Source organism: Saccostrea echinata, unplaced genomic scaffold, assembly GCF_033153115.1.
Source record: "Saccostrea echinata isolate AGI-Se365-2 ecotype Australia unplaced genomic scaffold, CSIRO_AGI_Sech_v1 ptg000009l, whole genome shotgun sequence".
Lineage (NCBI taxonomy): Eukaryota > Metazoa > Mollusca > Bivalvia > Ostreida > Ostreidae > Saccostrea > Saccostrea echinata.
This window is the reverse complement of record NW_026889758.1, coordinates 36,832,162-36,904,250: the sequence shown is the minus strand read 5'-3', so window position 1 is coordinate 36,904,250 and position 72,089 is coordinate 36,832,162. Positions and strand designations below refer to the sequence as shown.

The following is a 72,089-nucleotide window of genomic DNA, read 5'->3' as shown; positions in this document are numbered from 1 at the left end:
TATCAGTCTCAAAACAAACATACATCTAAAAAAGTCACTAAACAATTGTAATTCAAAATGTACATGTGTCGGCGGTGGTATTTTAAATTGGCAGAGAGTATGTTTCAAATCCAAGTGTTAATGCCCATTGTATTTTATTTATTTATTTATTATTGAAATGTTGGAATCAAATCTTGAAATGATAAAAATAAATGTTAAAACTTGTTGGAAATACTCGCACTTCGTCGTCGGTGTGACGAGACTTTCACACCTGTACAGTATCGAATGATTTTGATTGACAGGTCAAGCACGTGGACTTCGTGTGAACTTGAAGCAGGAAAATAAAAACGAGTATGACTGTCAAACAGATGGATTAAAATTTTGTTGATAAAAAAGTTACTTTCACTGTCTGATACATTTAGAAAAATAATTAAGAATTTTTGTTTGATATATGTACAAACATTTAGTGAAGCCTGAAAGGGGGGAGCTAAAACGGAATCTCTCTCTCTCTCTCTCTCTCTCTCTCATTTGTCTGTTTAATAAAAAAAATTGAAAGCATATTACTTAAATATCAAATTCTGAAAATTTAATTTATAGCAAATAATATGAATATGCCTCTTCGTATTATCTTGTCCGAGTATAATCACGGGGAAATGTCTACAGGTACATGTAGAAGTCTGCTCAATAAATCATCATGGAAAATAGAAATAACACATAAATATATTATTGCATTAAAATTTAAATACGAGCGTATTTATACAATACGTCCATTGACCTTTGTAATTAATTTTTTTCATTATTTTACACGAGATCGCCTTGGCACGGAAATATGTGAATGGATGTAACAACCGTTTTAATTCATTCTATAAGTCAGAAGTTTTCTCTTATTTGTAATGTTTTTTATATCAAATAAGAATAAGCATATTTATTTTCCAACTAAAATAATTTTATCTTTTATACTACAGCGTTTGGCAACAATTGCAATGTTTTACAGCGATAAAAATCGTGTGATTAAAAACTTGATGTGCATGCATCGTCTTTCTTAGGACAATTTTGGAGCATTTATTTAATTCATTTATTCATTTATTGATTTGTTTATTTATTAATTTTTTTTTTGGCACCTGACATTAGAATAAAATAAATTAGTTTCAATTCAAGGAAAAGATCAGAGGCACTCCGAATAAATCGTTCATCTTGCGTTCACCGTTCGTTCACCGTTCACTTTGCGTTCGCGTTTACGCTCCGTTCGCGTTCTGCGTTCGCTCACCGTTCATGCAGCGTTCACACATCGTTCACCAAGTTGCGTTCAGCGTTCACACATCGTTCACTCACTGTTCGCTCTGCGTTCGTTCAGCGTTCGCTCACGTTCAAGTGGGAAAGTAGAACGTTTCAGGGACTGTACCATGACTCACATGTTTCATGACTTGACGCTATGTCTGTATTGATACGAGCGATTGTTTTTTTTACAGACATATTTGAAAATTAGATATTTTTGACACCCATATTCAATTATTATCATATATTCCTGACCCCAAACGCACACACAAATAATGGAAAGGGACATTAAAGGGAAACATTCTGCAAAATAACTGTATCAAAGGAAAGCGAATGATTATATCGAAATGACAATAATATTTATCGCAATTATTTCGGTTCACAGATAAATACACATATTGAAAAGCATCTCTTTAGAAGCGGTACATCCGTCTGATGTCGAAAGTATAACTATCAGATCGTGAATAAATAAAATGAAAAGGAGAAAATTATGAAGAAGATCAAGTTCGTAACATAGACTTATAGAGAAAGTTGACAGAAATAAACAGAGGTAGGGGAAAGGATTTTTCTTGGTAACTGAATAATGGTGAAAGTTTCCGTGCATTTTAGGTACTTCGGTTCATGAAAACTCACGAAAAGGAAAGCAATTCCATTAACTTACCAAGAACTGAGAATGTTTTGTTCCGTAGTTTTTGGAGCAGACTTCTTTTTCATTTAAATACTTAAAAAAAAATTCTTCGCCGACGAAAAAAAATAATGGGCGGCAGCTTGTATACCTTTTTTAACATTCACCTTGATTATGCAAATTGACGTTTACTGTTTGTTAATGAAATCGATTTTTGATGTAAACATACAGACACACCTACAATATATATAACTGATATTTTGCTTTGACAGACCTTGGAAGAACCCGTATTCGTTTACTCACCGTGTATACAGATGTTCTATAGTGCTGACTGATCAGTGCTGACTCTTTGCATACTATTTATATACTGGAACATTTAACTTCAAGGTCAATGTACAATGTACAAAAGGTCAGGAAAAAATGGGATACATTATATTTAACACAAATGAACATGAAATGTATGGGTTCCATTCAAGACAACTTGGGTCACAGGAATTATAAGACTATCACGATGACATGATGAAGTTATTTCTCGGAATAAAATTGAATAATTTCATATAAGTTTTATTTTAAAATTTAAATATGCAGTAATCGTTTTCAATTTGTACCCAGAGTTATCTTTCGTTTTCCTCTCCATCAACACTGTTATCGAGATAAGTTATGTCATCCTACTCACTATCTGACCTCATACGTGCAAGATGAAACATAATTATATTGATAGCGACTTGTTTATATCAACCTGCGATAATTGTCAACATAATTGTTGAACCTTGAGCGTATGATGTCAGATACTGGCGTAAGTAAGTAGACTTGCACTAAAAGCAAATTCTCTAAAAAAAAAAATTGGCAACTTAAATGTAGCATAATTATTTTGCATGTAAACATAATTATCACGCATGTTGACATACCCATTTCGCATGTCGACATAATTTATCTTGATATTGGCTCCTCAACCAGTGACGATAACTCTTAAAATTATAAATTACATCATTTTAGAGAAATGACTTTCCTTCTATCTTGCTTAAAGCTGACATGAAGTCTTAAATATGTGATATTTTCATCCTTGTACGATTTATTTCATTCCCGTACTCCCTTTTCCGCCATATTTCTTTCAGATTCGCTCACTTGTTTTACCGGCTATATAAACCCTGATGCCTTTGTTACACTTGAGTGATTTTCTAGCCTGGCTGTCGACATGTACACATCTCCGATAGCAAAGTTTTGGAACACGCCATGAACTGATCGAAAACATGTAGGCCTGTACAAATTTCCGATAAAACAGTTTTGGAGCATGCCATAAATCTAACAATCCTACCAAAACTAGGAATTTTATTGAAAACTGTAAAGAAGTATATACATTTTGAATAATTTAAATGCAATCCATAAAAATCAAATCGGCAAATGCATGTTTGATACACACATACATGTATATTTGAACAATAAAGAAGAAAAGGCTTCCACATGCATTTTTTCCAAATAACACTGTACTGGTAAGTTTTATGCATGTTACACGGTATGAGCACATACTATGCAAGTTACGCATTCAAGTTATTCTATGCATGCATGCCGAGAAAACGCGTCGAACGCTTTAAACTCATCTACCTGAAATACTGCATGCTATCGCTACAGGGATGTGCACATTTCGAAAGAATTACTTCCTATTTCCCTTTTATTGAAATATGCAACACAGAAGAAATAACTCCATTTGTAACTCAACGGTAAACACATTGTCATTAGCACTTAAAACATACGTGGTCCCTGCCGATCAGCATTTTTGGTCAGGGAAAATATCGAAGGTGGAAATGACACTGGTATTTGCCTGATTAGACAATATAGTCACGCAAATAAAACGTTTCAGAAATCGAACTAACTGTTGTCGGTACATGTAGTAAATATGTTCATGAATGTGGCTTCATTACATCACATTTATTCCAAATACATACATTCTTGTTACGGATCTTACATCTTTTAAATGAAAGGGGGAGGGGTTGGAATATGTATAATACATTTTTCAATATATTTTAAACAAACGTAGGAAGAAGGTCGGATTTTCCTTGATTAAATATATTTAAATACGTACAATGAACTGGTTTCAACTATTTTAGATATATATAAAACTAATATATCTTAAATTTACACACACTGAACAATTTGTTTCTGTAGACAGATTATTTTCAAATCAGGGCCCTTTTAGGCGTCACAAATTACAAGCACGATTGATACAATTACCAACAAGCACAGACATAATTATGTGTATATAAAATAATCTACAGTATATGTTTTTTGTATACATTGAAGTTGAGTAAGTATTACACTATTAGTATATATGAAAGTAATATTGATAATTGAAATAGTTCTACCGTGTGCCCAAATGTTAAATGGGGAGATTCAACAATCCTTGCATTGCAAAAGATATTACGAGGCGATGCAAAAGTACTAATTATTACATTACATAAAGTGGTTTTTTTTAACAATTACACATATTTACATGTTCTAGATATTTAAAGAAATTTTGTAATGTGACTGAATGCTTAAAATATGGTTGCGTGCATGTGTTTTATTTCTTTAAATATTATATACACTAATTAATAGTCAAATTTTAAAGGCAAGGAAAACAACGTGCCCCTGAGAGTGTCCACCTCCTCCCCCCCCCCCAAAAAAAAAATTATTTTGAGATTTTTTTCTTATCTAAAATATTCTGTTAGGAACCCTCTGTGTTCCTCAGAGCTTCTAATAGGTATAAAGAAACAAAAAACTGACTTCGTTTGATCTGGAATGTACGTGAGAAGGGTCCACATGTTTCCATTCCCGTGAAATATAGTTTTCACAATTGTTTAGTTCCTCTTTCGTTTGGGTGTGTAGGTTTTTTTTCTTCTTCAAAAAGGAGACTTTTTCCAGCATGCTTAATCCACCCTGTTCCAGAAAAATTCCTTGATCTGCCCTTGTAAAGACTATAGCATTTCCCATGATTTTCACTACATCGGATTTTATATGCATTATTGCTCTAATGGATTCTTACACCTGAGAGAGAGAGAGAGAGAGAGAGAGAGAGAGAGAGTATACTTGTATTGAAAATGCCAAAAATTATTTATCCATAATCTTGCGGTTAGAGTTTCAAGTAATCCTTAAACTATCTTTTAAGATTTTCTCAAAATACATGAAATTGAATAGGTACCAAATTTTAGACTGCCTGCGGAAACTCTCCAATCTGGAAAGGCTTCCTATACATGCATATAAAACAGGCAAGTTGCACCGTTTCTTAAAATGTGTGTATGGGAAGGGGAGCGGGGGAGTAGAAAAATGACTGTCAAGCAAAACAAAAACTTAGGCACTTAAAAATTGGGGGAAGTGAAGAAGGAAAACAGACATTAAAAAAAACTCCGTAGCCAGGGAAGGACAGATTCCATTCGATTATACTATCGTTTTCGGCAGAAAAAATATTTGATTACAATGTACAATAGTGTTGGATGAGAGTGGGAAGGGGGGGGGGACCAGCCAGTCTTAAAATGAAAAAAAAAATCCTTACAAAACCAACCATAAAAGACAGGCCTGTAGAACGCCTGGGTGGGGGATATCCCCTCACACTTTTTTCCGAGCATTATGTTTTATTGTTTAGTATGAAATGCACACTAAAAGGCTGATCCTCTACACTTTTTGTTGCACTATAGTCAAATCGTCGAAAAAGTTGCCCCCCCCCCCCCTCATCACTACCACAAAATAGGATTTTGGTGATTTTTTAATCATTATTTTAATTTTTTAATTTATTTTTTTATCATTACTATTATAATTTTCATTATTAATTTTTTTTGCTTGTCAAAGATTTTTCAGATAAAGTGTCAATGATTTTTAGATGCTACATGCCTGAAAGACACTCTCAGAAAAGGGGGTACCCCCCCCCCCCCCGCTCCATGTGTGTGTATATTTTTTAATTTATGTTCTGGATAAATACTTTCATGCCGTGCTCTAAATCATTTTCTTACATCAAATTACTCAGTTTAGCTTTTAGATAATCAGCAATTAGACTTTTCTTTTTTTAGTGATTTCTTATTTTTTACCTAGTCGCGCAAATACTAATTCCCTTTTTCACTTTTGATATTTTCCCTGACCAAAATCTGATCAGCACGGACTACGTGTATGAGTGCTAGGCTGTACGATGAAGTGACAACGTGTTTACTGTTGAGTATTTATGAAGTTTATTACTTTTTTGTGATGAATATTTCAATAAATGGAATCAAGGTGTAAATCACTCGACATGTGCACACCTTCGAACAGGTACATTGGTCTATTTCCAGGTATGAATAAGTTTACAGCGTTCGACGTGTTCTCTCGATATGCATCAATTGTATTTGTGTTGAATGCATATGGACGTGCAGAGCAAACATGCTGGTTGTTTGTTCCATTCTTACGATAGATTATTGTAAATTGTTTGTACGAGTTTTATTGTGTATCATTTCAAGTTTATTATACATATATTGGTATGCTTTTAAAAAACACGCGCAACTATGTTTTTTCTTCCAAACTTGCATTTATATTATTCGAAACGATAATTATTCATAAATATCTTTATGACTGTTTTTATCTGTTATGGTTTTAAAATGTTTTCAACAATTCATGTGTTCCCAAATACTTTACTATCGGAGATGTGCACGCGTCGATAGCCAAACCAAAAATTCACACAAGTGTAACGGGGGCACTGGGGTGTATATCGTTACAATAAGACAAGGTATCTGAAAGAAATATGGCGGAATTACGGCTAGTTGGTATGAAACAAGTCGTACATTGATGTAAATATTGCGTTTTTAAGAGTTCATGTCAGCTTTAAGATACCAAATTAATGTTTATTTAATAGCATGAATTGATATTGAAAGTGATCTGTAATATCTTGCAATGATATAACGTTTTTTTAAACTATGTATTTGTAACAAAGTTGATAGAAGAAATAAATATTAATTACCAAAAAAGTATACAAAGCATGCAATTTTCCCGATTGCCTGGATACCTTTAGTTATTTATCCTAAAGTATAGTTGTATCATTGCTGCGGTGTTTTTCCTTTGATACCAATGACCCTTGACCTTACATTGATAAAGAAAAAGAATATAAACAAAGTAGCTGACTTTATAAGCAAAATACAAACGCATATAAACATAGTGAAGGTATACCTTTCCCTAGGTCTACATAAAACATTCTAAATTTTGCACGTCAATTTTTAAATCCAAAATGGAATTCACACACGCACATTTTTATAAATGAACGTTTTCGTCTCTCATAAACTTGAAGCGTAACAAACCACACACAATGTAGTACAGGGAGCGAGGTGGATATTCCTTGTTTTCTAATTTTAACACCAATCGCTGCATCCAGTAATTTAGAGAATCGCCGTTCATCTCGGTCAAAAGTGGACATTTTCCCGTGCTGCACGCTACTCTTTGTTTAGCCTGAACGTTTAAATTGTCATTTGGTATACATGTATTTACGAGTGTTGATGTTTTTTAGAGTCTATCAAACGCTGAATTTCATGATCGGACACTTGTACAAACCTTTCATTTTTCGTCTTCGTGTCGACCTCGGGACTGGTGAAATTAACGCCATCATGTCTAAAATATCACCTATATATCGAAATCCATTATAGGTTCAATTTTTAGTTCCGGTAGATCAAACGTCATACTTCCCAAAGAATCTTCAACCTGCATCTGGTTTCCTAACTGATCTAAGGAATTTTCCTTCATAATTTCGGTTTCCGTGTCTATAAGAATTGCGAAAGCATAAAATCACAACCGTCATCCATGGCGTTCAGAATATGAATGGACGAGGTAGAAAGTTCAAGAAATACAGCGCGCTATACTTTTCGAATTAGGTGCTCTTTTTTCATTGGTTATATAAAATGATAAGACCGCGGAACATTAACTGGCAAAATTGGAAATATGCAGCTTACGTCATTTCCATCTATTACAGTCAAAACATTTAATGATAGACAATGAAATGGGCGGGTACAATAAGACACGGACGTCCGAGAAAACATTGGATTGAAATTCTATTCAATCCACCTCAGCTACGCTGGAACACACGGTGTTACTGATTGACCCAGAAGACAAATAATTTGAAATATATATAAATCAGAATTTTGTATCCCATGTTTTTAAAGAAATATTAATGGACTTTTTGTTTGTCAAACATTTTTCAGAGGAAAAAAACCCCAAAAAATAAGAGCTGTTGTCATCCTAGAATTTAATGTATTCTTCATGTGAAGGCATGATCTGACTCGACAATTTTTGACAGTCCCCCCTCCCCTTCTAGAATCAAATGGCCGTCCCCTGAAAAGATAATCTCTGTCTTCTATGACTTTGACGTGTTCTTAAAATTATAGGCTAAAAATCTCATATAAATATGAATTTCAAACAACATGTATTTGGAAATTGAATTTATTTGTCTTTTGGATCGTACATTCACATTTAAGGTTTGAAAACAGCTCAGGGGTCCGTTGCACAAAACTATCTTATGACTGAGATCTGTCTTAAGACCGAAAATTATCGTAAGATTGCACCATAGCTGTTTCACAAAACTGTCATATCTTATGATAATCTTAAGATCTATCTTAATCTTAAGACAACTAGATACCTGTCTTAAAGGTGCTTAGACACAGATTTGAACTTAATATTTTCTCCAATTTTCTATATAATATCACGACTTATATATTGCAATAGCATTTCACACGAAAATATAATTAAAAACTTATTTTCTCTGGAAATTATTGGAAGAACGAATTCCGGGACGCGTTTGATTAACACATCTTTGCACTTACACAAATTTTAACTTTATCCTTAATATTTAAGAAAAGAAGCGATTTTGTTATGTATTAATGAAAAATATTGCATCTTTAATCCAGAAAATTCAGAGTAGAAATGTTCGAAAGCAAAACCAACTCACAAGTATTGTCAGTCCGTGCTCTGTGATATGTACACAGAGTTTAACTAATTAAACACACCCGTGAAGCGTAAACTGTGTTTGTAAACAGGGCACGAGCTCTGTTATTCTTAATGTTTACGATTCACCGGGTGTGTTCAATTGTTAAACTCTGCACACACCACTGAGCACGGACTTACAATACTGTGAGTGGGTTTTGCTTTCGAACATTTCTACTCTGAATTTTCTGGGTAATAGTTTTAATATTTTTCATTAATACACAAAAAATTGCCACTTTTCTTAAGTATTAAGAATAAAATTAAAATATGTGAAAGCGCAAGGATGTCTCAATCCAACGCGTCCAGAAATTCAAAGTTTTAATAACTTGGAGATGAAATAAGATTTTTATTATATTTTAGTATGAAATGCTATAGCAACAAATAAGTCATGAAATTATACAGAAAATATTAACTTCAAATCTGTGTCCAAGCACCTTTAAGTCTAAAGTGAACATGGCGACAGTATACCTTTTGGTTAAAAACCAAAAGATATTTAAAGAAAACGGTTTTTAGAGGAAAAAACAATCCCTTGGACTATATCAGGCCAGCCGGAACAATGAACCCCCCCCCCCTCCATTAATTTGCCGATAAATATACGATAGACAACAAAAATGTACCTACTTTATGTTTATGCCACTTTATTCCCATAAAGGCATTTTTCTTTGATTGTGCCCCTCCCAACTGAAACTGCAACCCCCGAATTTGCTTCTTAAAGCCATGTATATATATTTATTTATGTAAGATCCAGATTTCATTTATAACTTTATCCAAAATTATTTTATTTGAATTCAATACCCCGCAAGAACATCACAATTTCTATGACCAAGCGTTGCTAATTTATGCAATTTTAAAAACGGAATTCGAGATACATGTAGTTTATTTATTGATATGATAAGTAAATACATTTTGAATAAATAAAAATACGAAATATATGCATATTTTACGGATTGGACAAGTTCCGCCCATGAAAGTAAAAAAAAAAAAATCGAACTTCTGTGTAGCTACCCTGCATTTTTTTTTTAGACGTTTTACTTTAATTTATTTTGTTACATTGTGGTTTGTTTGTTTGTTTTTTTTTTTTTTAGAAAGTAAACATTTCTTTCCGTCTTACAAAATTAGATGAAAATTCTTGAGGTTTCTCTCATTAATCCACCGGAATGTGTATGAAAATTCAGTAGAACTACTGCTGTAACAGTTGATGCTACATGTCCATGTTTTCTTCATGGTTTCTTCATAACATTTGAAACTGTATAATTATGATTCGAAATTGTTTTTTTTTTTTTTGCTTCGTCGTCTGTTAGCATTGTTATTTTATTGCAGTAGTTGAAGCGTTTCAGAGACACCTTCATCGAATTCTATGAACGAACTTTGAAAACGATTTGGTGTTTCAAATGGATTTATTGCAAAAAATTATTCATTATTTGCAAAGGCACAGATACACTAGTACATTTAATTAAAGTAGTATCACATACATTTCGTCAGCAACTACTATTTTCTGAGCAAAAAGACATTAAGCAAATTTTATTCAATAATTTTTTTGTATTTTGTAATGAAATTAATTCAAATTTAGCGCCCCCCCCCCCCCACAAAATACATTAAAGTTGATAGAATAAAATGTTTTTTCCAAGAGTATATCTACAAAAGAAATTATTTGAGACACACTAGTATTTCAGTATTTCAAAGAAAATTAAAGCAATGTTGCAGGAGTGATTTATACTAGATGTAAATAACTCAACTCCTGGCTAAGGGTTCATTACTGTGTTTATTACTGATGTTTATGGAATTCAATATAAACAAAACGGCCCTGTAAAATAAAATAATAACAATGAACATCACATGAAATAACAATATATATTACTTATTCTGATTGATGTACAATAAATAAATTTAACAGTTAAGAGTTATCTCCCTTAATTTCAATATTTAGCTATACACAGAAATCACTTTACAATTATATTTTTCTCATATGTATCACAATCACATTGCAATTATTGTGACCTTATGCAATTACAATCATATCATTAAAGAAAAGGTAACATATTCTAATTACCTATCTATGGGACAAGGACCATTCCATGAAACACTTAAATGACTGGATGCTTCATGCAGGTCTACATATTGCCAGGTCTGGTCTTCAAGGTCTCAAAGTCTTTGTCTTTGTCTAGAAAATCTCTTGTTTCAAAACCACAACTATCCTGACCAAATTCTCTGTGTAGTCTAACTGAGAACAACTCAGAACCAACAAAACTTACAACCAATAAAATTTCAGAACCCTAATGTCATAACCTTTAAACTCTATCGCTCACCAAGTAAATAAAGGGGTGGATCGGGGATTTATATAAATCATAAAATCTTATTTAATTTCATTTATATCCATAATATTTATTCAAATATTATGTGATATACATGCATTATATACAGTTAAAACACACCGCTACATTCTTCCCCTCCTCCGAAAAATGACGTCTTCGTCATTCTCAATGAAGAATGTAAAATTTAAAATCATGTAAAATTATAATACAATTCCCTGAAATTTACAGATCTAAGTTTTCTTTACAATATCAAGTAAAGTTTTTAAAATCTCACCTCGTTCAAATCCTTGATATTGTTCATCTTGAAGAATGTTATGTAGTAACTTTGCTTTCTCAGACCAATGCGGATCAATATTCGCCTGTTGTAATCGCACATAATTTCCACTTCTTAACCAATCTGGCTCTCTTCTAGGCCTGGTTGATCTGCGTGGAGCAGCAACAGGTGAACTTATGTCATCTAATTCTGGTTCAGCTTCATCTGCTGGTTCAGCTTCTTCTGCTGGTTCAACTTTATCTTCCTGTTCAATAACAGCTGCTGGTCCAGCTTCAGATTCTGGATCATCTGCTTGTGGTGCAGGTTCCATAGCAGTCTCTTTATCTGCATTTTCTTGCAATATATCTTCTCCAATCTGATGGGCGTCCCCAACTGTTTGCAGATCTTCATCAACAATCCAAGTTTCTGTCTCAACTTCAGGCAACACAATGTTAGGGGCATCAATGTGATGAAGTTGTGTTCCATCTGGTATTGTTATATAGACTGCTTCTTCATCATCTGTATCTGACTGGATATCGACAGTGGACTGTGCGTCACTTTTCCCTCTTGTTCTGTCTATTCCTTGGCTTTGGTGTAGGTTTCCGCATTGCTGGAACAGGTTTCTCTTGTTTGGAATCTATCTTTGGTTGAAACTCTTAAGCATGTCCAATGGGTAAGAGTAGATTTCTATGAAGTATCCTTACTCTACCAGCACCGTCTTCTCTCTAAACTTTGTAGACAGGGATCCCTTCATTTGGTTGGCTAATCACCAGATAGGGTTCTTCTTCCCACTTGTCTGCAAGTTTACGACGTCCATCAAAGGCAACAATCTTCACCAGGACTCTGTCACCAATTTCTAATACAGCTCCTCTGGATTTAAGATCGTAGTTGTCCTTTTGTCTTTGCTGTGATTTTCTTGCAGCTTCTGGTGCCAACTGATAAGATTTCCTTAGTCGCTCTTTCAAGTTGTCTATGTACTTTGTAAGGGATGATGATTTCTGGTTTATCTAATCCAAATTCAATGTCTATTAGTAGGTTAGGGTCTCTTCCAAACATAAGATGATAAGGCGAAAATTTTGTACTTTCCTGTTTCATGCAGATGTATGCGTGTACAATGGGAGCTATGTAAGATTTCCAGTCTGCTTTTCTTGATTGTTCTAATGATCCTAACATGTTTATTAATGTCCTGTTAAAGCGCTCGAAAAGTCCATTCCCCATTGGGTGGTATGGTGTAGTTCTTGATTTTGAAATACCGAAAAGTTGACATAATTCTTTGATAAGTTTACTCTCAAAGTTTGCACCTTGATCAGAATGAATGCGTTTGGGGAGTCCATAGCGTACTACAAAATTGTTGAAAAATGCTTCCACTGTTGTTCTGGCTGTTGTGTTTCTAGTTGGTACAGCAATGGCAAAACGGGTAAAATGATCCGTTATCACAAGTACATTTTCCTAACCTCCCTTACTTCTCTCTAAACACAGGAAATCCATACACACCAGTTCAAGAGGCTGCGAAGTGATGATGTTCGTAAGTTCTGCTTTGTCCTGGGCCGGTATTTTCCGAAGTATACATCTCCTACATTCTGTAATCCAGTTCTCTACATCCTTGTACTGTCCAGGCCAGAAGAATCTATCCCTAAGTAAACCTAATGTTTTCTCTCTTCCAGGATGCCCCATGTTATTGTGTTGAGACTTCAGTACATGGCCTACTAAGCTTGAGGGTACAACAAGCTGATTGACTTTGTTCTCATCCACCTTAACCTCTCTGTACAGGATGTTGTTAATTAGCTTCAGTTTGTCGAAGTTTCTAAACAATATGGTATCTGCAAAGGATCCTGATAACTCACTCTTCTTTGGCCTGTATCCATCATAAATACTCTGTATCCAGGGTAATACTTCAGGATCATCTTGTTGAGCCTTCGCAACGTCAAACCTCATCAATCCATGTGGATCTTGTAACTGGGCAAGTGATCGTTCTGAGATGGAAATTGATTCTATGCAAGGTGTTGTTTGTGACTTGCTGATAGCACTGATAGAATCAGATGAGATGGTGACTATTTCTGTACTGTTAGGCTCCAATCGTGATAATGCATCTGCCGGTGCGTTGTTCTTCCCTGGTCTGTATTTGATGTCGAAATCATAGGCAGATAATGCTGCAACCCATCTGTGGCCTGTTGCGTCTAATTTGGCATTGGAAAGGATGTAAGTTAATGGGTTGTTGTCTGTAATGGCAGTAAATTTGGATCCATATAAATAAACTTTAAACTTCTCTGTGATGGACCATTTCAAAGCAAAAAACTCAAGCTTATGGACAGGGTAATTACGTTCTGCAGGTGTAAGTCCTCTACTAGCATAACCAATGACTCGCTTCATCCTGTTCTGTTCTTGGTAGAGAATGGCACCGAGTCCTCTGGAACTTGCATCAGTATGAAGTTCAAATGGCAGTGTCATGTCTGGATAGCCAAGTATGGGTGGTGATGTTAAGTGTTGGCGTAGAACATGAAAAGCCTCTTGTTGATTTTTACCCCATTTCCAGTTCACTTATGTCTGTCGTTTTCCTCTTTTCTTTGAAGGCTGTGGACTAGGTGTTAAATATGTAAGGGGTCTGGCAATTTTAGAAAATTTCTTGATGAATTTCCGATAATAGCCAATGAATCCTAAAACTTTTCGTACTTCCTCGGGTGTTCCTGGTACTGGCCATGACTTCACATTATACACTTTGTCTGGGTCTGGTGATATTCCCTCTGCAGAAATAATATGTCCGACATGTTTAACATTAGTTTTGAAGAATGTCTCTATTTGATGATAACCACTCTTCATGTCAAGGACGGTGAAATATTTGTTACCATGAAGAGAATCTAAGATGTCGTCAATTCTACGAAGAGCGTACACATCCTTTACTGTCCTCTGATTTAACTGTCTGTAGTCGATGCACATCCTTAGTTGACCACTCTTCTTTCTCACTAACACCACATTACTGGCCCATGGCGACCTTGATCTCCTGATAACACCACTTGTAAGAAGTTGTTGGATGTGGTTCCTCAGTTCGTCAATCATATTGATTGGAATCTTTCTGTGTCGCTGTTTGAATGGCACTGTATTGGTAAGTTCTATCTGATGTTTCACTCTTGCTGTAAGTCCAATGTCCTCATCATTTTTCAAGAAGATCTCATTGTAGGCCCTTAATCGAATTGCTTTCTGTAGTTCTGTTGCATCCAGGTTACTATCTTCAATCTTTATCTTTTCCATGATGTCAAAATCTGGCATTTTCTCTCCAGTAAACTGCTTTTGACATTCCACTGTAACAGGCTGAAGTTCACATAGTAACGCCTTTGAAGGAACTGTAACTGTCCTAGTTGATACATTTGTTATGTGGATAAGCACTAGTTCAGTCTTCTGGTAATGGTATGAGACAAGAGTAGGGGAAATATCCAGATCATTAGGAATGAAGGATGAAGTTGTTGGTTGTACAATAGCACACACTGGTTCATAATTAACTTTCTTATCCAGGTAATCATTAATTACAACTTCACTGTTGGCAGGTATAGTTATCTTCCTACTCTCTGCTGATCTGATGAAAGCTAATATGTCTCTATTCTTGGAAAGTTCTCTTTCACGCATCACCAAACATCTCATGGACAGGTACCATGGCGTATGCATGTCTGCTCTCTGTAAAAAATGGTTTCCATACATACCCTTGGTAATCTCCATTATGATGCATAGTAGGTTTGTCCCAATAAGAACAGGAACCTTTGAGTTATACTCACACTGTGGAACAACGAGGAACAAACAGTCACTCAATAAAGGGAATGATGAAATTCCTGATATCTGTACATCCAATGAAATGTATCCTGAATTTGGAAGTTGTCCATCCGCACTTTCCACATTCAATGCAAAGTCTAAAGATTGCAAGGGAATTTCAGGGAAATGTTCCTTGTAGAAAGTTTCACTGATGGTAGAGACAGTCGATCCAGTGTCAAGTAGTGCAGTGGTTCCAAAGTCAAAAATCTTAACAGACACTTCATTACACTCTCCAATCAACGATGACTTCTTATTATAAGTCTTCGAGGATGGTGTACAGTACCAACCAGACCCAACCTGACACAAAGCAGTACCAGAGCAGTCCCGGGGACTGCTTTCTGGGACTGCTAAAGCAGTCCCACAGCGGTCCCAGAGCAGTCCCACAGCGGTCCCAGAGCAGTCCCACAGCAGTCCCAGCGGTTCCAGAAAGCAGTCCCAGCAGTCCCAGAAAGCAGTCCCAGTGGGCGGGGTTAATTAATTTAGTGGGCGGAGCTTACTCAGAATGAGATTACCAATAAACAATGTAACTATATAAAAGGCAGTTGAAATTGATGAGCAATTCTTTTTGAATAGTATCAACAAATATTTACAATTCTTACGGGACAGTCATTTCTGAACTGTTAAGAAAATCACATTACGCGTATAGAAACAAATTATAATTATTGAATGAAGATGTTCACACCTATTAATAACATGAATATTTAAACACAATTATTTGGAATATTAATTTTTAACCAAAATAAACCAATTTCTTCATTTTTTGTGATTGATATTGGTTTTCATATTTATTTTTTTTATATAGAAAATTAAACTTGAATTGTTTATTTTATACCAGAATTAGCTTTAAATAGATAATAATAATTATAGAGCAAGGCCGATTCCCATACTATACTCTGAATGCATTTTTCTTAAGTATTGGAGCTTTTGAAAAATTAATTCTTTGTTAAACATAGCCGAGTATATATTTCAGTCATGATTATTTTCAATGACTTCCCAATTTAATTATCTTTAAATTCTCAGTTTAAGTGTTTTATTATATAAATGTTCGAGTGTACATCTGTAAATCACGCAAATGGAACCCTCAGATTATGTTCAAAATTAATTAATCCCGAAATAAATCTATACACAATTATTGAAACTAAGATTTTTTGCATGACATAGATTGAAATTAGTGTCAATGTTGACCAGCGTGTTCAGTGATGTGTAACACTGATACCCAAATAACATGCATCGACTTTCTGCTAATTATGCCCAAAGGCGATTGAAACCTCAGGTGTTGACACCATTTTATACAATCCCATTGTATTAACCGGCCAGGTAAACACAAACAAAAGAAATAAGAAACAAGTCACAATTCCCGATATTTTCAAATGTTTATTTTTTAAATAAATGTACTCTTTTAATGACTTGTTTATAAATTAAAAACTAATTCATAAATAAATCCCGGAATAATTGTTCACATTGTTTATGTGACAGAAGAATGGTAGAATAATTTTATTTCATGGTCATTAAATAAATTATTAGGTTTTATTTGAGGGTGGTAAAAAATAGCATGGAGTGCTCTTTTTTAATCATGGTATTAGCTTTTTCAATTAAGAAAAAAAATCTAGTACAGTACGTTCCTTTGAATACATGTATCTTACTGAAATGACAAGTTTTTTTGTTTTTTTGTTTTTTTTTAAATAGTGCTAATGCAAACTTTGAGTACATATGTAATTTGACAGCATTAATTTTTTAAATAGGCCTAGATAAAAAAAAATTTCAAACACCTGTATTGAAGTTTAATTTAAGGGATAAATATCATCCCCGACTTCCCTTTTTAACTACTTTTATTTTCTTAAAATTAATTCTAGACTACCATTGTGTAAATTTACAGCCCTCTGAAGACATTTAGTAATTACATGTTTAACTACTGTATCTCTATTTATTTAATTTCTGTAAGAAATCAATACTTGTTTTTTTTATATTTGCTTTTATCTTAAACACCTCTCTGCAGAAAGTAAACAAAACAACAACAAGGAGCTGCAAATTCAGAATACACAAGGGGCGGAGCTATCATGTCACTCAGAACCTTTTTCACGCATGAGTGAACAAAGCAGTCCCAGAAAGCAGTCCCAGGGACTGCTGGGACTGCTGGGTCTGCTTTCTAGAGCAGTCCCACAGCAGTCCCAGAGCAGTCCCATAGCGGTCCCAGAGCAGTCCCACAGCGGTCCCAGAGCAGTCCCACAGCGGTCCCAAAGCAGTCCCGGGGACTGCTTTCTGGGACTGCTTTGGTGTCAGGTTGGGTCTGGTTGGTACTGTATACTGCTGATGTATGTATCCTCGTTCTGAAGACTTCCGAATGTTGTAGGGTCGTCTCTTGTGGTGCGTAATTACTCGACATCCAGACCATGTTGTCCACATTTGTAACACACAGGTTCATTCGCTGTATAATGGTTTGGGCTATCATATGGTACATAGGATGGCGATGACACAGTTCCAATGTTCATTTGTTCATGATCCTGCCTCTTCACGATAGAATTATCTATGTCTGACTTCATGGAAATCTGCATGGTGGTAGAACTCACATTGTCACTAGTGTCTTTCTTTTTCACAGATTTCTGTCTTTTTTTTTTTTACTTCTGTTTCTCCTCTGATTCCATAGGATTTCTGTTTTCCGTAGGCAGTCACTATCAACCAAGTGTTCTTGTTCCACTCTCCTCAAAGCCACTCGAAGTTCATCGAAACTTTGAATGCTGTCATACAGATATCCAGTTATGTGCTTCAATGAAGGTTTGAGTCCAATCCACAACATGTTGAATAGCATTAAATTCCTTTCTGTATGGTCAATGTCCTTAGTCTGACGTACTTTACACATAATATCCTCCAACCTACAACTCCATGATGTGACATCTTCATTGGGCTTCTGTCGTGCTGAATAAAAATCGGCAAGAATAGCCTCAGCTCTATCGACAAGTCCATATACACTGTCCAACCTAGCGAGAATGTCAGATAGAGTTGCTTCGACACCTAAGTTCATGACAGTTCTGCTGGCTTCTCCTTTCAGGGACTGTCGAATGGCTTGAAATATTTTATCTGTAGGGTATCCTTCTTGAACTACTAGTAAATATTGAACTTCGTAATGCCAAACTTGGAATGAAGTTGCACCTTTTCCTGAAAACAATGACAATTTAGGAATATATGTATAGGCCAAACAGATTCATGATAATCTACCATCCAATCGATAAAACTTTGAGGTGAATCTACATTTGGTTTAACATCTAATTCTTTAAAAGCTGTGAGAATATTGTCAATCTCTTTTGCTGAAAACTCCGTGATACTTTTGTATGTAATTTCACTATCAATTGCAAGATGAAAACTCGGAGTGTCTATGGTGATATACAAAGTACACAAAATGGTACTAAAAATCAGTGTGAAATACATGTCAATTATTCCATATTCAATCATTTTCTAAACACTAAGTACATAACAGGAACACAAACATGCAGCATAAAAACTATAAAATACTTGCATAATCAATGTAAACAAACCCCTTCATGTTGTGACAGACTCATGTTTTTATATATGATGCACATGTGCATAGCAATGCATATTGCATGTGCATTTATTCATTGATCTAATTATGTATAAATTTTTATTTACAGCACACTTCTACAGCTTAATTAAATAATTATTCAGTTAATCTGTAGTTGAGTGTATTGACTTTTAAATTGTTCATTTCCATAGAGGTCCAGAGTTAGCTCAGGGCTGCAATTATATTCTGGCCAAGGTCATTTTGTATCTTTTAATTTCATTGGTTTTTTTTAGTTTGTCTTATGCTTTTGGGTTGGATTTTGTTTTTCCCTCCAAGTTTTCTTTGTGTTTTTGGTTAATTCTGATTTAGCCGTGGAAAGTTATAGTCATGTTTTGGTGACTTGAGTTTTTCATATTATACATTAAGACCTTTGACACTGAGACATATTTCCACTTGCATGGTAAGTAATTCTTTCATACTAAGTTAATATATTATTCTAATTTTATTAAATGTGAAATCTGTAATTTTGCACTTAATTCCTTAAATCACTTTTCCTGAAGTAAATGAATAGTGAGAATGAGACTGTATTTGTAAAGTTATGTGTAAATAGTAATTTCATGGATGTCTCACTTTTTCATATTTTTAAAGTAAACTTTATTTTATGCTTAGTGTAGATATCTACAAAGTTGTTCATTGTTGATCTGTAGATATTATTCCAATATCTGTCTGTCTAGTGTATGCAGTTTATATATGTGCTGCAGTATGACTCATTCCCATTGAATGGTATGAATGATATTGTTTTTATTAGCAACAATAATTAATAATGTGTATATACATTGTCAAGATAATTATTGTAAAGTTTTTATGATAAATATATATTAATTAAAGAAGTGGGAGATATCATTGTGTAATTTTATATAATTGGATTATCTCCCTTTGATTCAGATAAAGCTATATTGATTGTATATTGTTCAATAATTCTATAGTTTTTATACTGAATACTTATAATTTGTTATTTCATTACAGGGTTTCTTTACTTTTCCATCACTATTGATCCATAATAAAGAAATCCGTCTTGTTTAAAACTCGAACCAACAGCCTTGTTGTTTATTGATCATCACGACATTATCACAACACAAGACTGTTACAATGTAACCAAGCAGTATTTCCGGTATGTAAAGATGCACTTCCGGTTTGCAGAACATGTAAACAAATATGTGCAATTTTCAAAGACAAAAATACACCTCTCAAAATGTTTGTCAATGTATGCAAAGTATTTACTAATAATTCCTGGAAGAAAAAATAAATCTGCAATTAAGAATTACTGAAACAGAATTTTAATTACATGCTGAAAATGCTGACACTTCAATTGGAATTTGTTCCAACTTTTAGCTTTTCAAATAACAACACAAACACGTAAAGTTGACAGAGGTCTAACTGTCAATGAAATTTGGTAATTGTATGGACTAAAGTTTATTTACGCTAAACCAGACGAACAAGTGTGATAACAGTAAATAAAATTAACTTCACTGTATATTTTGAACCAATTACTTTACCCAAATGACTGAGAAAAGGAACAAAATATTCCTCTCAGTCTAACTTCTTCACGAAAACATCAAAACAAACCGACTTCCGGTGAATTTCTAGAAGCGGACCTCGAACCGACCTCAATTATTGTGATCACAACACGACAACGGGCGCGGATCTCAGTACTTATTTCTACAGTAAATTTTAAATTACTTGTACAAAACTTGTGGGGTATAAAAGATGATTATGACAGACAAACACTGATCAGATTCTAGGAACTGCATATCTTCACAAAATTACTGCAGGACTAACAAACCACAATGACAATCAACTGACCAATTAAACTCACTGACTTAACTTGTAACACAAACTATATACACAAGTCAAATTTTATGTCACTGTCAATAAGGTCAGTAAACTTTTGGGTCACATATTAATGCTAAGAAGGATAGACTAAAAAAAAAAGAATGGAGAAACTGAATGCTGTGCTCAGGACTTTCTCACATAACTTTCACAAAATTTACTTTACTTTAAGTGATTTAATTCAAATGAAAATTATTTAACCAGATATCACTGACAAAAAAAAAGTAAATATTTACACAATGAATTTACAAAAAAAAAAAAAAAAAAAAAAAATAACTAGAAATTTTCAATTAAAAAAAATAAAAAGAAATAAACTATGGCCCAAATACAAAGATAACCAGTACTGGATTTAAAACCCAAAATTGGATAAAGAAAGAAAAATTTTACATTTCACATTTTAGAAATCAAATGTAATAAAAAAAAAAATCAAAACCTTTGCAAATTGAATTACAGCACTCACATGGTTTACACGCTATATGCAAAAGATTTAAAAACAACTGTATGGCATGCCTGTAAAAATTACATGTACCTCGTAAACAGTTTTTATCAGTTAGTGTACATACACAATGCCTCTACTGGCCAGGTTCGAATTCACTGAAGTTCACAGCTGTTACTCTTATGCGCACATAAGTTCAGAATCAAACACGGTTCACTGGAATGTCACAGTTTGTCACACTCCACTGAATCTGCTGTATGTTGACCTGTTCATCTCGTCTATCATGGTTGAAGGCATCCAGTCCCAACGTGGGCGCCAGTGTTGCAGGGGTGATTTATACTAGATGTAAATAACTCAACTCCTAGCTAAGGGTTCATTACTGTGTTTATTACGGATGTTTATGGAATTCCATATAAACAAAACGGCCCTATAAAATAAAATAATAACAATGAATATCACATGAAATCACAAATGTATACAATATATATTACTTATTCTGATTGGTGTACAATAAATAAATTTAACAGTTAAGAGTTATCTCCCTTAATTTCAATATTAAGCTATACACAGAAATCACTTTACAATTATATTTTTCTCATATGTATCACAATCACATTGCAATTATTGTGACCTTATGCAATTATAATTATATCATAAAACAAAAAGGCAACATATTATAACTACCTATCTATGGGACAAGGCCCATTCCATGAAACACTAAAATGACTGGATGCTTCATGCAGGTCTACATATTGTCAGGTCTAGTCTTAAAGGTCTCAAAGTCTTTGTCAAGAAAATCTCTTGTTTCAAAACCACAACTATCCTGACCAAATTCTCTGAATAGTCTAACTGAGAACAACTCAGAACCACCAAAACTTACAACCTATAAAATTACAGAACCCTAATGCCATAACCTTTAAACTCTATCGCTCACCAAGTAAATAAAGGAGTGGATCTGGGATTTGTATTAAATCATAAAATCTTATTTAATTTCATTTATATCCATAATATTTATTCAAATATTATGTGATATACATTATATACAGTTAAAACACACTGCTACAGAAAGACAACTAAACTTCGCGCAAACAAATTTTTAAAAAATTCCCTGTAATATTGAAGAATGGAATTTGTCTTAAGACTTGTCTTAAAATGTCATATACTTAAGACAGTTTTGTGAAACAGCACTGACAAATCTTATGATTGTCATAAGTCAGATCTTAAGATGATCTTAAAGGTGCTTGGACACAGATTTGAAGTTAATATTTTCTCAAATTTTCTGTATAATTTCATATACTTATATGTTGCTATAGCTTTTCATACTAAAATATAATAAAAATCTTATTTCATCTCGAAGTTATTAAAACTTCGAATTTCTGGACGCGTTGGATTGACACATCCTTGCGCTTTCACATATTTTAATTTTATTCTTAATACTTAAGAAAAGTGGCGATTTTGTTGTGTATTAATGAAAAATATTAAAACTATTACCCAGAAAATTCAGAGTAGAAATGTTCGAAAGCAAAACCCACTCACAGTATTGTAAGTCCGTGCTCAGTGGTGTGTGCAGAGTTTAACAATTGAACACACCCGGTGAATCGTAAACATTAACAATAACAGAGCTCGTGCCCTGTTTAGAAAAACAGTTTACGTTTCACGGGTGTGTTCAATTTGTTAATCTCTGTACACATCACAGAGGACGGACTGACAATACTGGTGAGTTGGTCTTGCTTTCGAACATTTCTACTCTGAATTTTCTGGATTATAGATATATTGTTTATTAATACATAACAAAATTGCTTCTCATAAATATTAAGGATAAAGTTAAAATTTGTGTAAGTGCAAAGATGTGTTAATCAAACGCGTCCCGGAATTCGTAGTTCCAATGATTTCCAGATAAAATAAGTTTTTAATTTTATTTTCGTGTGAAATGCTATTGCAATATATAAGTCGTAATATTATACAGAAAATTTGAGAAAATATTAAGTTCAAATCTGTGTCTAAGCACCTTAAAGATCTATCTTACGACAAATCTTACGATAGTTTTGTGAAACTCGGCCCAGATGGATTGAAATTGAATTTCAATTTTTTTTTTTCAGAGAAGAAAATAAATAATGTCTTTTGTCATCCTACAAATAATAAATATATTCTTTTATGTGAGACATAACCATAAATAATCTGATTCGAGAAAATTTGCCACCCCCCCCTTCTAGAATCAAATAGAAGTCCCCTAAAAGAATATAGCTACTATGTATAACTTTTGTGTGTCCTCAAAATAATGGATAGAAAATTGTTATACATTAATTATTAACTATACGTATTTGGGAACTGAAGTTATTTGTCGTTTGGGTCATATATTATAACTTTGCGAAAAATAGCTCAGGTGGATTGAAAAGGAATTTCGAATTGCAATTTCAATCCAATGTTTTCGCAGACGTCCGTGTCAAATTGTACCCGCCCATTTCACTGTATATCATCAAGTATTTGACTGCGACAGATAGAAATGACGTAAGCTGCATATTTCCAAGTTTGCCAGTTAATGTTCCGCGGTCTTATGATGAATGGCTAATTCAGTGCATGGGAATATATAGTTGAATTACGTGTTATTAACGTGAAATTGATAGATCATGGGTGACTCAATACCTGAGAACAATGATACAAAATATATAGAGTACCTTTTAACTCGTGCATCTTCAGATATCAGACTCGTCTGATATCTGACGATACACTCGTTAAAAGGTACTCTATTTATTACTTATTGACAGGCCCGTAGCAACGGTTTTAAAAAGGGGGGCTTCCCAAAAAAATCTGACAAGAAAAGAAAAGCTAATTTACTGTGCAAATCCTGAAATTTGCCAGTACTCAACCTTACAACATCTAAAAGTGGGGAGACAAACCAGCATCTAAAGGAAAATTTACTATAGCAAAATATTATACTCAGAAAAATCCCCCCCCCCCCCGCGTTATACGGGCCTCATTGATCAATTTTCAATTAAAATACATAGTTGGTGCTTTAAGTCACATTTCCTATGCAATATGATTAAATGATGAATTTGGAAATAATTAATATGTTAATTCATTGACAATTTTGTGCGCATTTTCAATACTTGATATCGCGATTACTTAAGGACGTACAACACACCCACCACCAGAAATTTCCTGTCGTTTAATTTTCGCTGTTTTAGTATATATTATACATGACAATACATACAATGCTTATGCACGTTTTTTGACAAAATCGTTCGAGTCGTATTTGGACAGGATGTTCCAAAAGTTACCCCCCTTTGGTTGTATCAATCGGCTAGCTATAAAATCCTTGATTATCAAAAAAGTTCAGCTAGTCTGACTGTCAAATTTCATTGATTCATTCATATAACCATTAACCACACAAATAAAGTATTTTTGTGGAGGTACACATTGGCAAACTATTTTTTGAAGAACTTAGACTGAAAAACTATGGTCCATTTAAACCTTAAAAAATGCGTATTTTTTAATTTAAATATTTTTTCATTTAATTTTGGATAAAATACTTTTTTAATGTTACTGGCTACAAAAGTAATTTTGATAATTTTTTGTAATTTTTTTAAACGAGCCAAATTGAATTTATTGTGAAAAATCACTCCCCCCCCCCCCTTTTCTCCTTAAGTCACGTTTTTCAAGCGTCTTTCAGACGTGGGACGAAAACATTGTTAGATCTACAAATACACATGAAGAAGTCCAAGCTAGAAAATATTTTTTGCTTTAAAAATATTATTTACATTATATATCAGAGTTCTTAAAACTTTTCAGTTCATTGCAATGCAGATGTATAGGAAATTTTTTGCGAAGCCTCCTCCCTTTTTTTTTGGAGGCAGTCATTTGAACCTGATGAAACATAGGGCGAATTTGTTGCGCTTAAACTGGTTCAGGTTTTGGTTTATAGTTTGAAACTAGTTTTCAAACTGGTTTCCAGTTTCAATCCGGTTTGCCTCGGTAAAACAAATGAACAGTTTAGACATAAAGATGGCGTCTAAAAGGCACAGACATGCCTGTGCTTGCATGATTATTAATTCTGCATTTTTAGAAAATGATAGCAACTTAGAAGATCATGAAGTTGGTCTATTGTCTCAACTCCAAATGCATACTTCAATGTGTTCTGCTCTTATGACCCTGATTCCTCAGCGTCGGATCAAAATTCCTCGAGCGCTTAACTATGTTGAGGAGATCATTCCAAAGTATACTGAGGAAGATTTTAGACGAAGGTTTCGAATGAGCCCGGGAACATTTTCATCTCTTTTAACAATTTTCTTAGAATTTAAAGAGAAAACAATTATACCAATGGAAAAACAGTTATTAATTTTCATACGCTATTTGACAACACAAATGACAATCCAAGCTATTGCTGACCAATTCGGAGTATGTGAATATACAGTCTTTGATATTGTAAAGCGCCTCGCAAACATTGTTTGCCGTGAACTTCTGCAGCAATGCATAAAATGGCCAGATGGTGAAAAAGTTTCCAACATTGTTAAAGGGTTTAAAGATTTTAAAAATTTCCCTGCTGTAATTGGTGCCATTGACGGTAGTCACATACCTATAAAAACTCCAAATCATTGTCCAGAAAACTACATTAATCGAAAGTCATTTCCGTCTGTCATTCTTCAGGCTGTGTGTGATTCAAAAATGCATTTATTAGATGTTAACTGTGGTTGGCCGGGATCTGTGCATGACTCCCGAGTTTTTAAAAATTCAGAATTGTACCAAAGGATTCAGAAAGACCCAGAGGGGATGTTTCCCAACAATACACACCTTTTGGGGGACTCTGCTTATGGTCTTGAAATGTGGATGATGACTCCCTACAGGGACCGTGGAAACCTAACACAAAGTCAGTATCAGTACAACTATATTCACAGCAGTACTAGGATGGTAATTGAACGCACTTTTGGGGCCATAAAAGGAAGATTTCGCCGCTTGAAATTTGTAGACATTCAGGACATTGAAAAATTGTTAAAGTAGTGATTAGTTGCTGTGTATTGCACAAATTTTGTCTACAGCATGACGATGATTGTGTAGAGTATATAGAGGAGGGAGGAGAGGATGAAGTCAACAACTTTGTGCAAATTTTATGTGTAAATAATGCTGCAGGAGAAAAGAGGGATAGTATTGCAAGAATGTTATAATATTTTTCCTGTTCATATGCAGCGTAGGCACCTTGTTATGAACAGAAAAACATATCTAAATTGCACATGTATGAGAAACTGAAACTCCTTTCTTAATAAAGAATCCAAAAAAGTTTATTGGTTCATTGTTAATCGTACTTAAAATGAATTATTTATATTAATGCATCAAATATTCATCAATGATCTAATTCTGAATAATTTTTTCAATACAGTGGAAAGATAAAAACTCAGGTATATTAAATTTTATTGTAACACAAAAATAACAAATCAAAGACAGAGGATACCTTCCTCAAAATAATGCGGTCTTGAAGCTAGTGCTCCCCTTCTATTATACTCAAAGGCTTATATAAATAATTTTACAAAACATTCTGATACATGTATACTGTATACATCATGATTTATGAATGGATGACTACTAGTAATCACATTGTAATAATTTAAAACAATTGGATTATCATAGGTCCACACAGGTAAATGTACTTTAGATTTCCATTATTCAAACCAACTTTACAGTGTGTTTAATAATATACCTTACAATACATGTTAACTATTTTTCTAATGATTCTAAAACTAATAACCAAATTAACCAAACTCATTTTTGAAAAGAAAACTTTTAATATTTTGATTTCTGACCACTATTATGAACAAATTCAAATTATTTATCTATTCTCTAAAGCCTTATAAAATACATGCATCAAACAGTGGAATTAAAGGCCAAAGAATTATTTGTCCTTGAAGAACAAAACAATTTTCAAATATTTAAAACTTTTTAAAAATAGTCTCCATACTTTTTATTTTCAAATTTAGGAAAAAAGCTTTCTTTATGATAATCATCTGGGTTCTATAGAAGATAATAAATATTTAAATCAAAAGAAAGTCAACAGTGACAACAGCCAAGACCAGACAAACTTGATAGTAAAAGCTTCATTGAGTCTTTACTTAATATACCACAATAGGAACTTCAACAATGAAATAATCTTATCTGATAATAACAAGGCATGAAAAATTGACTAATGGTCATATCAGGTTATACATTCTCCTGTCAACTACAAACCAGTCCACTAACTTGCCAGAAATTACCATTAAGTAATCTTTCTTACACTAAAAGATAACATAATAGTTACTACTGTTACTATTTTTTCATGGCTTCAACCAACTGAGCCATTATTTCAAGTTTTTTATCTTCATTTTCCATTTTCTTCTGATGTTGTTCCTTCAGTGTCTTCATCATCTCCTTGTGTTCTTTTCTCATGTCATCCAAGATTTCTACTATTTCACTTGCCTGCTTACTCTTCTTTCTTTTGGGGATCACATCACAGTCACTTGAAGTTGACTCTGCCTTTGATTCTTCGTTATCGGTTTCATCCTCCTTGCGTGTTCCTAGAGCGAATACAGGTTTAACATTCGGTTTATACCCATAACAGTCTTCTAGTTCTTTATAAAATGGACATTCTTTCCGTTCATTGCCAGATTTTGAGTTGTGATCAACACAATCTCTATATGCTTTTGTAAGATTTTTCCATTTCTGTTCACATTGATTCACTGTGAAAGAGAAACCCCTGTTGTGCATTTCAGAACAAATTATCTTCCAAACTTCCTTCTTTTTCATAGAGGGTTTTGTGAATTTGGCAGAATGCATGGTGTGTAATTCTATTAGATGACTGGTTGCAACTTTAGACCATGATAAAATATTGCTGGTACTTGATGAATTATTGCTGGTACTTGATGAATTATTGCTGGTACTTGATGAATTATTGCTGGTACTTGGTACATGAGACCATGATGAATTACTGCTGGTACTTGGTACATCTGTTTTACTTTCATCTGCAAATAATTTGGAAAAAAATCATGACTGGTATATTTTGTACATATTCTGTTCAAAGCATATTAAGTAGTATTCAAGCATGGGGATAGCAAATATTATCAGGGGCTTGACATAAATGGGTAAATATACAATGTACAAACTCAGCATTTTATGATGTTTCACTTTGAATTAAAAATATAGATATATTATATAATTAGAGACATAAATTTTTACCAGTTGTTTCAGTGCTTTCATTGGCCTCAGAGTATCTTGAAGATTTGCAGCATATAACTTCATCGAATCTACACCAATCAGTAAGGAGATTGACCACCCATGGTTTTGTATTTCGTACAAATTCTTTTCCAAAAACAGACAAATTTTCTTTAACTTTTGGGTAAATTGGTTTGGTTTTGTTGAAAACCATAACTGCCTTATCATCATTCCCTTGGTCTTTCTCTCTAAAGTTATTGGCTTCAGTTTCATTTTCAAACACATATGTGTTAAGAAATTCTTCTGAAATTAACGTATGATATTTTTTTGACACCAACTCTTTCACTTGAACTACATTGTTGTTGGTAGAGCCTATGAAAAAGGTATATAATAATAGTAAACCAAATATAAATGATACTGCTCAAATCAATGAATCTTTGTAAGAAATGTTCAGAAATTTAACATTAAAAACTAAAAGATTCTCTGTCAGTAAATGAAAATTGTCAACGTAAAGATATATTTGTTGACAGTCCATATCACTATAAGTATATATTACTGTTTATCAGTTATACTGTACTTAGAATTTCCTCTATCCCATACAAATGCTGGTTTCTTTGGATTTTATAACTGAAAGATGTTTTATTAACAAGAAAATCCTTTTGTTACATTCAAATAAAATAAATGCAGAATCAATTATCTTACAAAAATGTTTTTCAAACTCCGGAATTACTTCCGTTTCAAAAGAGCAGACAGCACATTTCAGCACTATTGCAGACGCTGTCGCCATGCTGGAAAAGCTTCCCGCTATTTCGTAAACCGAATAAACCACCATCGGAGGTGGTTTGGTTGGTTCAAGGAACTGGTTTCGGTTACAGCAAAAACAAATGGAAAACCGGTTCTGGGTTGAAACTAGTTTAAAACCAGTTTGAGGAACAAATGAACGGTTAACCAAACTGGTTCGAAACTAAAACCAGTTTTTGAGAAACAAATTCGCCCATAGGTTACCCTCGAGATATATATTTAATCTTTTAAATCGATCCCTGAAGTACCAATTAATTCATTCATTCATGCAGATTAAAATTCTGAAAACTAGAATAAGACATAAACTATCAACTACTAAAATAAAAGTAAAACTTATTCTCTAAGGATTTTATCCACGTGTCCAATATGCATAGTCCATAAACATGGCTGAAATGCATTTAATTTTATACCTGCGTATGAATTCAACTTACATTGAATTTTAATTTCATTTTTCATTAAAAGTGAACTTACAATGTTGAAAATTCAACTTTTCTATGATGTAAAAGCACTGGTAAATGGAATATATTTTTTCTTATTTATTTCAAACAGGAGAGGAGTCTAAAAGTAACCCCCCCCCCACACACACACACTTGTATGCATCCTTCTTTTGCTTCTATAGATAAAAGGAAATATCGTATTTGTCTACATTAACTTCAATTTATCAAACTCCATCTATGTTTAAATTATTCATGTGTCAAAATATTCATATACAGTGATCATACATGTATGAAACGTTATATACAGTGATCATACATGTATGAAACGTTTTGTTTTGATTCGAGGAAATGCGCACTGATATTGTTAACAGTGGTAGATCGTAGATCTAGATGGTCGGATATGGCCAGTTTGCCGCACATAAGATATTCATGAATTCGGACCATTTCAGTAAACGATTCTATTACATTTTCGGTACTTACTTAGTATATATTATAGTTTCAGTTCCTGAGTTCATTGTAAATGTGTCTTCATAACTGTTCGGCAAACAAGAGGAAATAACTCAAGAAGGGGGGGGGGGGGAATCGCCCACATTTTTTGAGTTGTTCCTCTTTGATCAGTGAACTTTTGGAAACGGGTTGTAAAACTTTTCTTTTCTTAAAAGGAGAACAAAACAGTATTTATATGGCTTATTCTTAATTTTAAGATCTGGTAATACGAATGTTACATAGCCAACTGTAACAAAAGAAAGCAATGTATCATAAAAAAGATAAAGAATATTGTTCTGCTAATATTGTTCACGGATACGAGTTTCATATAAAATTAAAAGAAATTTCAAGACATAATCTTTATTTTCTTCCCTATTTTGGTGGGAGGGACGGGTTTTAAATCAAAAGCGCAAATAATCAAAGATACGATTTGGTATTTCTAAAGAAACCACAAGTCCCTAATCCCGTTTTCTTTTAATTACGTCGGGAACGATTCGGTCGTCATTTTGACGCTTTATTAAAAACGTCAAATTTGACGTCAAGTTAAACGTTTATTTGAAATTGCAAGAGTTATCTCCCCCAGTGTGTTGTACGTCTTTAACTTAACAGAACTCTTTCGCGGTGGAGGTAGGAAACGTCGATTAGCTGAGGCAATGTACTGTTGAATACACTGGTACAGTCTGTTCATGTACTTATCTGTAATATTTCTAAGATATGAATATTATGATATCTTAGAATATTCAAAATACGTCAGTATCATTGCTGTTCTTGTTACACTGTGATTCTTGAAACTGAACATTCGAATTCCGATCAGTTTTAGAAATCAAATCATCTTCCTTTGATATTGTAAATGTCTGTTAAAAAACTCCATTTTTTCTTAACTAAGAATTAAGTAATTATATTTGCAAGAACACTAGTATATTTGATCGTATAAATATATTCTATTTTAATGAGCTGGATGAAACTGACCACATTATTAAAGATATCCATCTCTTGTTGGGATCTTAGCAAAGAAACATCGATCCACACGCTATGATGTTGTCAGGTCGTTTAAATGGTGGGAAATGAGGGTAATGCAACCCTGATATACTTTCCATATAGAAGTCGGCAAGGTCCTTGCCAATTCGACTGAGTGAATTTTGAAAAAAAAATTTGATATATATATATATATATATATATATATATATATATATATATATATATATATATATATATATATATATATATATATATATATATATATATATATATATATATATAAACTGATATTTGTAGGAAATGTTGTGTATCAATTTATGGCAATATTAATTTTGATTTCCCTATGCTGGGAATGTAAAATAATTACATTGGTTGAATTTTTCAATATCAATTTATTAATCAAGTCAGTGACACACGTGCAACTTGAATTGGTTGAACAATTCAACAAATATGACTTCATTGTAATATTGTAAATATTTGAGCATTATTTTATCTCAAATGAAATAGTTGTCATAATGTGAAGATAACAAACAGTGATTATGATCAAATGTCCATTTAAACAATATAAATTGTGAGCAGAGCCAACTCAGACCTCTGAAAACAAAGGTGGGATCACGTACCATGGGGAGTAATCTGACAAATTGAATCCATCTAGTGCTAAATAAAGATTGCTCAAATAGTGCTATAATAGGAATAACTTTTCAATTCTATACATTTCTGTATTATATGGATACATATGCTCATACTTATGAACAAAAAAGTCCTTGAAACAGTGGTCCATGACCTATAGCTACATCTTAACGGATATAATAATGAAACTACATGCACGGTATTATACAGACATGTAAAGATAGTTATCTTCTTAAGGTATTGAAACCTTCCTAACTTGTTGCTGTGCTTAAAAAGATACTTGATATTTTATCTTTCACAAGCTTTCACGTACCTTTTATTTTTGGTCTTGCAGGTCTTGAGGAGACTTTTTAAATGACCCGCCACATTTTGCTTTTTTTCTCAATTACATTGTATCTTCCCTTGAAAGGGAGGGGGTTGCTGTTAGTTTCTCTTAAACAAACTTGAATCCTCTTAACCAAAGAATGTTTTAAGCAAGTTTGGGGGAAAATTGGAAAATATTAGAAGTCTACAGACGACAGATGAAGGACAACAGTTTCACAAACGGACACCGTACACCCGTCAATCAGAAATGCTCATTTGAGCTTTCACTCAGTTTGGCTAGCAATCCTGTGTTTTAAGTGGATTTTAAAGAGAAAAATCAAGATGGAATATTAATCACAAGAGCTGTACTCGAAGCGTCTAGTGGGTGCATCCTTTTTGATCGGGCTATCTTAATGCATATTTAATGTTTTTTCCGAGCTTGCCACGAAGACACGTGAAGTTAATTATAGAAGATTACAAAATGTATAACCATAAAACGTATCGCAAAAAGGTTGGTTTCCTCAACCTTTTCGACAAGTTAAGTTTATTGAATTTTATGCTTTTCTGTTGTTTTTTTCAAGTTAAGAAATTAAGTATATTTTAGAACATTCAAAATCAGTTTTAATCTCATTGCCTCTCTTTTCTTACTTTAATTTTGACACTGTGATTCTTTTTAAGCTTAACATTCGAATTCACGTAAGGATTACAAATAATATACTACTTCTTATCTCATGCAGTACAGTCAAGCTTCAGTAACCCGGGGGCCAATAATACGGGAAAAATTTGTGGAAACAAAATTAACATTTATATCTACCAATTATAAAAGATACGTTTCAGTAATCCGGACGATTTACTCGGGAACACAAGCGAAGCTCGACTGTATATCGATATAATTTGATTCTACGCTTGTCGTATCCAACAGCTTGGTCAAATGATCGCTTTATATGACTAACTTCAACGAGCTGGATAAAGCTGATCATGTTATTATAGATATTCAATTTATCTATTTATGGTTTTGCAAGGAGATATTGACAAACACATGTGGTACTGTCTCTTGTATTAATGCAACCCCAAATGAAACATAGCCCATTTTGTTTGAGTACTACGTTCAAAGAAGGACAAAGAAGGATGTATTACCGGACCTCTTGATTAAAGAGAAAACCTGTATGAGACATGTTTGGAGCTCTACTTCTCTTTGCAATAATAAGGCTATATACAGCTTCCTCTCTGATTCCACTTTTATTAATGTTCTTCCTTTTGGCTATAAAATGTGACCAATGTTTTGACACCCATCACCCAAGTTTATCGTACCTTCTTTTGTAATAATATTTATTTTTAATAGACCTTTCGCACATTTAAGGCATGTTTTCTTTTGCGCAAATGTAAAGGAAAAAAGCACCCATGTGATATAGAAATATATTCAGATTCAGATTTCTTTTATCAGAACTCAATAAACTGTGATGATGAATTGTTTAGTGTCTTTGCAATGTCTTTCACTGTAAATCTGGCATTTAAGATATGTTGCTCACAGCATCCACATTTTTTGGTGTCTATACAGATTTTGATCGACCAGTTCAAGTGCGATCTTTTGAAACTCTTTTTCATTTTTGGATTTCTTAATCCATATGAACACGATACAGCGTGAAAGACTTGTTATCCCAGATATCAAAACCACATCTTTCATATTGGCTCTTCTGCGATTTTTTGCAACGACGCGCAGTTTTTACACACGCCCTCACTTTTCTAATCTCTCGTCATCTTCTTGGCAGAGACCATTTTAATAAAAGTTTTCAGCTCAGTGTGGTGACCATGCTTACTTTAAAAGTGAATTTCTTTGCGAAAACTGTAGGAAAAAACCATGCGGTTTTCGGTGATTTCGAGTTCTTAAATAGTGCTTCTCAACTGTGAAAAAATACAATAAAGTGCTTCTACATTTATTACGATAAACAGTATTTTGCATTACTTATTGAACGATCCTCGTGCATGTAGATTATAGAAAGTAAAAAGATAAATGCATAACACAAGCGATGTAGCTCCATTTGCATCGTCGGAAACGCGCTCAATTTCGCATACGTTTACTCAGTAAGTGTATACGAGATAAACCATGGATTTCCCACGATGCTGTGTGTTCGTAACCTAATAACACTTTCAATGTCGAGAAGGTTAGATAAATTAAAATTAGGTCATATTGTGATTATATAAAAAGGTTTAACTAGGTTTGCGTCTCACCGATGAAAAAAAAGTGAAATATGCGTTTTTCTTTCCCCGAAAAGATCATTAAGATATACATTCCCAGATAGGTAAACAGGTAAACAGAATTTTTTTTCACAGTATTTTTATATCAGTTTGTGTGGTAACGGAATATCATACAATTTCAAAGTACAGTATCATGAGCTCATAAACATATATAGATGCTAATTATCAACACCCCTCCTCTCAAGATTCAAAAGACCTAACTTAAACTGTCCGGGGTATTGTTTGCAAAGTAGGAAAAATGTCAAGGTAAAGTGGATTGTATTTTTCATAATGCTTTATGACAATCAGTGCACATGCTAAATAGCATAGACGTACTTCTTAAATGTCAATAATATGCTGTATATTGGCACTATTAACTTTTTTGTAAATAGGTCAAAGTCGAAGGTCAAGAGGTTGGTAACCATGGCAATACACAAAAGCCATAGTGCCATGCAATATATGTGAAAAATATCCAATACATATATCTTACAGTTCTTGAGAAACAAGGTGTGACAGACAGACAGAACGACAGACAGACACCGAGTAAAGTGATCCCCAAGGTCACACTGCTCTGCGGGCGATACAGGTTTAACAATTGGTATGAAAAATGTCAGCCAAAATACGACCCATTGATATGTTTTGTTTGCTTATTAGGTCATTATAACGACTATAGAATTTATGGAATGCTGACTTTAAACGAGGTTGTTGAAATCCCAGTAACTTCAACTTATGTGTGAGTAGTCTGCCTCGGTTTAAGCACTGATCGTACTCAGGGCATGCTCTTGAGTAGCGAGTAAGTTGGGAGACATAAAATAAGTGATGAATATAACAAAGTGTACATTCATAAAAGTATGCTTTACAAAAGCTTCTAACTGTGACAACTGACTGGAATAAATTAAAATCACACACAAGAATATCTAAATCTTAGATTTGTATTTCCAGAAGTTCAGAGAAACACGATTTAGTTTCTTTCCGAATACCGGTAACTTTTCGAGGAAGGGGGAGGGGTGCCTTCGTAAAAACCTAGATCTATCCACGAAAAATAAACTTGGTAACGTAGTATTGTGTTACAAGTAGGAAAGTATTCCATAAATTAGAAAGGTGTATCTATCATGGCTGTGTTATGCTTTGTGTACCTCTGTCACATCGTGTAGTGGAAACATATATAGATAAATGCAAAAACAAACAAACAAAACTAAACTAAACCAAAACAAAACAAAACCAAAAAATCAATAAATAAAATATGTTTTTTTAAAAATGAAAAAAAAATTTAAAATAAAAACACAAAAGATATCAACATTGTAGGAGTCAGTAGACTTGGGTTTCTTCTTAAATAATAAAATGGGAAATAATAAGAATTTCATGAAAAAAAAAAATTACTTTTATCAAATTAAGTATTGTTTAGTTAATACAATTCGCTATTATTCTATATGTCTCTTAAAAATATATATACAAGAAAACAATTCTGAAATTTGAATACACAATTGATGCTAGAAGAATAACCTAAAAATAAAAAATACGGATGAGTGTTCATATAGGACACTTTTTCATACTTCATACAGAATCAGATACTGATGGAATTTGGGATTTCCTCTGGTAGAAGATATTCATACACTCTCTCCAACTTCTCATTTCTTTTATGGATCTTTGAACTGATATTCTTTAAATCTTTTCTAAATCTGTAAATATAAAAACATTTTCTTTACCTATCAAATTCAGACGCATTAAGATAATAACGTTAATTTCTATACAATTCAACAAAGTGATTTTTATTTAAGTTTTATTTTGACTTAGACCATATACATGTGTTTCTGTATATGTGTATTTTTTCTTAAATGAGAAACCCATGGATCTTAATATTCACCTGAGTATCTTAAATTCTTCTGGCTTTGACCAACTCAGTCCCACTTGGGACTGGGACTCTGTACTAATGTCACAAGAATTTTACTATTTGCTGAGGACTTTGAGATTCAATATCAAGTTATTTGAAACTTGTCTACTAGATGCTTTTATGTAAAATTGTCTTCTAGATGTTGAGAAGTAAAGAGGATAGATTCGGAAATTCATATAATGCATTTAAAATAAACGAACAACTTAGATTCTCCCTCACTTGAACACAAATTTTAGAGATTGATATAGAGCTCAAAGCTTACTGCATCATATACGTATACAGTTGGCTTCCTAAATATTCACGACTAAAAAGGATTTCAAAAGGAACACTGAATAATAAATAGTCAATGTACGTGATTGTTATATTCAGTAGAGAAAAGCTCTATACAGAGAAAAAGTCAACATAACTGATATTAGCTATTCCTAAAAATATTGACGATCATTTAAGTTCCACTATTGACCGGCAGAGAGTTTTTCCATAATATAATTGATTTTGTTTCAGATTAATTTATTCTGACGAAATTATATCGTCGTGAATTAAAAAAATAAAAATAATGAAAAAAATATAACAAAATCATGGAAATTTGAAGATTCGCTAGCAGAACAGTCAACACGCAGTGCAACAATGCATGGGATACAAATAAGTTGTTTTATGTAATAAATGAAAGCAAAATACTATTTTATTGAGTTGATTTGTTTTTCATACAACAAAACAATTATTGACTATATTTTCGGGCAACACCAATTGTGTTAACCCCTTAGGACGAATATATTGTCCTCCGCTCTGCGTCGGGCAATATTTCATCTCTCGGGGCTAATATAATCAATGATGCCCTCAACTCCAGTCAATATTTGTACAGTATAATACGTATAACACCTTGGCAACAGCTGGGGTTAAACAACTGGGCTTTTGTCTGAAAAAAAAAAAAAAAAAAAAAACAGCGAGAGAACAACAAGGAGACCAGAGGGAACCTTTGACATTTTTTGACAAAGTGCCTGAATATTTACACGGAGGGTGTGATCAATCAAAAGGGGATGCTTACACCTCCTGAGAACCTGATCCCACCTCTTGAAATTCCGGGGATCCGTGTTTTATGCCCTGTTTACTGCTTTGTATTGTTTGTAGCTTTTATTTAGATGGATCAATGTTCATTATCTTCACCTTTACATGTTTTAAATATTTCAAATAGTTTATTTTCGGTCTGAAAATGAAAGAATGTGAGGAAGTAAATTCTGATTTCTGAAAAAAAAAAGAGTTTCAAAAAATGTTTTTCTGTAAAGAGAAAAAAAGAAGAAAATCGCCCCAAATTAGAACTTGAAAATATCATTTTTTGAACCCCCCACCCCCACCCCACCGCCACTAGGCCATCAGGGTGGAAATGAGCATTAAACCATATTGCACATCTGCAGGACACGTCCAATTATCTTGCAAAATATGAAATGCATGGCTTATGCGTAAAATGTATGAATAGTTCTTGAAACCGGGGTTCTGTAAAATGAACAAGATGTGTTTGGGAAACACTGATGCCCCCGTATGGCTACTTATAGCAAAGGTTGAACTTTCTCAAATGCAAATCAAATATGCTGGTATACAAAGTAAGGTCATACCTGTAAAATATGAAAGCCCTAGCAGCAACCATTGAAAAGATATGGGAAAGGTTAAAGTTTTTCAAAAGTGAGTCAAACATCAAGGTCAAGGTCAAAATAAATGGTGCCCAAGGAAAGGCCTTCTCACAAGAAATACACATGTGAAATATGAAAGCCCTAGCACCAACCATTCCATAACATTATGGCAAAGGTTAGAGTTTTTCAAAAGTAGGTCAAACTCCTATGTCAAGATCAAAAGGTCAAAGTTCTTGGTATCCAAGGGAAGGTCTTGTCACAAGGATAACATATGTGAAGAACGAAAGCCCTAGCACCAATTGTTCAAAAGTTATGGCCAAGGTTAAAGTTTTCCAAAAGAAGGTCAAACTCCAAGGTCAAGGTCAAAGGGTCAAAGCTCTTGGTATCCAAAGGAAGGTCTTGTCACTAGAATTACATATGTGAAGACTAAAAGCCCTAGCAGCAATTGTTCAAAAGTTATGGCCAAGGTTAATGTTTGGTAAAATTTTTCGAAATTTGGTCAAACTTCAAGGTCTAAGTCAGAAGGTCAAATATGATGGTACCCAAAGAAATGTCTTGTCACAAGGAAAACACATGTGAAATATGAAATCCATAGCTCCAACAAATCAAAAGTTATGGGCAAGTTTAAATTTTTATGGACAAACAGACAGACAGATGGTGGGACAGTAATCTTCGATTACGGGGGCATTAAAACGTTGGGTTTTTTCCACCTCAAATGGCCCCCACGATGAAAATGAAAATTACGAAACCTTATTCCACATCTACAGAACCCCCGCCCTTCATTTATCTTGCTAAGAATGAGTTGGCTACAGTGTAAAATGTAAGAGGAATTCTTGGAACCAGGTTTTTATGAAATGAAATACTTTTTTTGACACCCATTTAGCCCCCAGGGGGTGCGTATGAAAATTTCAAAACCTTTTTGCACATCTGCAGGACACCCCCTATTATCTTACAAAAGATGAAATTGCTACTGCATAATATGTAAGAGGAGTTAAGGAAAAGGGGTTTTGTGAAGTGAAAAAGTCGTTTCTTGACCCCTAGTTGGCCCCGAGGGTGAAAATAAAAATTCTGAAACCTTATTGCACTTCTACAGGACACCAACAATTATCCTACAAAAGATGATTTGTCTACTGGCTAAATGTATAAGGAGTTCTGGAAACTAGGTTTTTGTAAAATATATCGTTTTTCGACCCCATTTGACCCCGAGGGTGAAAATGAAATTCCAAAATCTTAAGGCACATCTACAGGACACCAGCAATCATCTTGCAGAAAATGATTTGACTACTGCATAGAATGAAAGGAGTTCTGAGAGGCAGGTTTTTGTAGCAAAGAAACATAGTTTTTCAACTCCTATCTTGTCTCCTCCCCCCCCCCCCCGGATGAAATGAAACCTTATTGCACATCTGCAGGATACTCATATCCTAAAAATGAATTTTAAGAGGAATTTCAGGAAGAAGAAAACGTAACAGACGGAAGGACAGACCAGGATAACAACAATATACCCGAAATTTCTTTAGAAAGTGCAGGTATAATAAACCGGATTTCTTACTCCTCTACAATCGTTACTGCGGGTGGGTCATATATATAGTCCACTTCAAAGTCACCGAGGGCGTTGGTACCCCGTGCACTCAGAATTTTCGTAATAATCATGGTGTCCAAAGTGGTCGACTTGTCAATCAGGGCCTTCACAACTTCCTCTTCCTGCAATGGTGTCTGAAATTTCAGAATCAAAATGTTAATATATAAATTTCGTCAGCGAAAAAAAGCTGAACAAAACAGTCTTCAAAGAGGAGACAATAAGCAACGCCTTCAAATTTACCTTGTTTATGAACCCTTGTTAATAAGCTAAATTTAAAGCCTGCGATTGGGTGCTAGAAATTGAATGTCATTTAGTTACTAGTGGTCGTGTTTACCTTGTATATCGAACCGACTGTTAATTTTGATGCCTACCCCCTATGCATGCGTGATAAACAACCTGTGCAGATCTTTTTATAAATATTATTTTTTAATATAATTATGATATATAAGTCAGAAACCCCCAACCCCTTTTTCACTTTCGTTTTGCAATTTTTGGATTGCTTCCCTTTTTGTCGCCAGTTTACAACCCATTTACCTTCTTTACAAACATCTGCAATTAATGAAGACACATAAAAATGTTTTTATTGTCTAATTTATTCGTACATATTTTGAAAAAAATAGTTTTAACTAGGAATCTGTCACCAACAAAAATAATTATATGAATTATTTATTGTGCATTAATAAAATATTTATGGTTTTTTAATGTTCAATATATCATAAAAACAATTGAAAAAATTAAAAATACATCTTGCACATTTTTTTAACGTTTTTATTATCAACAGAATACTAATAATCATACTATTTTTGATAAAAGAAATTACTTTTCTTTCTACGTTTTATACCAGATTGAATAGCTTTAAGTTCTACTTAGTTAAAAAGAAATTAAATAAGAAATAATGTAAGAAAGAGCCGTAAAATAATGTGATAAAACTATTATTTCATCAATCTGATTAAAATCAGATCCTTTGATCCGCTCACATAGATCGCTTAAAATAGTGTTTTATTTTGTATAATGTTTTTTGTGTTCATATTGTTTTTCAAATAAGTACCTTATCTTTAGGGGGTGTTCCATTGATTTTGGTAGGATAGTTTGGGGGAAATCCATATGTATCGTACTGAGGAAAATTGACAGCAGCATGTACCACACTACTGGTGTAAATAACGGAAGTGAAGACAAGTATCAACTGTTCTGCTGAATTGAACTTCCCGTCTTTGAAAGGAACACCCTTATATAACGAAAATAATATGGAGTATTATGATTCAAAAGAAATGAGAACAGGATGCTCAAGAGCCTTAAGGGTCACCTCAGTGAGTTATTAATAATCATAGATGAATAATCAAAATGAATTTCACAAATCTAATAAAACACCGTAGCTCATGATTACTATGTACTTGGTTTCAAAAGATAAATGCATTTTCACTATATTGTAACAGTCCAGTGATTTGACAGATTGGTTTTATTCAGAGTTATTGAACCTGATTATTGTTGATATTTGTAGGAAAGCTGAGATGAACTGTTGCTTAATCATTTATTTTAGAAATACTTTTTTGAATAAAATAATTTGATAGAAAACATCAGCTTCATCGCATACCAAAATTCCGCAACCTCCTTTGCACTTCGGCATTGATAATTCACTTCCAAAGTTTTGAATTTCAGCATCGTCCTTTATTTTATCACTCGTGTCTGTTTATTGAAGAACAATTATATAAGTAATTAATTCATTGATTTATTACTTAATTAATGTATATGATTTAAAAGTTTAGTTTTTTCATGCATAACAAATAGTGATGTCATATTTTACGATCCTTCATTTTTAAATTTATTGACTAGATATACGTTTGGTCTTAAAGTATTGGAGGAATACGCACCGTAATAAAGATGGACGTATTTGGTGACGTAATTGCGAATTGCTTCAAACAATTCAAGACTATCGTCACGCTGGTAAAATGTAGGCAGAACTTTTCCATCCTTGCAAAATAACTGTCAAAGCAGATATGAAATTATTTAATCTTCATTTCTCTTTTTTTGGATGATAAGAAAAATAGCTTTAGATACAAAGAATTGTTCTGTAGACGTTCTAGCATAGATCCATTTCCTTTTATTACTTTAGTAGTACTAATTGAAGATGAAGAGAACAATAAAATCTTGATGCTGATAAAAGTGCATTTCAAACCCCGAAATTCATTATCTGGCAAAATATAGATTTTAAAAGGAAGGTTAATCTGTATCAAGCCATTTACGTCTTTTCAAAGCAAGTCCTTTCACAGATTTATTTTTCGAAATGTAATAATTTATTCAACGTTCATTTAACCAATATCCAGTAATCACAACAATTTGAATGTTTAAATCTTATTTTACACTTCATATTCAGAGGTATATACAACATGCAATTAATTTTTTTATTTCATCTAAATGGAATAAATATCTTTTTTAAAACAAAATAAACCAAAAATGACAAAATTTAGTCCTCTTTGTTCAGAGTTTACGGGTTGGGGAATTAATATCGTTATCGAAGATTTTGTTATGAATGAAATATGGAGGTTACAAACAGTATTCAAGCTCAAAGTCCATTTAGAGCAAACACGGGCCTCCAAAAACATCAGAGGTGGGATCAGGTGCCATCGAGGAGTGCACATCCCCTGCCGACCGGTCACACCCGCCGTATGCTCCTTGTCAGGAAAACAGAAAAATCCGTGGACAATTCAGTGTGAAAATAACGGCCTATCAATTAGTATGAAAACGTCAGTCAGCATTTGACTTAATGATAGGTTATATTTGCTGACAAGGTCATTCTATCGACCATAAAACTTGCGAAATATGACTTCAAATGAGATTGTTGATATCCTTGTTTTATCAACTTGATTGTCAATAGCTTGCCTCGTTTTAGAAATTGTTCATACGAAGAGCATGCTCTTGTGTGTCGAATCAACTGGGAGAAAAAAACCCACATATGCAGGTGATATGGGGATACATAAGTAAGGGAAACTGACCATTGAAAAATTGAAGTCATCAGGTTTATCATAAAGCGTTGTTGTTAGGTTACCATTAAAGTCTATATCTAGTAAAATTTCCAAATATGAAACAGATGTGTCAGACTCTGTGGTATCTTTTGTTTCAAGCTCACTGGGATATATCGAGTCAACATATGAATGGAAGTAAATATTGTCAATTGATAATACGTGGTCGATATATCTAAATGTCGAGTTGAAGGCCACAGGAAGTGGTTTCGTCTTCTCATGTAGAAGTTGTTGAATAAATTCTGCTTCATATGAATTCAAAAATATGTCTGCTAACAAAGGCGCACACTAGTATTCTGCAGCAATTTGAACATATCAATGAACAAATGTAAACTAATAAGCAAGAAATACTCTTTAAAAATAACAAGGAAAATATATTGTAACAAACCCCTCTTTGTTTTAAAAATTCTGGATAAGTTCCTTCTACATCCATTCTCCAAGTGCTTGTCCTGAAAGATGTACATGTATCAAAGGTATCTGGTCCTTTTTACGAATTATATTCATTATGTTATTTGCACCATTTTCTTCTTCGCAGTAGTACTTGTACACATGTTAGTTAAATAAAGCGTTCATAGCAGCTGCTTAATAAGCAAACTGAATGTATAATTTTCGATAACATCATCATTATCATCCATATTACTGTAACTCTTATAGTGGGGTGTCAATATGTACATATATAAAATTCCAGTAAACGACAATATGTACCGATGGACGACAATATGTGCAATAAGGGTAGGTACACATTGTAGCCGGCGGCAATACATGTATGTACAATTAAGACGACAAAATGCACTGTCACAATCGCGCTGTATAAATAGGCTATGAGACACGTCTTACACACCATTCGCATTCACAAAACTATAAAAAAAAAATCCTTAAAGCTGAACACGATTCGTAAAAAGAATCTATCCGCCATTTTCGATCGGACTCTTGCTATATCTGAGGACCCCTATATAAAGGGCCTGACCTAGTCACTGTTCAGTGTAATCAGTCGACACCGGCGTAGACATCTTCGCTAGCCAAGGGTCTCTGATACGCTACTCTCCTCATAAGCCCTTGGCATACGGTGTAAAAAAAAGTTGGGATCTTTTCTCAAGCTGTGCTTGGAGTTGATCGACATCATTCGACCAATCAGCAATTGTTTTTTTGTAAATGACGATATTTGCGTTCGGGATATATCTCGACTCTTTAATATCGGGAATGAAAAACGCAAGTAAACAACGATCCGTAAGATAATATGCCATTCTATGAATAGCTATATGATGTCATCCAATATCTTAAGCTACATGCAAAATATGTGATTAAGAATCCTACTGAAGATGTAGATTTGCATTTTAACATGTTTAAATAGCAAATTAACATAACTCAATGCCTTCTTGTTAATTATTCTTTAAAAACATATTTTTAAATTCGCTTTTTATTTCTGTCGATGACGCAATCTGTGCGTACATGGTAAGAAGCGTGATCACGTGACGAAAGCAATCCCGTCTTTTGTCAGCACCGTATGCCAAGAGTTTATGAGGAGAGTAGCGTATCAGAAACCCTTGGCTAGCGAAGATGCGGCGTAGACGGACGTATGCTATACAGCACTCGGTAGCGACAAAAATAACTGTAATACTTTTTCTTATGCAGGAAAGTAAGATACCAAAGAAACTTACAATTATAGTTGTACAGGTCAGTGCAGTATACAAACAAACACAGATACACGTAAATGCAATAAAATGTAGACAAAGGTAATGCAAGATAACCAGCACTAACACGGGCCGCCATTCCACGCCGATACCCGTGACAATAAAGCAGTCAGGTGTAACGAATGCGAAGAGTATACCCTGGTGTTGATATCGTAGATAATAATAACGAAAATGACGTATGCCTATTTACGAGTCTTGTTCAGCTTTAAGCAGCCTCAACGGTGGGGCGACAATAAGTGCGGTGGTGGTAGGCACATGATATCGCCACACAAAATGTACATGTATTATCCTTCAGCCAGCGACAATAGACGACAATATGTGCAGTGAGCTAGGATAGGTGCATATTGTCGTCGAGTGAACGCAGACACTCGGGGGTATAGGGTTATAGCTAACTGATCAGATACTTATTATCCTTTCCGGAGAAGAGTGATAGAACTGTAAATAATCGATGCAAACAAGAACTCCTAATAAACTCACCCTTTTGCACTTAGCTCCAAAACACCCTTGCTTCCAACCACCATTGTTTTATCAATCCATCCTCCAGAAGATACAAGGACACCAAGGGCAAGGCTGATAATATTCAAAAAGATAATTAATGGAATGTTTCATGGACACTTTATTAAGTTACATATGGAGGAATGAAATTGATTGAGCCGTTGTACCTTTGAAAAAAAAGGCACGATATAAAACGTTTGGAAAGATTTTACGCACCAAAAAAGAGGAAATTAGCCAGTTTACAAACTTTTACAGTACAGACTTATTTACGAGGGCTGTCCGGTAAAATCGCAGACAACGTGTTTTTGTTGAAAAATAATGCGAACATAAAACTGAAATTTTCAGCAATATTTAATTATCATATTTGAGTACATCTATTTTTCCCCTAAAAATTTAATTTACACAATAATAAGGATTTTTATCATACTTGAATGCGCCTACGGTATATAAGGTCCTAAAGCGCACGACTAAAAAAATCAGTGTAACATCAGAGAAGACGCGAGTATTCTTTCCAAATAAAAGAATTACATATATAGAAAATTTTGGGGAAACTATTATCATTTTTTAAAGTCACTGTCTATTGTGCCGTCATATGGAAAATATCAACGCATTTGCTTAATTTTCGGCGGTTTTCCACGGCCAAGCATTTGAAATGAGAAAGAGAAGAAAACACTTGCTGTGGCCTTCAACTCGACATTTAGATATATCGACGACGTATTGTCAATTAACAATGGCTATTTCCATTCTTATGTCGATACGATATATCCTTGTGAGCTTGAGATAAAAGATATCACAGAGTCTGAAACATCTGTTTCATATTTGGATATTTTACTTGAAAAAGACGTTAATGGTAATCTAACAACCAAGCTTTACGATAAACGTGATGATTTTAACTTTTCAATCGTCAACTTCCCTTACTTATGCAGCAATATACCTTCATCACCTGCATACGGGGTATATATCTCTCAGTTGATTCGATACGCAAGAGCATGCTCTACGTATGTACAATTTCTAAAACGAGGTAAATTATTGACAAACAAGTTGATGAAACAAGAATATCAGCAGTCTCGTTTAAAGTCATCATTTCGTAAGTTCTATGGTCGATACAATGACCTTGTCAGCAAATACAATTTATCATTGAGTCAAATGCTGACTGACGTTTTTCATACAAATTGTTAGGCCATTATTTACACACTGAATTGTCGACGGATTTTTCCGTTATTTCCCGATGATGACAAGGAGCACACGGCGGGTGTGACCGGTCGGCAGGGGATGCTCACTCCTCCACGGCACCTGATCCCATCTCTGATGTCTGGAGGTCCGTGTTTGCTCTGCTCCTATTTTGTATTGTTTGATGGACTTTTGAGCCTGAATACTGTTCGTTATCTTCATATATTTCATTGTAAACACAACAAACGAAAAATGGTGACTTTTGATGATGTTAAGATGCACCAGAGAGCAGTTCAGTTTTATAAATGTCTAGTAATAACAAGTTTAAAGACTTTAAATGACAACAGAAAATAAAAAAAAATATATAACAAATCACTAGATGGTTTGTAAACAAGTGGAATGGGCGGCAGATTTCTCATCAAGTCCAAGAGTAGAACAAAATATACGGACGAACAACCACTGGCAATAGCGAAAGACGCTATCACTGCAAACCGTCGAAAAAAGACGCCTATATATTTGAATACAGTAAGACTACTATTCATCAAATTCTAATAAAAATCTCCAGAAGGCCTTGTGTGTGCTAGATTGGCCCCTCGCTTGTTTATGGAGGAATAAAGGAAAATTCAAGTGTGCATTAGTGAAAATCCAGAATTTAAGTGGGCTTATCCAATTTTTTTAAGCAAAGATGAAACATGGCACTTCTTTAGACACTTTGACGTCATCATCCGTGCGCTGTAAGGCGATACCACACATAACAAAATCAAATATTTTGTTTATTTGAACATATCTTGGTATGTTTATTCACTTGATAAAAATGTGCTAAGAATAGTGAAAAGTTTACAACCCGTGTTGATTATTTTTCACTCGACAGCTTTTCCACGATCTTACCGGACAACCCTCGTAACTTTTTTATTTTGCTGTATTGTTTCCAAAGGAATTTTTCGTGTTTTACTGACCATGGATCGTGTTTATGGAAATCTTTATAAGTATATGTATAATCTGTACAAAGAATCATTTCTTTCAAACGGGATAAAATATACGTACTTATTGATTGCAATAATGTAGAGTAGATGTGGAGCCAACAGTTTAAACATGGGATGGGAAGGCGAAAGACATCTATTGGCTGCTATGCACACGCCTTCCATAAGTAGATGGGTGTAGCCTAAATATTGATTACAAATGATTTTATTGACATTTACCGATAATTGACTAAATTATATTCTAGATATTATCTCTTGGTTTTTTATTTATTTTTTTTTTCAAACGAAAATTAAATATATTCGAATGTCTTATTTAAGAAATGAATTTTAATTTTTGAGAATTCATGAGGACATGAACTAAGACGCTTCACGCCTGCATATTTCATGAATCGCGTTTACGCTTCATGATTAATATGCAGCCGTGAAGCGTTGTAGTTCATGTACCTCATAAATTCTCGTGGCCCGAGTGTTGCAATGGTTAGAGCATCTGCTCTATAGTCGCGGAGTAAGGAGCTAATCCTTACGTCGCGGGTTCGAATCCACTGTGGGACGTGGAGACCGGTCCTTCGGAGGAGACCGTATAAACCGAGGTCCCGTGTCGCAGTAGGTGTTGGCACGAAAAAGATCCCTCACTGCTCAATGACCCTGAGTGCAGAGTATAGGTATAAATTTGCAGCCCTCCACCGGCAAGTGGAGGCGTCTCCATATGAGTGAAAAATTCTCGAGAGGGACGTTAAAAAAACAACAAACAAACAAACAAACCTCATGAATTCTTAAAAATTAAATTCATTCCTTATATTTACATTATTTTTCTGATGATTGTCAAATATTTTTGTCATTGAACGACCATCTTTGAAAAAAGAAAAGTTTGTACTCTTTTTTGACTTCAGTTAGGTCACAATGGATAAATTCTTACTCAACTCACGGTAGTTCATGAGAACATGAACTTTTTTTTAATTTGCAAAGAATCTTAAGGAAAAATTATTTGGAACACCGTAACATTATAATCAATATCAACTTTTCTTATCCTGTAATATTAATGAGATTTTTATGAGATCAGAATTCATGTGAATCTAGTCTTCTATTATTGAAAAATAAACTTGCATAAGAATTAAAATTTTTGGCGGCTTTAATTTTGGGGGATGGGGGATGTGGGGCGCAGAGGTACTAAAGACATGCTTGACAACAATTAATCATGAATGTGTACCATTTTTCACATTTCATCATAAGCAGAGCTACAAAGACAGTATTAAACTGAATATATTTACGGTGATTAATATGCTTTAAATTTAAAGAATTCACAATATTCTACCTAGATGGGTTATTGCTTGGTGATAATTTGAGTCACCTACGTTGTACCACATTTTGGCCATCAACCATGTATAAGGTGGATCACTGGGAAGAAACACCTGAAATATAGTTTATACTTATATATTACAAAGGACAGTCTTTCAGTATAGATTCCAGTATCATTTTCCCATACATTTCATTTTCCATTTGAAGTTAAATTCAGAAGTTGCTGACGTATGAAATGTTCTTACAGGATTGTCCGTTCCCTTTTGTTGAAAAAGCTGTATCGCTACTGGCATTAACTGATCTTTACTGTTAACAAAGAAGAGGGCGATGGGAATTGGACACTGCAAATTTCAGAGTGGGAACATTTTAATACATACAAGCATTAATCTTTAAAGCTGTTCCTGTATCATATTTAATGGCTGCATCGATCTATAGAAATGGTGATACTCATAATGAATATCGAACGTTAACCTATTATCATGACATTCATATTTTGGGGGCATTTGCGATTTGTCACAGTACTTAATTTACATTCTCTCTCCAGAGTTGTCGTTCCATCTTCGCTCCCACATACACCTCTGTCAACGCTTGTTATACAAGATTCTTGCTAAATTTGTAAAAGATGAAAAATTGAATTATTTTTAATTTTTAATTATATTTCTTATCCATAAACGTCGCCTGATAGCGCTGTGGTTAGAGCGTCTGCTCTAGAGTCGCGAAGTAAGGAGTTGATCCTTACGTCGCGGGTTCGAATCCCACTGTGGGACTTGAAGACCGGGTAAACCGAGGCCCCGTGTCGCAGTAAGTGCTGGCACGATAAAGATCCCTCACTGCGCAATTGCCGTAAGTGCCGAGCATAGGACAAAATTTGCAGCTCTCCGCCGGCAATTGGTGGCGTCTCCATATGAGTGAAAAATTCTCGAGAGGGACGTTAAACAACATACAAACAAAAAAACTTATCCATAAACAGGATTTTTGTTAATCTATTATCCCATAGAAGGATTTTTTATTAAATTTTCTCCGCAAAATAGTTACCTAAACTATGAAAACTAGATATCATTGTGATGGTCTCAAAGGGCCCCGCTTTCAGCAATGAACATAAAAATGTAAGGTAGCTGAAAAGGGTTTATTTTGAAGAGGAACATTTGTGTACTATTAAGGAATGTGTTGTTTGAGTCAGGGATGGGGGTAATCGTAATCGAGTAATCGTAATCGGTTGTAATGATTACTTTTTTCCAAGTAATCGACAGTAATCTGTAATCGAAGAGATTTTCGATTACTTGTAATCGTAATTTAATCGATTACAGCTAAAATTTTTAATGTAATTATAATTACTTTTTCGATTACTTTCGATTATTTTATACACAATTGGGTGTTATTTTGGAGAATTATTTCCAGTCAGTCACACATAAATATCAAGTATAAACCACCTAGTGTAATGTTTGGATTTCCTAACTTTTATTATCATAAGTTTAATAATGTTCTCAATAAAATTTGCATTAAAGACCTACTGGTCTAGTATTAAATAATTCAGAAGTGTATTTTAACCCTTTAATAATAAAATATACAGATTTTTCGTGTGCATTTTACATTTGACCCACTGTCCTCTTGCTGCATATCCTTTTTCATATTTTCAGATGTTGAAAAACTTTGTCTTTATTGTAATAGAAAATTATAAATAGCAAAAACAGACTTAAGTGCTGTATTAAATATAAATAATTTTGTAAATAAACTACATTGTACTCGAAAAAGTAAGAAGATGGAAATACTTGTTCATATCTGAAAATGTTTAAACACCTTCAAACTTGTGTTTTAGTAACTTTAAAAAATTGCAAAATCATTCTCATGTTTCCATTCAAAATTGTAAGGTTGCTTTTATATCAGTAAGAGGTTATAAGTGTCTGTAAGAGAGGGAGTGTGTCACTGTGTTTGCTTATCTTGGCTAATTAATTGACTGAGACATCCCTGATTTGCAGATAATGAGGTGTAAACTGTGAACTACCTAGAGTTTAACTTTCATTCCATTGAAGACAATGTTATTAAAACAATTAATAGCTCTCAAAACATTTATTTCAATACAGAATGAAATTGTGCTATTAGTTTCATTGCTTAAAGACACATTTAATTGACATGTTTATTACTAAGAGTTCTAATTTACTTATTTTTTGGAAAAAGACACATACAGTTAAATGTGTACTGTCAATATACGGGCGGCCCAAATACTTCTAATGAAGTAATTCACAATGAAATATTAAATAATTTTTGCAACAAGTCCATAAATATGGAGGTTCAGATCCATGGTTGAAAGGAATAATTAATTCCATGGCATATTTTATTGTAGGAATCATGTCTCCACTTTCCATGGTAGAGAATCCCTCATTTGGGCATTTAGTGAGAATGTTAGCCAGAATAAAACCTTAAAAGAATCTGCACTGAAACTGCAGGAACACATTCAAACTTCAGTGGATGACATGAACATTTACCATTTCAATATTGCTTTGATATTTGAAGGGCTAAAAACTTGTAGTAATCGATTACTAATCGATTACATCTTCCAAAGTAATCAATTACAATCGATTACAGGACAAAAATGAGTGTAATCGATTAATAATCGATTACACAAAATTCCTCTAAGTAATCGATTATTAATCGATTACATTTTTCAGTAATCGTGCCCATCCCTGGTTTGAGTCTAAAGGGCTTCTATGTCATCCTTTTTATAATAAAAAACGGCACGAAAATCACGAGTGCTCCATACCCTTTATCAAAAAATGGCACAAAAATTACGAATGTTGCATTTCCTCTATCAAAATATGGAAGGAAAATTACAAATGTTTCGTACTCTAAGTTAATTGGTAAAGTTTGAGGATGACTGGACTTAAGGGAAAGAAATTATGCACCAAACAAAAATTTTGAACAGAGAGGCTATTTTTGACCTTGACCCTTGACCTAGAAACTTTGTTCAAGGTCACTGCACATCCACTGACCAGTGGCACTCTGTGAGTGAAGTATGAGCCACATTGGACCAAGAGGAGAGAAGATATGCTCCGAACAAGGATTTTTCATATAATTCTGCTATGACTTTAACTTTAGACCTATAAACATGGTTCAAGGTCACTGCACATCCTTTATCCAAAGGCACTCTGTGGGTGAGGTATGAACCAGATTGGGCCAAGGAGAGAGGAGATATGCTCCGGACAAGAGATCTCGGACGGACAGACGGACGGACGGACGGACGGACAGACTGCTCACTATAGGGCGCCCGCAGAGCGTTTTAAAGGGTGATAGATTTGAAGAAAATGATAAATTATCGTTTTTATCAATAACTACAAAAGTTAATTACGATTTTAATTTCAAATTTTCACCATAAAAGAATCTTGTACACGAGCGTTGACAGAAGTGTTTGTAGCGTAGCGGCAGACAACTCTGGATAGAGAATGCTTAATCTAGAGTACGTGTTGCTTATTTGATTAATTTTCAAAAAAGCTTGAAGGATTTTATGGTATAGATTTCATCACGTATCAATCTGTATCTTTATATACACCTTCAAAATGGTCAAATACCGTAAACGATACCTTATTAGATCCATTTACATTTTTGATCGATGTGCAATAAATATCTGCACAGTTAAACGTTTAAACACATAATTTTTCAAAAGTCAGCAGATTAAATTTAATTTTTCATGACGTCAATGTAAAACTGTATTTGGCATTTTTGATTTCTTAAATGATACCACGGTTCATCTGACAAAATCCACCAATCTAGTAAAAGATAAACATTAATAAAAAAAGAATAATACAAGGGAAACACAAATACATATGCCCGTGTACTTTACACATACAATGCACGTAGAGACAATGATATGTGAAAGCAAATCTAATCTGAATTTTGAATATATTAATGTAACTACGAGGGTGGATCCAAAAGTAATCTCACAGTGTCTATATGTTTTATATTTGGTGTCATATTATCAAATAAAATATACCAAAATATGCACATATATAAATCTAATTATCATTGAAATTTTGGTTCAATAATGTTAAATTAAATTCATTTCACAGATGTTTCAAACAAAGGTATGGGGGGGGGGTCGCCGCGTCACAACTAAACGTCACGTTTTAAAGAGATTTTTTTAGGATGAAATTAAAAAGACAAACACATTACAAAAACATCAAAAATTGCGCCTAATCGCCTAATAATTTAAAAAGACAAAATTAACGTCATTTTTTAATGATCCGTTGAAAATGAAATGACTTTATTTCTATTTTTGACTATAAACATTGTGTTTTACTCTGATGCATTGAACAAAGGAAGTGTCAAAATGTGGAAAAACGCCGCAAAGAGCTGTAATGCATTTTGCAATTTTACTTAAAATTGGGAAATTACATATAGAGACAGTAACGTTGATCAATCAGACTCACAGTGAAAAGAATGTAAATAAGAGTCTTCTTTATAGATGGATTCAGCGATTTGGGGGAGGGTGATGGGTCATTGAATGATTAGCAGAGGACAGGAAGACCAAAAGATGAGAGGTCGGACGGAAAAGTTTAACTGGTGTATTATGTTGTCAAAAGACATGCGTGTATCTGTTATGTAAAAGGATATGAACACTTTGTCTTATTGTACTGTTCAAAGAATTTTGACAGAGGACTTAATTATAAAAAGATAAAAAGAATGAGTGTACGATGGGTACCAATAATTCTTAAAGAACAGAAATTTGTGAACGTGTTCGGGATTCTCAAAAATTTGTTTTGGAAAATGTTTGAATGTATGACGGCGTGCATCCATTATATGACGTTATTTAGATGCGGCGACTACCAAAATTGCACTTTGTAAATTATACGATAAGTATGAATTATGTTGAATTGAAATTTTCCGGTTTGATTTGAAATAAATATAGCTTCCATCATTTATGACTTTGTTGTTTTACGTCGACTAGTAGCAGTTTTATCGAAGTTGTTACATTACTTTTTGATCAACCCTCGTACATGTACATTTTACAGATAAGCAAGTATAGTCATTTTCTTGGGTTTGGGCATATACACGTAAACCCTTCCCAATATAATGCTGCTTTAAAGAAAATACTTGATACTCTGAATAAAAGTGCAAATCTGCTGGATTGTGCATGCATTTTCGTTTTTAAAAACTATAAATGTTTGCCAAGACTACGAAGTGGTTTACACTGGTGCAATGTTTAAACTTACAACACAGCCCTCGACAAAAGAAATTCCATCCAATATTTCCAGATCAATGATGAACAAACGCTTGTCACTGATGGCTTGGGATATAGTCAGGCCCTCTAAGAAAGGTTTGATCATTTTCTCTGTCACCCCAAATCTGAATAGAATTTAATTTTGAATAATAAATATTACCATGGTATTTTTTAACAGTAACCAGGAAACAAGATTATTGTTCTTGTTTACACGTACAATCTCTACTAAACAGAAAAACGTTGTTTTATTTTATCTTTAGATAAGCAAGTTAATTAAAAACAACCCCATACTTGTCTGGTATATGTGTACAGAGCCGAATCAGATTAGGGTTGACACTGTTTATTCGTTGCCATCCAAAACTTACGTCACTCTTCCAATCCTGCATCCCCTGATTGATTTAAACAGAGACATATAACAGAGGGACCGCTGACTCATTTTCGCGCCAAATTACCTTCCTGTTTTCGCAGCGCCCCCACCGGGAGGCATAGAAAGACTTCCTGTCATAACAGCTGCTGTGTTGTCTTCACAGCCTTTGGGGTAAATATTGCGATTATATTCTATATTTTATTATATATAGCCTTTACGTCAATTACTATTTACATAAGGCGATATCTTAGATGTGATTTTCCAGCTATAACGAGAATTTAAAAAAAAGAAGTAGAACTTAGATCATCAGATGTTGACACGCAAGTCATGGTCACATCGATACAATACATGTAATTTGAGTTAAAATTTTGTCTTGTATAGGTTGTTCCCTTATATCATCAGGATAATTGTAGACTCAGGCCCGTAAGAACCGGTGAGCAAGAGGAAAATAATTTTGCCAGTATACAGGCACGTAGTTAAGTATCATTTTTTAAAGGGGTGGGTGGTTATATCTGAAAATCTTGGACAAGCAAAAAAAAAAAAAAAGTAAAATTGTCAGAACTCGAAAATCCTATTTCATGGAGAAGGGGGGGGGGGCAGCTTTCAGTGGATATTTTCAACAGTAAAAGATTGTGTAAAAGGGTATGTTTGGAAAAGGGACCCCCCCCCCCGATACTACATCTTACATGTCAGAGTGTATACAAAGCCTAAACATTAGAAACTACTGTACAGTTACTTTAATGTGTCCCCTAAGAAAAATATTAAATTAAAGTCAAACTTTTTTTTGGCTCAACCAAAATTTCTAAAATGGGTTGTGTTCCAGAAACTGAAATTCCTTCCCACCTGTGGGGCCTGAGAGTTTCTCAACATAAGACCTGATGATAGTCATGGGATGTATTATTTTATCATATAAAATGTTGAATGGTTTTATGTAGTCTGTCATGTGATTGAATTTTTGTATATCCAAGAGTGAATAATCAGCATGTTAATTTTTTACATCATGTAAACATGTACTAATTATTCACTTTAATGAAAATTGTTTCTTCATGTAATCTCCAGGTATGAAATCACTTTCCTCAGCAACAGATACAGCTTGCCAGCGGTAAAAAATGCAGAATGCTTATTTTAATGTGGGACTTTATTCCCACCACCATAAATCTATCAAGTGAGTGGCAATTTTCTTTCTATTATGTCACAATGATTTAAAAAAAATGTATCAACCTGCTACATGTAACTGTTAACATCTAAATTAATTTGCATCAGGATCGATGTCGAATGCTGTCTTGATTTAAAGATAATTATGCCCTTTGTGAGGGGATGCTCCGCCTCGCTGTGCCCTTGTTTTAGGGGGAGAATGTTTTTTTTTTTAAACTGCTTTTGTAGTGTGTGTGTGTGTGTGTTGTTTTTTTTTAAATATACATATTTATAATGGACAATTGCCTTAACAAGTATATCTCATGGAGCTATTAATTCTTTTATTTATTGATTTTGTATTTTCATATTTTCAGATATTATGGTACCTCTACTGATTGACTCAACAAGATTCTGAAGTTTCCTGTTGTCTTCCCAGAAGACCTTGGACCTTGACCTGCTTTATAAGGGTGTTTTAAGTGAGATCTTAGGATGAAAAAGGCGAAGAATAGTAGTTTAGTAAGCTGCGAAGCTTAAAATTGTACCATGCTGCTGCATCAAACTTGGTCAAACTCTAAACGCCATTGAAACAAACATTGGCTTGTATCGCACCACTGTTGCGCTGTTTTTCAACAATACTGCAACTGAATTAATGATATCCTTAACTTTTAATGGTAAAATCTGAGCTATCTCTCACTCCAGGACATTTATAAAGGTTTTTTTCATGACTTCCAAGAATTTAATGATTGAATATTTTTCCACATATTTTTCCACTCCTTGGACTGTAAATTCTGAGTAAAGAAAAGATATATGTGATGTACATTTCAAATTTCAATGTGATGCATATGAACTGGAATTTAGTGCAAGGCCTAAATGTGTGACAATAAAACTAACTTGAAGTCAACCAATACATACCAGTATTTTTGTCTTTTTTGAACACCTACTTTTTCAAGTATATATATATATATATATATATATATATATATATATATATATATATATATATATATATATATATATATATATATATATATATATACAATGTTATGTACATACAAGAGTACATGTTTGTCATTTAGATTTGAATAAAAGACAAAGTAATCAAGTACCTCTACATATTCACAAAGATCGAGTCTTTATCATCCTCTCTCTGATTTTTTTTTTTTTTTACATTTCATCAGATTTAAACTGTTTAAAGCTTTGTTACATATAAATATACTTTGTAGTAAATAAAGGGTTTTTGTATGGGAAAACATTCTTTAACTGTGTCAGCTTGCAGGGCTGATATACATGTAAATAAAGTATTCATTAAATTTTATTTTGGCTTAATAAATTTTAAGAATGCTTGAAGTGATTAATATGAATGAATATACTGTAAATTTCAAATTATTTCATTTTTAATTAGAATGTAGATCTAACAGAAGGTCAGTCTTCCTGCATATAAGTACCACATAATACGTCTAAAGTGTGCAATGAATAGAGGGCTCCTAAAACCATTATCATTACTTAAGTTGCATAGACCGAGTGCACTTTGATAGGGTTTTCTTGATAAGCATCACTTTAGTTAATTTTTTTTTTCATCTAACTTCTTTAAAGCAAAATGGCACTTGTAACAATGTTTTAAAAATGCAGTAAATGAAAAAATGTATGAGTTGCTTGATTAGATTACAAGTCACAATCTATGCTTGGTTTCAGGATGGTGTATTTTGTGTTTTTAGATATGTTATAAATATAATAAAAAATCAAATATAAAATAATATATTTTATATACAGCAATATGATATTTTTTTTTAAAGCTAATTTTAGCGATTTTTTAGTTTAATTTTATTGAATGTATACAGATATATTTATATAACGATATATAAAAAAAATACGGGAAATACACCAACCTAGCTGAATGAAATCTAGCACCTATACGTATACATGTAGGTAACCGTGCACTAAATAATATAATGCATGCCAGTGCAAAACCAACACGGCAAACAAATGGCCTCGTCAAAAGAGGTCTTCTTATCCTACACAATAAAATACATGTTACAGCGTATTTCTTAGTGTGGAGGTTGTAAAGAAGACAAGCCATCAATCATGAACAAATGCAACTCGAGTCGGGGTTAGAAGATCGATTCCATCTATTTACTGTAGATAAATTTGTTCTCAATTCTTTGTCGTCATGAAAACGAAAGTAACTCATCCCCCGACGATTAATGCCAAGAGTAAATTTTGCTTAAAATTGGAGTTGTAGCGATGTTTACTACCCATTCTATGATGAAACGCCATACTGTTTATAGTTTCTATGCCTCCCGGTGAGGGCGCTGCGAAAATCGGAACATCATTTTCCATTCGGAATTAAAGTACCCAGCTTAAAGTGAAAAGTCTAGAGACGCCCCGAATGAGTCAGCGGTCCCTCTGTTATATGTCTCTGATTTAAAGAAAGTTGGAAAAGTTAGTCATGATAAATTATACTCTACATGTAGTCAATGGAAATAATACTTAAAAATAATAATAAATTAATTAATGAGGCAACTATTTCGACTACTGTGTCCTTTTTTTGAATGATATTCTTTAGATAGACAAAATGATTGCTAAGACCGTAGAAAATCATACAAGAACTTTGAAACTTAGAGACATTTAATTAGTATCTTCCGAAAATAGTGAAAGGACATACTGATAGGGTACAGATCGCAAGATTAAGAGGAGACGTTTGCCTTCTTTGTCTATGGATATTTAAAATATAATACTTATCACAATCCATTTTTTTTAAATTACTAAAACCCTCTGAATATTTATCTACATGTTTTACAGTTTAGATGTAATAAGAAATCTTTTGTGTATTATTCCATAGCAAAGATTAAAATTATATACCACAACTGATGTGTTACCTTCGGCTCTCCAAATGTTTTTGAGTAGACACTTGTCAAGTCATCTAAGGTTTTCCATGATCCATCTTCAAAAATCATCTTAAATGCTTTCCTCGCCTTTAGAGTGTATTTCTTTTGTAGCACATCAAACTGTCAAAATGAAACCGTGATTTTGTGTATAATTTTGTAATTTTTGCTAGTAAAACTTTTCTTTTTCATTATTTCTGAATTGCCGTTAAAATGAATTACAAATGCGTTTGGAAAGCTATCTTGAAGTGTACTGTACAAACAATTTCCTTGAGAAATGTACGTGATGGAAAAAAGCCATACTGGTAACCTGTGTATAAACACGAATTTATAACGTAATTAGAATTTTCAGAGCTTCTGTAAATTTGCAATTTGAATAGATAAATTTAGAGATCAGTAGATCTTTTCACAAAACATCTTACGATGAATATCCATCGTAAGCGAAATCTTACGAGTTCATTTTTTTCACAAAAAATCTTAAGAGATTCTTACGTGTAATTATTTGAAAATTTAAAACTTTAAGAGAGACCTTATCTTCTCGTTAGTATTTTAGAACCGATTTTATTGTAAAATACAACTGATAAAACAAATATACACATTTAATTGGGTTTTAATGCAACTTACAAAAGCATTTTTATTTTTTTCACAATCATTGTCGAAAATTTACAAAACATTTACGATGGCAGTTTTACTTAAGATATTCGTATGACCTACTGTGATGTGACGTCAGATTTTAAACTTGTTTGCTTCACAATCGATTGCATTCGATATTTGTTGTCAATAATGTATGAAAATTTTGCTTAAGACAAATTGTTTGGTCCTTTGGTCCTACAAAACGCATATTACCCTCGAACTTGGACAATGAATGTAGAATGTATATCCAGCTGCCTGTCTCTCTGTATACGTAAGCTCTTCACTAATTTTATCTTCTACAGAACATCTGCACAATCAGACTGGGTACACAAGTACTAAGAATGGCTCAGGTGAATAGAACTCAAATTTGTTTAGCAGGGAGATAGTTAGGGTCCCACATGAAATGAGATGGCCTTATAGGAACCACATTGTCCGTCCATCTGTCTATCTGTCATCACTTTTATTGTGACAAGATTGAACAGTATGCTTTCAAATTTTGTACAGAATTTCTTTACTAAGAAGACACCAACATATTTTAGGCATCTAAGAGTTTAGGGTTATTTCATTTTGTATGTATGTATGTCCCAAAGTATATTCATTGACACTTTTGTTGTGATGCAATTTGCAAAAATCTCACAAAGTTTAAATTAGTTGCCTATGAAAATAGTATAAACACACTAAAGAGGGCAAAAGGATCATTTTCTCATACTATAACACAATTTTTTTTTATATGAGTGGATCTTCCCTCTATTTTTTGGAAGTTTATCCTCAAAGTTTGCCTTAAAATATACATACTTTGGTAAACAAAAACATGGAGCTATGCCCCACTGTACCTTAAAAATACACTTTCTTGACACAACATTCGCATCTTTCCGAGAAATACTTGAAGTCCATTTAGTCAAGGGTCATATCACAAATATGATTAAAATTCCTCTATTCGTCAAGAGGTGCGCAGCGTAGTAGTTAGTGTGTTGGTCTCAAAGGAAAATGATACTAACGATTTTTATTCCTAGGGTTCGAACACCGCGAGTGCCATATTATTTTTTTAATAACAGAAAAAAAATTCCGAGAAAATAATCCTTAGAAAAGTTTTGTTTATCGTAATTTCATAAATTTCTATAATGAGAACTTTGCTCAAATTACCAAATTCACAAATTGAGTATGATTTTTTTAAATATATATATTTGAAGCTATAGGCATTCTGCACGCCTTGTTCACCCATCTCCTTTTGTACAGAAGCCCTTTTCTATAACTTTTTGGGGTCACATCGCTTAATCTCTCTCAGAAAGTTAAAGCAGGATGACACACAATAATGACTTTTCTTTAGATTTGTATTCTGGGCAAAATATGAGGGAAAAAATCGCGCATAATTCAGTTTATCGTATGCAAAACACCATGAGATAAGTTCGCTTATAGCGTAGAGATGCAAGTTCCAGTTACCGGTACCTTCATGTGACGCACGATATATATAATGCAAATTAGTTTGTTCTCTCCCATATTGTAGTCGCCAACGTGGCGCAGTGGTTAGAGCGTCTGCTGTAAAGTTGTGGAGTAAGAGTTGATCCTTACGTCGCGGGATCGAATCCCACTGCGGGACGTGGAGACCGGTCCTTCGGATGTGACCGTATAAACCGAGGTTCCGTGTCGCAGCAGGTGCTGGCACGAAAAAAAACCCTCACTGCTCAATGGCCCTAAGTGCCAAGTATAGGTCAAATTTGTAGCCCTGCACCGGCAAGTGGTGGCGTCTCCATATGAGTGAAATTTTTTTTCGAGAGGGACGTTAAACAATAAACAAATAAAAAAAGCCACATTGTAACTTCCATCAAACCTGTAACTAAAGCATATTTGATGCCTGACACGTGAAATACTGTAAATGTATTTCATTTGGCGTGTACGATATTTGCCGGAAATTGATTTCTTAACAAGTTAGTTGTAGAATTGAATTAGCGCCTTCTGAATGTGCTTATATGAATAAATGTAAACAAGACATTTAGCGATGTGCTTGATTTAGCGGAAGATGCTTTCCGTGAAAGGCGCTAAATAGAATACACAGCTAAATGTAATACGTTTACAGTACACAGATTATCAGGATATTGCCAAAGTTGTGACCTTTTGACCTTAGAGGATTATCCTTATGACATATTGACGTGATGGACCATGATTTTTACATTCTTTTCGTAATTACTTTTAGAAAAATTATTCAAATGTTATAGAAATATCATACTTGTGTATGAAAAAAATATATACACAGAGTTAATCGAAGGAAACTTTCGTCAATTTTCGGAATTTGTCATTTTTTGGGGTAAGGATAAAGATTTATTAAAGTCAAGATATATATATTTGCTACCTAAAATATGTTTTCAAATATAATATATATATATAAATTAGACCGTTCACGGTAGCTCAATCGGTAGAGCGCTCGGTCCGTGATCGGGAGGTAATGAGTTCGAATCTCGGCCGCGACTGACCTAAGTCGATAAAAAATGGGTAGCAAACGTTCCTTACCCATGCGCTCGGTACTTTGAAGTGAAAGTTGCGGGTCCTTCGGATGAGACCTTCAAAACCTAGGCCCCGTGTCACGGCAGGCGTTGGCACGATAAAGATCCCTCACTGCTAGATGGCCCTGAGTGCCAAGTAAAGGTCAAAATTTGAAACCCTTCAACGGTATAAAGTGACGTCTTTATATGAGTGAAAAATTCTCGAATGGGACGTTAAACAACATACAATCAATCAATCAATCAATCAGATATCTATTAAAGAATAAAATTACTTTAATAAAATGACCCAGCAATGTATTTTTGATTGTCACAGATATAATTTGTTGCAGCTGTTTATAATGTCAAAAGTGCATGTTCCACATGATCATGGGTAGGATTTAGGATTATATCATTATATAATTTAGAAGGATCATTACAGAGCCAAAATTGAATAATATTGAAAAGTAAATAGCATGAACTGCATCTAAGACGATTTCCAAGAAGATATCAATCAAAATAAAATAGGAAGTGCGTATTGAATAAATGCACCTTCTCCTTTCATAGACACAGTTAAGAGAAGTAACATTTTGGATGGGTGTATATAAATGGTTGATACACCACTAAGCCACAACCAGTAGAAAGCTATCTCACATTTTCTGACACTTGAGATACATGTAGCTGTCCTTCAAATAAAACTAGGAAAATTATTCAGCCAAGATGGCATCGATACGGGAAAAATCCATGGACTGGCTCATGGACTAGTTGGAAATAAAAAGAAATTATTTTGAAATGTCAAATTCATTTCACATGCATACATCTCTTGCTTATACTGGAGTTAATCAAACATAGTGAAATTGATTTTATTTTTGCATTAAACTCATCCATAGTTTAAATTATTAATAATAATTTACACAATTTTTTTTAAAGTTGTTTTTAGCCAAAGGATATGAGGTCTTTTCAAATAGCATAGTTTTTTTCTTTTGGCTATTGAATGGGTTTTTTTTTAATGTTTTTGAATAGCTGAAAATCCTCCAAAAATTGATGTTTTTATATACGTGGAATAGTACTTAACGGAATAACATCAATTATTAAAGCTTTGTAAATCATATCCTGATTTGTCGAGCAATATCTCTCTAGTTCAATTAAAATAAAAGAGAGAGAATTACATGTGTTTTAGAAATGTATCAATTCACAATCTTGTAAATTCAACACTTGCAATTGACTACCAGTATTTAATTCATGTCTTGCCAGGAGAGCTGTGCTGGAAACCTCGAGTGATTGTATCGAGCGATACATATAAATTGTTTCTTCTCCGAACTTGCCACGAAGGCTCCTTAAGCTTTCTATGAAAGCTCTTTCTTTTTTTTTAAAAGTACCTGATGGAAATGCTATTTTACATTTTATGTAATTCATATACTGAATTGACATCAGTTCTATGGAAAAGTAGTGTAGCTACAATTCTAGAGAAGCAAAGTTTAGCTAGTGAGGGCTCATTTACCAGTCCGCTCTCAAAAGATTGGCAAGTGTCTTTGTGCTTCCATCCCCAACTTGGGACAAATAATTACTTTGTCATACAATGTTGTTTCAAGATTAAAAATATGGTTTGTATTGATTGTTCACTTTGGTATAAAAATTATTTTTTACAGTAAAGTTATATACAATTGTAAATTGTTCTCCATAAAGATTATTTCTTACATTATATCGCACAACGTAAAAAAAGAAAAACGTAAAGATGAATCACTAAATGGAGTTGATGATATTACAAATATATATATTTCTCAGGAATCTGGTAGATATGCCTTTGTATTAAAAAATGATAAAATTAATGTATAAATGTTTGATCATCTCCAGAGATTGTAAAGAAATAATCTATGTTACCTACCTTGAAAGAAGAAGAGAAAACTTCATCCTCAGGGACATTTTTTACCTATTATTAAAAGAGTCAATTAAGAATATTTTACATTATAAAATATACATAAACATATTCTCTTATGATGAAAAATTTCCATTTTTTCGAGTACGATCAATTTTTAAACCGAGGCAGGCTACTGACGGAATAGTTGTTGTTACAGGGATTTCAACAGCCTCGTTTAAAGTCAGCATTTCATCTGTTTCTTTTCATTGGGTCGTATTTTGGCTTACTTGCTTCATACCAATTGTTAGGCCTGTATTTTTATACTGCATTCAACTACGGAATGTTCCGTCTACCCAATGAATACATGGGGCTCACGGCCGGTGTGACAGGGGATGCCTACTCCTCCTTGCCACCTGATCCCACCTCTGGAATTTTCAGGGGTTCGTGTTTTATGCCCTCTTCACAGAATTGTATTGTTTATCGATTACTGTTCGTTATCTTAACCTTTTTCATTTATACCTGCACGGGTAATCCTGGATTTTTCTCCTCATACTCATAGAGCTTTCTTTTCTCCTCCAGCTCAGCACTGCGTTGTTGTGGTCGAGGATCAAACTGTGGCAGAGAGACATCATGTCGTCCAAAATAGAGGTCAACATCAGGGCGAATCCACCGAAGTATTGGAAAAACACAAGTCTTTCCGCTCTTCTGATTGGTTACTTCAACCTTTTCGACAAACCAGTCGCTGAACAAACCCGCTTTATCTCTTCGCAACTTGATTTCAGTTACTTCAGGAATATCTGTTTTGTCTTGAATGGTGAAAACATCTGTGTTGTCACGTTCAAAATCATTTCTAAACCAATTATCAAGAAAAGCAGGTTCTGTCTGCTTTCCTGAGCTACCAAGTAGGACGATTTCTATGTTAGCGTCTGTCCCCGCGCCCAGTTTATCCCCAGTCTTCACTTTAATATCGTACGTGATCATTGTAGATCTTTCATCAGTAGATACACATTACTCGATAAGTAGTGTAATAGATATAGGATATAGGAAATTGAATTTCTATTTCTATATCAAAACTTCGTACACTATCACCGTCTTACTGAATATTGTACCAGGATATTTCTTGCTTCCTTTAGTATGTAGCCAGAGAGGCTTGAATTACAAATCGTCTTTTTACATTTTCTTGCCTTAAGAATTTTTTAAAAAGGACAAATCGAACAATAATTTTGAGCTTATTTTAAATGCAAATATAGTTTGACGCAGCATCGAAAATAAGAAAAAAAAACATTCTTGTTCATTTGTTGTATTTCTAAGATATGAATAAGGTAATGTCGACAACCCGGGTTATCTCGACATATATTTACAGTCCCAAGAGCAAAATTTACCTGGTATATGTCGACATCGGCAATTTTCTGCTCTACTGAACCTAACTGTTTGTCAAATAGGGTCGCTCGTCACGCACGGACGACTCTGGGTATCTCGACGTTGTCAAAATTTCACACCTTTCACACCCATATTTTGACTGAACGCTGCTTAATCAATTCTATAGACTGTGTTTGTATGTGAATCCCAAGCCCCCTCGGCGTTTTTGGAAAGTTAATTGTTTAATGTTCAGCTTGTGTAATATCATTGCTAAATCTACACGGTTCTACGTAAATGGACAAACGGTTATTTATATCGAAACCTAACACAACTTTTAGATTTGAAAAAAGTTAACTAAATTACAATGAATAACAATCACACTGAATAATTCAAACTAAGGAATTAAAAGATGTTTTAATGATATGGTATAGTTAAAATGTATTCAACAGGGAACAATCCAATTTATGACACGATTGACCGAATCAGCCGTAATTCATGCATCTGTAACATCACAAAGTTAGTTTAGATACACAAATCTCTTAAAAAATTAATTTTAAAGTACATTCTTCCTGAACGAAATAAGAAAAAATGATCCGCATTTAATATTTTTCCGTATATCGGATGTCGACTTTTTGTTCGAAGTTTATAGAGCACATTTCGTATCCTGTTCTGACAAAAAGGCAAATGCTGTAACGTTGTGCTGAAACTTTGTGAATTTAGAAAGATTTCGATAAAGAACACGTTTTATAAACAAGAGTTTTAAAATAACTTCTTAGATTTTTAGTAAAAATAGAGGGAATTTTGAAATATATTGAGCTACGTCCATATTGAAGTCATGTACATATAATAAGCTTGTCTGTTTTGCTATGCAGTGAAATCTTGGACGTCAAGTCTCAACTCTGATATCTCGACACCTCGGATATCTCGACATTTTCCGATGGTCCCGTCGATGTCGAGATAACGAAGTTTACCTGTATATTGAAGAACATTGAAATCCATTAAATATCATCGCTGATCTATCGTTTTTAACCGTTCACAGTGTGCTTCTTTTAAACTGAATAATATTCAAATTTCGATCAGTTTTACAAATCATGTCCTATTCTTGTGATATTGTAAAGTTTTTTATTCCGCTTCGGAGATATTTTTAGAATATTGAATGACTAAAAACAGATTGCATGACGCCCTGAAATATTCTAATACACCCTCTCCGAGAAGAGGGAGGAGGGGGGGTTATAAAAACAATCAGCACTAAATTCTGTTCTACGTGTTCCTGGTGTAAAGAAATGGCGACAAGCAAACGATTTGTTTTCTGAAATCTTTAACTACGATGATGTCATTCTGAAAATATATGATGTTCAATGATTTGAATTATATTTAATTTAAAATGTAACTGGCGACAATGCTTGTAAAGATCTTCAGCAGGATAAAATAAGTTTGTAACATAAAACGGAGTCATCTGGGTTTGAAATGGAAATCTGTATTAATTTACCCCCTTCCCCCAGTATATCGATATTATTTGATTTCATGATTTCGTTTCAACCAATAATTTGGGGAATATTTTTCAAGAATATATTCAACATAAATTATTGAATAAATACTAAGTATAAATTATTTGAACGTCCAAACATCCTTATCCAAAGCATCTCGATCCCGATGGCTTTAATTGAAAAAAATAAATGACATTTTGTTTAGCATTTTTAGTGATTATTAGATTGAAAGTATTGCCACGATATAATAAAAATTGGACCCTCTTTATCTGTCTGTCCTTCTGTCCGACGAATATCAACTTTTACATTACTAATTCTCTTGTAACATATTGAGAATTTCACCCAAAGTTGCCATAAAGCATTCTTGTATAAAGGAAATGATATATTTCTATATATATTTCTGAACTGAAGGGTTATTTATTCTTTCAAAAAAAAAATCAATTCTGATTCCATGTTAACTCTACTACCATTAAATTACAATACAACACAAACATACATTGCCTGACAGCCAGCCTTGATTGCTGACGCCCGTAATTTATTTATGCTTTTGCATTACTTCAATAGTATATACATAAACAAAATTAGAAAAAGTTAATGCTGACTTTCTTTATAGCACTGCAAAATTTTTGAAAAAACAAAGTTTAAAACATGGCCAATACCTTACACTAATGTGTAGCAACTGCAGTAACCCCTTTACATAGCACCAGGGCCAGCCAGGCAAAAACTAGAGATAAAAACGAAAAAAAGCTCTAGAAAACCTGTGTCCGTTGCCAGAAACCGTTGGATGCAGGGGGTTGTGAACGAACCTTACTTTTCGCTTATTTTTACATTATATCATATAGTAACAAGAAAACATTAATGTTGCCATCAATTGTCGCCCGGGAAATAGATGAAGTAAAATCTTGATCATCAAACCGCTTCAATTTGTGTGATAAAGGCATGCGTCTGAGTGATCGAGACTATAGTCGAGAAGATTTACGGAAAGCTTCTAACTGGATTAACATCGAACAAAACTCTTTTTAAACTTTATCATTTCCTCAAGTAACTGTTGGCTGCATAAAATATAAATTAGAGTCAGACACATATATCACCTATCATCAAAAATATATTTGACTTAATGAATATCAAACACAAATTGTGTAATTTACGTTTTTATGCCATATGTAACATTTTATTTTCTAAATAAAGAGACCTGTCGTTTTGTAGATAGTAAATGATAAGCAACTTATATTACATTTGAAAAACATATAATATATTTTAAAGATTTACTTCATGGAAGTAAATATATTGTGTATCTCGTAATTTCTAAAGGGAAGGAACATGCTGATGTATATTTTTAATGAACAGTTAACCTTTAATTCAGAATAACTTCTCCCACCTCAATCCCATACGGCAAAACTTAAACTTATATGTATAGAGCAGCCCCGTCCTACGGGCTGCAATAATACAGACATGGAAAAATTTTCTATTTATAATTTTTTTTTTGTCAAACTCGTGCAGCACGGCGGCTAGAAGTGAATACCTGTTTGTTTGTTTGTATGTGTGTTGTTTAACGTCCCTCTCGAGAGTTTTTCACTCATATGGAGAAGCCACCTCTTGCCGGTGGAGAGCTGCAAATTCTATACTCGCTCTTACGGCCATTGAGCAGTGAGGGATCTTTTTCGTGCCAGCATTTACTGCGACACGGGACCTTTGTTTATACGGTCTCATCCAAAGGACCGGTCTCCACGTCCCACAGTGGGAGAAGTGAATCCCTGAATTATCTTTTAAAAACATGTGCTGTCAATACAACATTTTCACGCTCATACTGGCGAACCGCGGAAAAATATAATTATTTTGGCACCACAATACCCTAGATTCGATCAAACTTGAATATGTGTTACAGGCTTATGTTGAAATCAGAAAATGTAAGTCTGTCATAAGGTTCGACATCTCCATTTATTTCACAGTCGAACAAATAATAAATGTTGAATGGAAATGAAATTGAAAATTGGAAATTCCCTGAAAAATTATAATAACAAATAATAAATACATAGCATAAAATAATCTAATATTATCTGTTTCGATATAATTATTACAATCTGCAGTTAACAGATACACTGCATAAAGGGGGGGGGGGGGGTAACTCTGAGCTTGAATTACATATAATCAATAATCCCTTTCAATATTAAATTTAAAAATAAAATATTTATACAACAATACTGATCCATAAATTACTTCAATGTCTACACAGACTTTACTATTTCATAATCGTCATAAGATATATTAAAACATTAATATCATAGATATCATACCAATCTATGAGATTGAGGCTCTCTCATTCATGATTGTCAACATGGCTCACAGTATGTCCATATCATAAAACTACAAATTATCATAGTTTACGTAAGTAAACCTATCATCATAAAATATTTATATATTTAAAAACATGTACTATGTCTATATAACAGTTATTCTTTAATGACTGTCTTATAGATCAGATTCTTACTGTGCAAGTCCTATGGAATTAACTTTGGTTGAATTACAGACTTTACAGTTAAATCAAATATTAGAAAACATATTAGAGTTAGTATATAAAAATTATCTTACCTTTATAGAGAGAAGTATCGTCTCTGTCAGTGTCAAAAGTCTGATAATGATATCATTGTAAATAAACCCCTTTGGACAAAGAATGTCCAGAACAAGCAACTTTTGGACTGGAAAAAACCAAAGCAATAAAACACAACCTTACAAAATCCAAACCAATGAAAACAATGAATACATCAAACCAAAGACCATAGTCCAAAACCTTCATAATCCAAGGCTATAATACTTAAGTCCAGGTACTGCCTGTTCTACTTGGATGATCATTTAAGATTAAAATAGGGAAATATTTATTTATAATTTAAAAACGTATGAAATATAGATTTATTAAATAAATTAATTTATCTTACACTATAACAAAATCACTACCTGTGATGCTTGAATATTAATATGACTTATCATAGCCTTAGAATGTGCACTACCCTAAGATACTTGATAATCAATGAAATGATTTTAACAAACTTGAATGAGCACTATGTAAGGAAACTTTTACAATAGTTTTCACTTCTCTATACTAAGTGGAATTTTTCCATATTCTTTGTCAAACTGTATAAGAATGCTCTCTCCTGCACACCTCATATTATTTTTCATAGTTATAATTTTTTTTTTATCTAATGTTCGTATGTGTACAATTAATCCGAAACAGCAATCCACAACGTTAAAGAATTCTTGCTATGTGTTTCCCAGTTTTTCAAAAAACTGAAAATTAAGTGCACTCCTTTCAGCTTTTATACAATGACCTTAAAAACAATTTCTGCATCACTGGTGCATAGAATCTCTGTAATTTTCATTACGTTATAGTCTGATTTCCATATTTACAAGAAATTCGATTCTATTTATCAGTGTTTGTAAATGATGCTGCTTATTTTATCTACTTAATTTAGTGATTTAAAGGGGTTGGCGTAGGAGAGCTGTAAAACAGTGTAGCGCGATGGAAGACTACGTGGAATTCATCCGAGCAAGAACAGTGGTAGTGATAAATGTACATGTAGCTGATTGTACACTCACAAAAGTATGTTTCACAAAAGCATCAAACTATGTCAGCTTACTTGCAACAATTTAAAATGACACATAAGAATACCTAACTGTTAGATTTGTACTCTCACAGCCTGAGAAAACACGATTTTGCTTCTTTTCAAATATTTTTTTCTGGGAGAAGTGGGAGCTTTTGCAAAACAAAAAACAAAACAAAAACAAACAAACAAACAAAAATCTAGATCTTTCCACGAAAAATAAACTGGGTAAAATTTGGTATTGCTTTACGAGGAGGAAAGTATTCCATAACATAGTATGGTGTACCTATCATGACTACATTGTGCTTTGGTGTACCTTTGCCACATCGCATAGTGTAAAAATATACAGAAAAATGCAAACAAAAAAATAATAATAAATAAAAATTGAAAGGAACCAACAAATTATCAACATTGTAGAGGTCACCAGGTTTATAAACTTGGTTTCTTTGTAAAATAATAAAATTTTCTGGAAGTAATAAGAATATCAAAAACTTTTATTTACTTTATCAAAGCAAGTATTGTTTAGTTAATACAATTCACCATACTATATGTCTCTAAGAGAAATATACAAGAAATTTGCATTACCAAAGCAATTTTGAAATATGAATACACAATTGATGCTAGAAGAATGGTTTGTAAAAAGAATTCAAAAAAAAAAAAATACAGATGAGTGTTTATATGGGACACTTTTTCATATGTCATACGGAATCAAATGCTGATGGAATTTGGGATTTCCTCCGGCAGAAGATATTCATACACTCTCTCCAACTTCTTATTTCTTTCATGGATCCTTGAACTAATATTTTTCAAATCTTTTCTGAATCTGTAAAAAATAAAAAAACATTTTCTTTACTTAACAAATTCAGACACATGAAGTAGATAACGTTAATTTCTATACACTTCAACACAATGATTTTTAGCCTAACTTTATTCTGACTTAGACCATATACATGTACATGTGTTTCTGTATATGTGTATTTTTTCTTGAATGAGAAGCCCGTGGACCTTGGTATTCGCCTAAGTATCATAAATTCCTCTGGCTTTGACCAACTCAGTCCCAACTGGGACTGGGACTCTGTACAACTGTCACAAGAATTTTACAATTTGGTGAGGACTTTGAGATTTAATATCAAGTTACTTGAAACTTTTCTACTAGATGCTTTTATGTAAAATTGTCTTCTGGATGTTGAGAAGTAAAGAGGATAGATTCGGAAATTAATATAACGCATTTAAGATAAATGAACATCTTAGATTATCCCTCACTTGAACACAAATTTTAGAGATTGATATAGAGCTCAGAGCTTACTGCATCATATATAGTTGGCTTCCTAAATGTTCAGGACTAAATAAGATTTCCAAAGGAACACTGTATAATAAATAGTCAATGTATGTGGAAAGGAAAGTATGTGTAAAGGAAAGCTCTATACAGAGAAAAAGTCAACATAACTGATATTAGCTATTCCTAAAAAATTTTGACGGTCATTTAATTTCCACTATTGACCGACAAAGAGAGTTTCCCCATAATATAATTGATTTTGTTTCTGATTTATCATTAGTAAATTAATTTATTCTGACGAAATGATACCGTCTTCAAAAAAAAAAAAAAATAAAAATAAAAGATAACAAAATCATGGAAATTTGAAGATTCGCTAGCAGAACAGTCAACAAGCAGATAATACATCAGATACAAATGAGTTGTTTTATGTAATGAATGAAATCAAAATTCTATTTTATTGATTTGATTTGTTTTTCACACAACAAAACAACTATTGACTATGTTTTCGGGCAACACTAATTGTGGTACCCCCTTAGAACGAATATATTGTCCTCCGCTCCGTGTCGGGTAATATTTCATCCCTTGGGGGTAAATAATCAATGATGCCTTCAACTCCAGTCAATATTTGTGTAGTATAGCATATGTATAACACCTTGGCAACAGCTGGGGTTAAACAAACGGGCTTTTGTCTGAAAAAAAAAACAGCGAGAGAACAACAAGAGACCATAGGGAACCTTTGACATTGTTTGATAAAGTGCCTGAATACAATACATTGACTTTGCTTGCATATGGAAAGATCCATTTACAAAATGTATAAATAAATAAACTTTTGAATTCTTCACAAGAACCAACTGTCTAAGACAGTAATGCCCACATTTAAGTGTTTCTTCTGAACGCAATCTAGCTCTCTTGTACCTGGGTAGCGAAGAACTCACAATTTACATAAAATATGTATACATGTATCTAAATGAGCATAAAATGCACAGGTGAGCACATGTCCATGGTCCTCTTATGATGTTTACATCACCCAACTTATTTGATACTCAAGAACATACTCTGAATACGATCAATGTTTTAACTGAAAGGGTTACTGAAAGATAAATTGACGCTACAGGATGTTCGCCGCTTTGTTTTGTTTGTAGATTTTATTTGGATCGATCACTGTTCATAATCTTCACCTTTTTATGCTAGTATTTCAAATAATTAATTCATTACCGGTCTGAAATGAAAGAATGTAAAGAAGTAAATTCTGATTTCTGAAAAAGAGTTTCAGAAAAATGTTTTTCTGTAAAGAGAAAAAAAAAGAAAGAAAATCGCCATAAATTAGAACTTGAAAACATCATTTTTTTTACCCCCCCCCCCCCCCCGCCACTAGGCCCCCAGGGTGAAAATGAACATTGAAACTTATTGCACATCTGCAGGACACTTCTTGCAAAAGATAAAATGGCTTCTGTATTAAATGTATGAGCAGTTCTTGAAACCGGGTTTCTGTAAAAAAAAAAAAAAAAAAAAAAAGTCTGGATTTTTTTCCACCTCCAATTGCCCCCCTCCTCCCCCCCCCCCCCCGATCAAAGTGAAAATTCCGAATACAGAACCCCCACCCTCTATCAATCTTGCTAAAGATGAATTAGCTACAGTGTAAAAGAGGAGTTCTTGGAACCAGGTTTTTGTGAAACAAAATACTTTTTTGACACCCATTTAGCCCCCAGGGTGCAAAATGAAAATTTCGAAACCTTTTTGCACATCTGCAGGACACCCCCTATCATCTTACAAGAGATGAAATTACTATTGCATAATATGTAAGAGATGTTAGGGGAAAAGGGTTTGTAAAATGAAAAACGTCGTTTTCGACCCCTACTTGGCCCCCGGTGTGAAAATGAAAATTCGGAAACCTTATTGCACATCTACAGGACACCAACAATTACCCTCCAAAAGATGATTTGTCTACTGGGTAAAATGTATAAGGAGTTCTGGGTACTAGGTTT

At 33.7% G+C, this 72,089-nt stretch overlaps 3 protein-coding genes and 1 long non-coding RNA gene across 4 annotated transcripts in view; 1 reads left to right on the top strand and 3 right to left on the bottom strand.

Annotated features, from left to right (window-relative positions):
* Window positions 1–27,333: 27,333 nt before the first annotated feature.
* LOC133182693 (uncharacterized) lies at window positions 27,334–27,840 on the bottom strand. The gene has a single exon (XM_061317545.1). It carries the CDS (start codon window positions 27,838–27,840, stop codon window positions 27,334–27,336), a length of 507 nt encoding a protein of 168 aa, XP_061173529.1.
* A 7,553-nt stretch (window positions 27,841–35,393) lies between these two features.
* On the bottom strand, window positions 35,394–63,367 carry LOC133182317 (polyunsaturated fatty acid 5-lipoxygenase-like). Its single transcript, XM_061317110.1, has 15 exons — window positions 62,906–63,367; window positions 62,414–62,458; window positions 57,416–57,544; window positions 53,330–53,427; window positions 53,031–53,163; window positions 48,072–48,167; window positions 47,843–47,939; window positions 46,595–46,712; window positions 44,363–44,455; window positions 42,583–42,643; window positions 41,046–41,157; window positions 40,769–40,860; window positions 40,226–40,402; window positions 39,148–39,311; window positions 35,394–35,764 (listed from the first exon to the last, which is right to left on the bottom strand). The coding sequence occupies exons 1-15, from the start codon at window positions 63,365–63,367 to the stop codon at window positions 35,650–35,652; spliced, it is 1,992 nt and encodes a 663-aa protein (XP_061173094.1). The 3' UTR covers window positions 35,394–35,649.
* On the top strand, window positions 53,519–55,448 carry LOC133182323 (uncharacterized). The gene is made up of 3 exons (XR_009720534.1): window positions 53,519–53,576; window positions 54,465–54,570; window positions 54,914–55,448. It is a non-coding gene; the product is annotated as an uncharacterized LOC133182323 (long non-coding RNA).
* A 5,937-nt stretch (window positions 63,368–69,304) lies between the features above and the next one.
* Window positions 69,305–72,089, bottom strand: part of LOC133182315 (polyunsaturated fatty acid 5-lipoxygenase-like) — a 17,957-nt gene continuing 15,172 nt past the window's right edge. The window contains exon 15 of the mRNA XM_061317108.1: window positions 69,305–69,651. Within this exon, the coding sequence (XP_061173092.1) occupies window positions 69,537–69,651 (115 nt within the window). The 3' untranslated portion in view covers window positions 69,305–69,536. The remainder of the gene's footprint in view (window positions 69,652–72,089) is intronic.

Coding starts and splice junctions, on each gene's coding strand:
- LOC133182693 (XM_061317545.1), bottom strand. CDS start 27,840: ATGCATTCTGCCAAATTCACAAAACCCTCTATGAAAAAGAAGGAAGTT.
- LOC133182317 (XM_061317110.1), bottom strand. CDS start 63,367: ATGATCACGTACGATATTAAAGTGAAGACTGGGGATAAACTGGGCGCG. Junction 41,158..42,582: donor AATTTTTAAAACAAAGAGGG/GTTTGTTACAAT, acceptor CTGCTTTGACAG/TTATTTTGCAAGGATGGAAA. Junction 35,765..39,147: donor GCAGTAACGATTGTAGAGGA/GTAAGAAATCCG, acceptor TTATATTTACAG/ATTTAGAAAAGATTTAAAGA.